The sequence below is a fragment of the Vicia villosa genome, unplaced genomic scaffold, assembly GCF_029867415.1.
Source record: "Vicia villosa cultivar HV-30 ecotype Madison, WI unplaced genomic scaffold, Vvil1.0 ctg.000605F_1_1, whole genome shotgun sequence".
Taxonomy (NCBI): Eukaryota; Viridiplantae; Streptophyta; class Magnoliopsida; order Fabales; family Fabaceae; genus Vicia; species Vicia villosa.
The window spans coordinates 175,677-242,520 of NW_026705277.1; the positions used below are offsets into that span (position 1 = coordinate 175,677).

At 34.9% G+C, this 66,844-nt stretch overlaps 4 protein-coding genes across 5 annotated transcripts; 2 read left to right on the forward strand and 2 right to left on the reverse strand.

Moving 5' to 3' along the window:
• Nucleotides 1–6,683: 6,683 nt before the first annotated feature.
• Nucleotides 6,684–32,567, reverse strand: LOC131629764 (DNA topoisomerase 3-alpha-like). The gene is made up of 24 exons (XM_058900544.1): nt 32,046–32,567; nt 31,778–31,956; nt 31,238–31,310; nt 30,948–31,070; nt 30,727–30,848; nt 30,575–30,647; nt 30,378–30,494; nt 29,896–29,979; nt 25,877–26,056; nt 25,650–25,778; nt 19,586–19,660; nt 17,500–17,589; nt 17,289–17,393; nt 15,784–15,818; nt 13,695–13,824; nt 13,180–13,232; nt 13,004–13,103; nt 12,379–12,417; nt 12,139–12,217; nt 10,131–10,202; nt 9,700–9,771; nt 8,383–8,547; nt 7,813–7,933; nt 6,684–7,530 (listed from the first exon to the last, which is right to left on the reverse strand). The coding sequence occupies exons 1-24, from the start codon at nt 32,337–32,339 to the stop codon at nt 7,290–7,292; spliced, it is 2,751 nt and encodes a 916-aa protein (XP_058756527.1). The 5' UTR covers nt 32,340–32,567; the 3' UTR covers nt 6,684–7,289.
• On the reverse strand, nt 21,820–25,618 carry LOC131629765 (uncharacterized). The gene has a single exon (XM_058900546.1). It carries the CDS (start codon nt 24,812–24,814, stop codon nt 22,097–22,099), a length of 2,718 nt encoding a protein of 905 aa, XP_058756529.1. The 5' UTR covers nt 24,815–25,618; the 3' UTR covers nt 21,820–22,096.
• Nucleotides 32,568–53,382: 20,815 nt separating the features above from the next.
• On the forward strand, nt 53,383–56,587 carry LOC131629766 (F-box protein At5g39450-like). Its single transcript, XM_058900547.1, has 3 exons — nt 53,383–53,733; nt 53,831–55,675; nt 56,155–56,587. The coding sequence occupies exons 2-3, from the start codon at nt 53,841–53,843 to the stop codon at nt 56,168–56,170; spliced, it is 1,851 nt and encodes a 616-aa protein (XP_058756530.1). The 5' UTR covers nt 53,383–53,733; nt 53,831–53,840; the 3' UTR covers nt 56,171–56,587.
• A 5,777-nt stretch (nt 56,588–62,364) lies between these two features.
• LOC131629767 (farnesylcysteine lyase-like) lies at nt 62,365–66,321 on the forward strand. 2 transcript variants are annotated; one of them, XM_058900549.1, is made up of 6 exons: nt 62,366–63,008; nt 63,126–63,299; nt 64,715–65,074; nt 65,212–65,387; nt 65,716–65,914; nt 66,022–66,321. In XM_058900549.1, the coding sequence occupies exons 1-6, from the start codon at nt 62,478–62,480 to the stop codon at nt 66,043–66,045; spliced, it is 1,464 nt and encodes a 487-aa protein (XP_058756532.1). In that variant the 5' UTR covers nt 62,366–62,477; the 3' UTR covers nt 66,046–66,321. The 2 variants fall into 2 exon arrangements, with proteins under 2 accessions (XP_058756531.1, XP_058756532.1); XM_058900548.1 differs by having other exon boundaries at nt 62,365–63,008; nt 65,716–66,321.
• Nucleotides 66,322–66,844: the final 523 nt, after the last annotated feature.

A 66,844-nucleotide genomic window follows, 5' to 3' on the forward strand; every position in this document is an offset into this window, starting at 1 on the left:
ACACCCGTACGACACGTGTCGGAAAAGTCAAACAAGTGTCGGAAAAGTCAGACAAGTGTCCCCAAAACAAATGATTTTTTTCTTTGCTTCGACACTCTTTTAATCAGTGTCCGACACTCGTATGACACTCATACCACATATTTCCGACAACTCAGACAAATATTTCAAACAAAAATTTGTTTTATTTCTTTGCTTCAACACACATTTATATATTTTTTGGACAAATCTCACACACATCTAAAAGAGTAAAACATGTATTGAAACAATGTTATCAATAAAAAATTTCAGACATTAATTTTGATCAATACATGGATAAATGAAACTCAAATATTAGCTTATATGTAGCGGTGTCGGTGTCCTATGTTTTCAACATTATCGGTGTCGGAGTGTCCGTGTCGTGTCGTGTCCCGGTGTCCGTGTCGGAGTCTGTGCTTCATAGCATGGTTCTGCAGATTTGGAAAATGGACTGTATTGTGAGTTTGTGACAGCCTATGTATCATGTTCTCATCAAATAAACGGAATCACTAGGTTTTGTGGATATGTATTTTAAAATCGACCAAAAATAACTAAACGACTTTGTTACCAAAATTTTGTAATGCTTATGCTCATGCCGACCTAAATAAACACATAGGGAACATGCTACATTGATTACCACGGAGTGACATAATATATATAACAATATTCTTTCTCCATTCTTATTTATAAGTAAAATTTGAACACAACAGTCAATTTTTTTTAGGGGTGTTAGGGTTTGAAATTCCCTTCCATGAATGGTGGTATTCTCCATCGGACAGAGTCGTGGGTAGATGCAAGGAGAAAGTACTTCAAGAATTGGGTACCTGATTGAGATATTTTTCCTTTCAGAAGGATTCAAGAGAAAGATAGATTCGAAAAGATTTCTTCGATATATTTTTCGGAATTTCCAAACAATCTTAAAGCAAAGGACTTCTATGATCTCTTCAGATGTGTCGGTAAGGTGGTGGAAGTGACCATTGCTCATAGAAGGAAGAAGATAGGAAAGAGATTCGGTTTCGCTAGATTTAAGGAGGGAGAAGACGCGAGATTGTTGGCGGTCAGTTTAGATAATGTGCAGATTGTTAGGAAGAAAATTCACGCGAATGTTCTAAGATTCGAGAGGAACAAACCACCTGTTGTGAATCGTATTCGGGGTTTTTCAAGACGTGGAGGATCATAGCATTTTGCAGGGCAGAGAGGGAAGTATGAAGCTTTTCATGGTAAGAAGGACAACAAAACTTTTGCGGAAGTAATAAACAACACCCAACTGAAGTGTACTCAAAGTGTGAAGGAAATTCTAAGTTACTCTTCGACGAAGGCAAACAGATCGATACTTCGAAGGGGGTTCGTTGATTGAGTTGTTTTTGTAGGTTCCACTTACAACTTACATACCAATTTGGAGATGGAGGGGTATTTTGCCATAAAGGTTACTCCTTTGGGCGGTTCATTATGTTTATTGGAAGAATCAGAGGAAGGAGTAATAGAAGATTTGGTTGGCGAGCGGGAGCCATGGTAGAATTAGTGGTTCGTGGAAGTGAAAAAATGGGATGAGAGCGTGACCGATGATGGGAGAATGGTATGGATCAGGGCGTACAGGGTTCCTGCTCAGGCTTGGCATGCATATTTTTTCGTGTAGGTGGCGAATTCGTTAGGCAGCTTCGTTTGTTTAGATGAGAATACGTCGACCGACTTAAATCTCGATATTGCAAGGTTTATGGTTAGGGTGCCTCTCATTTTAAGTTGGATGACTCTTCCAAGGTGGTGATCGACAAGAAGGATTTTAGCATTGTTCTTCAGGAGGAAACTATCGTGTATTGTCTCGTTCTAGGTATTCCAAAAACTCAAATTACTGGCTCTGCTTCTTCTGATTCAGAAGCAAATTGGACAGGTGAAAATCTGACTTAGAGGATGCCATAGAAGAATTCTTTGTTAGGGGTGATTTTGTTGGTTTAGTGGGTAGTGAAATAGCAGCGAAAATAAGTGTCAGTGGGGTTGGAACAATAATTCTCCCTGAAGGTTATAAAAGGAAGGACGAATGATTCTCCTATTCTGGTGACCCTTTTGATAAGGCGGTCGACAAAGCAAAAGGACGGAATTTGACATAATAGTGTAGGGAAGTTGCTGGTTTTCTGTCTATTGCATTGGAGAAGTTTGGTTATGTGGTTGAATGCTCTTTGTGTGATGTTATGAAGAGGCGGCGTAATAAGAAACTTAAGTTCAAAAATATGGTTGAGTTGAATGGTTTTATACCTAAAAAACCAATTTGGGCTGTCAAGAAAATCAAGAGGAAGGAAATGTCTAATGTTGGGCCGAGGTCAATGAGTAAAAAAGGTTTCAGTACGTTTAGTTTACCTCTACAGGGGACAAATAGTAGTAAAATTTAGTCTTTTTTATCTGTCCTGGCTAGAATTTTCAGCGACAGAGTGCCGGTTATCCATAGTGAACAACGAGAACATTTGGACATTGGAAGGAATAATTGTAGGCAATGGGAGTTTTTGAACAATAACGTAGGGGCCAAACTATGGTCTGCTATGGAAGCCTTAGGGGTGGTGGATCCGGGAAGAATGAATAGTATTATCGATAGGCTTGAGGACTTGGAGAAAGCTGCTATTTTTAGAAAAGAGGGTAGGAAGAAGTCTAAAAATGGGTTGTTATGATTATTGGCTTATTGAATATTAGAGGGGGTAGCAATGCCCTTAAAAGAAGAAGAATAAATTCTTTGATTTTGAAAGGCAAAGCGGAAGTGTTCATGATTCAAGAAACTAAATTATCTAATTTACAAGACTTTGTAGCTAAAAGCTTTTGGAGTAATTCCGGTATTGGTTATTCCTTTTCCATCTCTTCGGGCTTGTCGGGGGGTCTTTTATCTATATGGAAGGAGGAGGCGGCAGAGGTGATTAATAGTTTCAAAAGGGACAAATATTTAGGTAACAAAGCACAAAGGAAGAATGATTTGTTTTATTTTATGAACATTTATTCTTCTTGTGATTTGAATAAGAAAAGAATTTTATGAAGGAGATTGTTGGAGTAAAAGGAGGAGTACAATGATGGTGATTGGATTTTAGGCGGCGATTTTAATGCTATAAAGGAGCGTGGAGAGAGGAAGGGGCTGATGGAGGTGACGACTAATAATGAGATGAGATATTTTGCGGAATTCATAGAGGAGAGTAAGTTGGTGGATATTCCATGTAAAGGTAAAAAATTTACTTGGTATAGTGGCAATGGGAGGTCGATCAATAGGATCGATAGGTTTCTTTTATCGTATAATATGCTAAACAATTGGGGTGTTGTTGGTTAACTTGTTGGTAATAGAGATATCTCATACTATTTTCCTATATGGCTTGTGTTGGAGAACATCAATTGGGATCTAAAACCTTTTAAATTCAACAATGAGTGATTTTCTTTTAAATCATTTTCCCCTTTGTGGAAACGAAATGGAAAGGCTTTAAGGTGGAAGGCAGAGGGTACTACGTTTTGAAAGAGAAACTACGTCTTCTTAAAGAAAAACTCAAATGCTGGAATAAGTTTGTTTTTGGTAGGATTGACTTGGAGGTGGAGGCCGGAGTTAGGGGTATTAATCTTGGGGATGACATGTTTGTAACAGAAGTGGAAATTTTACATCCCGATATCGTTAACAATAGGAAGGAAGTAACTAGTCGGGTTTGGACGAACTTGAGAATTAAAGAGAACATGTTAGTCCAAAAATCGAGATTGAAATGGCTTAATGAAGGTGCCTCTAATAATGGACTTTTCCAGAAAGTGACAAAAGATAAAAGAAGACACAATTATGTAGTTCCTATTAATTCTCCGGGAAATACGTTGGAAACAGTTAAGGACATAGAGGAGGAAGTTTTAAGACATTTTTCAATCAAATTTGACGAAGCGAAAGTGGAGAGACATCTTTTGGATGGGACTAATTTTGCTAGTTTAAGAGAGGAAGATAGTTTGTGGCTTGAAAGGTCTTTTCAAGAGGAAGAAATAAAGGAGGTTGTTTGGAGGTGTGGTGGTTCTAATAGTCCGAGGTCGGATGATTTCTCCTTTCTCTTTATTAAAAAGTGTTGGTCTTTTCTTAAAGAAGATCTTGTGAGGTTCTTCGATAGTTTCTTTGTGGACGGTGAATTGTCTAAGGCAGTCACGTCTTCTTTCTTGGCTTTTTTTCCCAAAATCTTCCAATCCCATATGTTTGATTGATTATAGACCAATTTTTCTTGTGGGTTGTAAGTACAAAGTGCTTGCAAAACTTTCGGCGGGAAGGTTGAAACGGGTCTTGGATTCTATTATTTCCCCTTGTCAAAGTGCATTCGTTCCAAGAAGACAATTGCTTGATGGAGTTTTGGTGGCAAATGAAGTGTTCGATTATACAAGAAAGGAGGGTAGTTCTTGTATTCTTTTTAAAGTTGATTTTGAGAAAGCGTATGATAAAGTTTCTTAGGACTTTTCACGTTACTTGTTGGTGAGAATGGGTTTCGGAGAAAAATGGAGGAAGTGAATAGAGCTCTTGATTTTAAAAAGTAAGAAGTCGGTGTTGGTTAGATAGATCATATTTATAAAATTTAATATTAATTTATGGTATATTATTGTGTTATAATTGCATTCTTTATTTTTTCTAAGTCCCTTTTTTTTCAATTTTTTTTTATATATAATTGATTTTACTTGTTTGATTTCAATTGAATAAAATTGATTTTGACTTTATAATTAATTTTTATTAGTAGTTAAAATTTGTAGATTTATATTTTAAAATGTGATTTTTCAAGAAGGGCAAAGCCCAATTTACATAGTTCTATTTTTAGACATCCAGATTTTTTTATTATCTTTTCTATAAACTCTTTGCACCTCCCATGGACAAGTTTCAAAGAGTTCCATTCTTATTTCTTATAGCTAACTTAGTTAGTACATCCGCGTAACTGTTTGATTCTCTAGACACTTTAATGCATCTAAATTTTCTCAATTACTGTAGTTCCTTCTTTCTGTATAAGACAATGAGGCATTATTGTCCATTTTGCTTCCCTTATAAAATTTATTTAATTTACAGTTATAAAAAATTAAAAAAGTACACCTTCGAAAGCAGGAGTATTTTTGGAAGAGAAAAAGCGATATACACCGACAGTGTAAAATACTTTTACACTGTCAATCAATCACAAGCATGTATCTAATTAAAACACAATTTTAATTTTAAAAAACTAATATGACATGGTAATTGTAAGAATTTTGATTGATTATATGTATAAAGTTAATTTACACTGTGAGTACGCTACATTTAAACTCTTTTTGGAAACACATGGTGTGTGATAACCTCTAAGGAGTGGGATGAGAGATTTCCACATACATAATGCTTCAATTCTTGATCACCATTATAGACAAGAGTCAATTATTAGTAAATCATCTTATGCTGTAATTCCTAATATACTCTAATAGTTTGTTTTCCAACATTTTATTATATTTAATCAATGTTTTGTATAAAATCTAAAAAGTTAACTACATTTGATTGAATTTCTTAATAATTGTGAAAACTATTTTTTTCTTCTTCTTATAAATGTGACCAATTATGTGGCTAGTAGTTGGAACTTGGAAGTTAAAGTTACTTGAAATTTATTTTCATGAAAATGTTGATTTCCACCCATTAATCATCAAAATAAATATGTCAAAAATTATAAGTAGTTTTTAAAAATTTAAAATAAACGGGAAATTGTTGCATCTCTAATGTCACTTTATCAGGAATGTGATTCCATTCCTTAAAACAAACACTTTTAATTCATCAATTAATCATAATCCTAAGTAAATTTAGGAGTAGAAAAAAAATCCGACCTATCAGAAATGTTTGTTTTGTCCACATTTTTTTGTGGGGTACGGATCAAAGTTTTATGCTCACACCCTATGTTGACAAAACGTCAAAACGTTAAAAAAAACTTAACTGTGTTTAAGGAAAATGACTCTGAAGAATAAACTTGAAACAATTAGTAAAGATGAATGACCAAACCAAACTGATCGCTTTAAAAATTACAGGACCAATATAAACCCAACCTAAAGATACAAGACGAAAAATGATATTAAACTTAAAAACAATGATTAAAATATAATAAGACCTTAAACTTAAAAACAATGATTAAAATATAATAAGACCTTTTTTAATCTTATATTTTTCGTTAAAATTAATCTTATATAATTTTAAGATGAATTAACAAAATAGTTGCAACCAATATCTTGACCCATAAGCCTCTTCTTTAATTACAACCCTATCATGTTGTAGGCAAGTTCGCCATTAAAGAAATTTTTGTCAAACATTAATTCTCAGTATCACAAAGCAATTAATATCCAATGTCTAAAACTACTAGATGTTAGACAATAAAATTAGAGCAGAGTTGTAAGAGTAAGGGTTAATAATCATTCACAACTTGTGATTAATTAAAATGTTTATCAATATACGAAGGCTTCGAGAATAAACTAAATTCATTTCATAAAAAAAAAACTATATTGAATAATATTAATAAAAATTACATAAATTAGTAGAGAGCAAACTACATGGTTTGAGCAACTCAAAATATGATTTTAGTGGAAATAATGAATGATGATTTTAGCTCTCTTGAAATTTTAGCTCTCTTAAATCAAAATTGAATTATTTTAAAATAGTCTTCATACTTAAATACTTAAATGACCAACCTGTATATGCTAGATCAATTTATATTTTTTTATGGATATAAAACATCAATCAAAATTAAATGGCCAACCTGTATATGCTAGATCCATTTATATTTTTTGATGGATATAAAACATAAATCAATCAAGAATTCATCAAAGTCTAAGATACACAAATTTTTGTTTATTCAACCGGCCGGTCCGATCCAGTTTTTATTACCTTGCTAATAAAGTAAAACAAACAATTTTTATAAAAAAATAGTTTTGCAGACAAAAGGGACGTAATATTTTAAAGTTTACATATGACAACAGGAATCACTTGATATATCACTAACCCTATCAAATGGCTTCAGGGCATACATGTATCCCACAAGTGATGGGTACCCTAAAAATATCAAATTGAAAATGACTCTTTAATGCTTCATGGTTTTCAATAAGCAAATTCTATAAGTTCCTTTATGCCAAACGAACAATGATCGGATGAATAAAATTTAACATCTGCATATTAGAACCAATAGAGTATCGTAGTACGCGCTATATTCAACATAATTCCTGTATCCATGCTTCTTAAACGCATGTAAAATAAAGGTTCTGGATCTCCCACCAAAACTTCCTTCTGGTTAATGAGAATCAGTAAGGCATCAGTTTCCACGATTGGGGCAGACGTTAGCAAAGTGGGATGGATCACCACAGGTAAAGCACCTTCTGCCAGAAATAGGATCCCCAGTGGCTGTCACAAATGTCCCACCAGAAGAATTAGATCCACTCCGACCCCTACCACGAGGTCCACGGCCGCCATTTCGACCACGGGTGGATGTTGAAACATTATTTGAACGTGTAGAGCCTCTTCCTCCACTGCCATTGTTAATGCTATCCTCCCATCTGTAATATAGAGGTGATGAGATTTACATAAGCAAATAGCTATCTCAATAACAAGCAATATGTTTTGTTCCTCTAAGCTGCTTGAGAGATATTACTCAGCACATAAAGAAACAGTGTGTCTTCAAAAATAATATTGAAATTAAGGTCAGCTTGTGTTATTTACGGAAGAAAAGAAATCAAGGTTGGAAGATTATTTATTCTACTTTATATACTCTAGACATCGCCAAGTGTCAATGATTTGATAGTTAAAATAATTTTGGCATGAATTAGGAGTTCACGTACACAAAGAAGCTGCACTCCTGTGATTGACATGTGTAGAACTTCCTGCCCCTGTTATTTGCTGTATTTGCAGTTCGCAAAACACCTGGTGCTCCACATGAGCTGCATGAAACAGAAGATTCTCCTGCATTGTGTAATGGTTTATTAAAAGAGACAATCCCTTAAATTTCAGTATTGATATTGACAGCTGGTAAACAATGATGGAAAAATATATTGATAAGTGATTTGCAAGAAAATCTAAATTTCTTTCCTAATCTTGAGAATAATTCAATTCTTATTTTTAAGATCCTAGTAAAATTTATATGTATGAACACAAATCATAATCTCAACTAGCGTAGCAATGAGATATAGAAATTATATGGATAAGACCTTTTGCCACTAGGTGGGGTCAATTATATGGATATACAAAGCCATGAAGTTTTACACTGAACCATGTCTAGTAATAAACTCCCTAGTTGACTCTCACTACTTGCTTGTTTCCCAATGTCCACACTAAAATGTCTAAGAGATACATTTCTTCTTTCTCTAGGCTGTCTACACTGTTATGGCATTTTTAAATTCTAGAGACCTTACCACTTTGTTGGTCCATTCCAGGCTGTTGAGCATTCCTGGAGCGTCGAGTCTGTGAAGGACAATCATTAGAAGAGTGCCCTGTTTCTTGACAGTGCAAACAAGCTGATTGCCTTGGGTTGGTATGATGGTTGTTTCCGGTTGCTGGAGTAGGTCCTCGAGCTCTTGCTGGAAAAAATGACAATGTATAATTATTGGATTATAACACAAATCCATGAAAGCAATTAGAATGGCAGTAAACAGGTTTAAAATGCATTCTACTCTGTCACTGATTTGTAACTGCGAAATTCTATAAAAGCTCATTTTGTGCTGAATAGCCAAAAGTAAAATAAAAATTGCCAAGCATAAAAACTTGCTTGAAGTCTGTAACAATATCCATAAATAAATCATAATATATCCTAAAAAAAATTTAATGTCATGAGTTTTAAATGCTTACAAATATTGCTCAGCCTATCAATTATCAAAAGACAGAGAATCAGAGAAACTTAGAAAATAAGGAAAAACCTAAAGAAGGGTACTCTAAAGGGAGTTTGTTTATGCCTATAAAGTGAGCAAGTAGAGCTATAACATTGATTAAACATAAAGTCAATCGCAATTCCACTCCACAAAAACCTAAGGGTCTGGAACCCAACTATATTCTGTCACTATTTGATGTAAGTAGGGAATAGAATGCAGAGGTATATTATATATACTATATAACATCCCAGTTTTATTTTATTTTTACAAGCAACTATATTAACAGCCCAATTGAATCTTTTTGATACTGATATCGATAGGTGGGAAGTAACCTTATATTGCTGACAATTGTATGTCATGTGCAGTTGTTATCATCAGACTAAACTATTAACACAATTGTTAAGTATGCTTGGATCTCAAGGTAGCTCAAAGGATGAGGTTGCCCTCACATATTTATACATTCAACAGTCCGGAAACTTAAGCAATGTGTGACTTCATACAAACTCCAACAACACAAATACCAACTTCAACACCCACCCTCACGCCTAGCATGGGTCTGGGTCAAATGCCCACATTGCAGTCTTTAACCCGGCTCAGATACCATGTTAAGTATGCTTGGATCTCAACCCCAAAAGCTAGCTCAAAGGGTGAGGCTTCCCTCACATATTTATACATTCAACAGCCCAGGAACCTAAGCAATGTGTGATTTCAAACAAACTCTAACAACACAAAATACCAACTTCAACAACAACCAAATTCAATTTAAACATAGCTTACACTGAGCCAATATTTAATCGGAAACAATATGTACAATCCAAATATACTTTTGTAAATGTTTCTAACTATTTAACCATCTATACAAACCTGGCATGCGAGAGCCAGTGCCACATATTTCCGTCAACTGTGTAAGAATCTCATCACAGCCACCAATGCAACCTATTAACACATGTATTTACAAAACGTTAGTGCTTCAACTTAAAAGGGTTCGAGTAACTCTCATATCAATGCGAATGAATGTATATGTTGAAGAATCAATATTTTGAAGAATCATTTTTTCTTATTCTTTTCTTTCCAATTGCTCCTTGGCCAAATGATAAAAATAATAATAATAATAATAAATTATGGGAAAATTCACTTTTCAAAGCATACAGACTTGCAATGAATTTTGTCACCAGATTGGGATTTAAAAAAAATGTAAAGGTTTAAGCTCCACATATATTTTTAAAAAGTTGGGAATGTAAACTCACAAATTAAAAGTATCAAGAAAATTCATCCTAAAAAGGACATGCACCTACCCAAATGGTTGACATTGTAGCTCGGTGGTATTTCCAGCTGCCGAAACTTGAATTGAATTAAGAAAACAGGACCTGTAACATTTTCTATAATTAGAGATTAAAATAATATCTAACACAAGACAAAGAACAAATAAATAAATAAATATATATATATATATATATATATATATATATATATATATATATATATATATATATATATATATATATATCAATCAGTTGACCTATACTATTGAGAGAGATATGAGAAGTGTATACAGAAAACAATGTGTTTCAACTACACCATGAGCTAAATACTTATATGACGAATGTAATGAATAGAAATTACGATTTCCCTAGTTATTATATTTTCATAGTACGCTGAACTTGAACATTGACATTTGACATACTATACAAGCTGAGTCATAGGTCATATGTGCCAATCTTATCATAAATATAGCCTATGCAAGAAGCTCCAAAACATTTATAAAAGCATCCAACAATTGATCCTTTACATTACAAAACTACAGATGATGTGATAAGTATCCAGTTACATGGGAAACCCTCCCCTAAGAGCTAGTTATCAAGGAGGGAGAACCAAACCACTTAAATATTCCATTAAGTATCTCATACTACTAGATGTCGCACATATACACCCTATAATATTGAAGTCCCTATCATAGTACCGCTCCTGAGAGCTAACGTCCCAACAGCTGCACTCTACGACACTTCACTCAGCCTTTCCGAATAGCCCCTTCATATGTAGCCTTTTATGAGATACTAATAACCAGCTTTGGCACCAATCAATATGTATTCAAGCACTTGGGGAGCCCTCTTTTAAAACTTAGCTATCATGGGGAAGGACCAAGCCACGTAAATACATGTAGAAGATAAAGGAAAGTAAATCAGAGAAATATCTCAACAGCTTTAATTACAATTCTAAACTTCCAATTTGCTTTAATTTGGTTAATTCTTCGTAGGAATTTCCATTCTTTCCCCCCTTAATCTCGATGCTATTGCCTTCTCGAGTTATTTTTTCATGAGAGGATCCTCATTCTTCCTTGACAGATACTAGAAGTGACCCCTCCATACTTAATTTGGCAAACTTGATATTTTGAACTTCGAAGTGTCTCAACCCACTTAATATATCCATCAAGATCTTCTGCACCACCTTAAATTTGAAATCTAAACTACCAGTCTACCATGATATTCACTTAATTCATCTTGACCAGAATCTACTTTATTGTCAACCGAATCATTCCCCCCCTGTTGGAAATCTTATATTACTCATCAATGTAAGTCGTCATATGAATTTCTCCTCCAACAAACCCACTCTATCAAACACCCTAGCTGTAACGAATTATTTGCTTTGCTAGCCTAAATCTTCTTCTTTTGGATCATCCAGGTAGTATCCAAAAAATAGAGCACCAGAGATAAAATGAATTCCTAACACAAACAATAGACTTGCTATGCCATAGACAAAAGTCTCTTACAAACAGTATTCTCTATCCACAATGCAGAATAACAGTATCATATACATAATTACAAACTTTCTATCACATAGTCTCCTAATAAATAACTTCCAGTAGTTTTTTTTCTATTCAGAATAGTCATTAATCAATTCTTCTACGAATTATTTCCTGGTCATAAATACTATCAGAGCTACTTCTCATGCTGCTTAGTGTACACATCCCAAGTATGTGACTTGGCTGGTTTATAGACCAATGGTCCAGCCTTGTGGATCCCACTATCAACCCTAAAGATATAATGTAAGATATCAGAGCTAGTTTTTCTAATATTTCAGAATTAAAGAAAAGAAAAAATCAACAGTTCACATTAAGTATGTGTTGGGTGAGCATATTCTAGTTTTACAACATAAAATTTTGCCTCCTTGAGTGCTCAGAAGTTTTTTTAATTTAAAAAGGAGGTAAAGAGAGAGAACCAAAGCCATGCATTAGCATGCAAATCACTGATGTACTTTTTCAATAAGAAGCTAATCAAGTATCTTGCTATATATAAAGTCACAAACCAGGAGTGCAATTGTTGCAAGTATTGGTGGTCACGACCGCTTCTGATATTGATCCAGGGAGCCAGACAACACTTCTACACTGTTTATGAGAAAGGCAAATTTATTTTAGTAGCAGTAGGTTATAATCAAAAGAAGGGACCGTGAGGGACAACACTTCTATGATGTATTGGCAATTCCAAGTCTAAAGCTTTTTTATAATTAACAAAAGACTGAAATAAAGAAAGGTCAAAAAACAAAAACCTGAGGATAACCCAAGCATCCAACCATAAATTTGCCATCCTGGTAGATGATAATATAATATTAAATTTAAATAAGATAAAAGATTTAAAACTACAATACCAAGATTATAATTAAGTATGCCCTCTTGCACAATGTACATAATATATAAACACTACAAAACTCACTAGTAATTCCAGGATAAATTATTTCATACTTCAATCTTATATCAACTAGATATATCGTGCTCCACTTGATTAACTGCCACATGTTTCATGTTGCAAACCATAAAATCCAACTACCTAACTTCCACAACTACATCCCTTCTTGTTGACAGTCCACTTGATTAACTGCCACATTAAAAGAATCCACAAAAATGGCCTAACTTTTTTTTTTTGAAACAACCAATGCTAATATTGTTCATACTCCCTCCATCCCAAGTTATAAAAACCCTTGACACTTTATACGCTTATTAAAAAAAGTTGGTGATAATTATTGTGTATGATTACAAAATTAACAAGTACCAGACAAACCATAAAAACCCTCTTTAAAATATCACCCAGCCACCAAATAAACATTAGAACCCCCTCCTAGACCTCATGAATACCACTATTTCCACCTAGGAAACCACAACTACCTATAAACATACTCGATTTTTCTTTAGCGCCATATCTGATTCTTGGCAAAGTCCACACCGCCGAACAACTTCCACAGTTGTATTTTGATGCTCGCTGCCAACTCTATTTGATCTGCAAGAGCGGATGAAGATCCATTAACATTTTATATATAGAAGAATCCATGAGGCCGAAGGTGAAGGGATACTACCTTTCGAAAAATATTGCCATGGCTTCTAAAAGTTTCACTTTATTTAATCTTGCCTGCGTACATTTACAAGTGATCAATTATTGAAGTACATGTTGTCCATAATCAGGAAAAAAAATCATATTAGCCAGATGGCATGGAAAACCTACTTAAATTAATTTTGTATCAATACCTCCGAAAATAAGTTTTAGGAGTATTTGCCAGTTTATTTTGCTTAAAATCCCCTTGATCTAAATGCTAAGACTAGTGGAGAAAAGCCACGGGCACAAGGCAAATGAGCACACAACACATCCTTCCCCACCCAAAAAAAATTTAAGGGAGCTATAATAATTGAAAAGGGATCGGATGCATATAATTCATAAAGGTTTGGTACAATACTTATACTGTGAAGACATTCTTCATTGGTGACATATGGCAATTAGATTTATATTGTTTCGTGTAAAGAGGAATGAGATTTATATACCAAGTTTCAAGAAGAAACATAACATAAGAATAGAAAGAACGAAATAGTGGCATACATCTAAGAAACAATCTTTCATCTGCTGCAAGCTAGTATCCAGGACTTCACCTTTGCTTTTATTCCCTTCACTGACCAATTTCATGTCGCGTTCCATAACTGCTCTTAGATATGGTTTCCATAGTTTATACCTGAAACCTCACATATAGAATAATAAAAATGCACAACAAAATTTGTGTTAGGTTCACTCTTTTACTACAAATCGCATATCCTAATCAAGTGACTAGGTATATAGATAGGATACTCGTGTGGAAAAGTGAATACTTAGGTGTAGCCATAGAGGAAAGTAGAAAATGTGAAATCACCTATTTCTCATTTGAGTTTGTGAGAATTTTTCGTATTTTTCATATCTTCTCACCCTTTCCTACTTTTCTCATTTTACTCCAATCTCCTATTTCTCATCTCCAACAAAATCGAACCATTTTGGGTGAAACTCGAACTTTGTGTTGCAAACCTAGAATTTGGTTTTTCCAAACTTTGATTATTTAGTCTTTAGATTATGTGCATTTTTACATATTCACTTCACAAATTATTGATCTTGTGTTAATATTTGCATGGTTATAGCATATCAAAGATCATGCCAGGAAGAGTAGTAACCATAGACCAAGTCTATTATTGATATATTCTTTAATCTCATTAGATAATTCATAAGGGTTCTAGACAAGGTCAAAAAAATATTGCAGGATCAAATATTGTAGTTTAAGGTTGATGGATCAAGTATCCATTTGTGAAATGTGTCAAGTTTAGCCAATATTTCCTTTATAAATTTGAATATTTTTGTATCTTACAATATTTTACTTAATGTAACCGCCACTAAATAATAGTAGTGTATTTTATCTTTCCCAGTCTTGAATTTCTTAATCAAATCCAAATTGTTTTGATTCTCAAGTTAGAACAAAAAAGTGCTTTCTTTAAAAAGAGCATAATGAAAGGATTCTATCTTGTCCCACATTTTAAAATATAAAGAAAAAAAATTCTAAAATCCCCAGTAAATACCTTATTAATGGTCTAGTTCTAACTTAAAACTTTTCTTGACCCCCCTCTATATCTAGCTATTGCCCACCCTTCATTGGTCTTAGATTTTTGGATTGGGGTTAACTTATAATTACAAAATCGGTTGTAGGTGAGGAACGTTCTTTATAAACTCTTTTCACACCTAATCTCTTAATGTGGGACTTCAGTTTTCCAAATACACATTCTCTCTCTCCAGTAATATTGGTTTGGGTGCTTAGATAATTACAAAACCGACTTGTCCAGTGGAGGTCATTCTTCTTCATTAACTCGTTTCACACCTTATCTCCTCTTAATGTGGGACTACAGTTTTCCAAATACACTTCCTCGCTCCAGCAATATTGGGTGTGTAGATAATATAGTGAGTGTTTTGGTGGATAAACTCTAATACCATATTAGATTTTTGGATAGGATCTAATTCAGCCTTACAAAACCGACTTGTAAGGTGAGGGTATTCTTTTTTATCAAAAAAAAAAGATTATGGCCTTGTACCTTTTACACGAGGGGCTAGAGTTTTTCCAACCTTATCTCAAGAAATCCTTATAAGACTGGGGAAATCCTCACTCCTTGAGCTGACTTTTAGAAATGGGTTAGGTTTAAAAATTCTAAGATAGTATCAAAGTTCCCAATCTAAGATACTCTTGATTTTGCAATTCATGGATCCTTGTCTAAATATTTCTACCCCATCCTAGGTCATATCCAATATTCAAAACCATCACATTTTACATACATGATTGAAACAACATGAGTGAAGGAATTTCAAGAAATAATTGTTTTCATTTTAGATATAATAAACAACCCAAACGATTACTTGTTGGTGAACTATTTACCACTTTTTGAAACCATTAACCAATGCAATCATTATGAGGACGAGCGAAATCTTGAACATCTCTATAGTTGAATGGTTAACTGTTCATTTGTTCCTAGACTAGAAATACATCTACCAAGAACTCTTCGATCTGATAACTCCAAAATTCAGTTCCACCTAAATTACAGTTTTTATCGTGAAAAGTTTACAAAATCAAGGCATCCCCTTGAGTGAGACAAGCGAGATTTTAAAAATAAAGGGAATTACTTACCCCATGTCATCATATCCCATAACAAGTGCCTCGCCCTACAGTAATGTCAAATCCATGTCAGTAAAAAGAATACAAGTTATGAAAAATATTGTACTTCATTATTTATTGCAGCACAATTACATCTTTGAGAATAAAATACACTAAAGCTACACAATTTTGAAAAAAGATTCTTCCAGCATTAACATGAAGAAAAACTTTGCACGAGTAAAACTTATATAATTCATAACATATTTGCAATAAATAACCATGCTCATGCCATTCTATTTTGCATATCTTTAAATGACAAGGATTTATAACATACAAGATAACCAATGCTCGTGTACCATGTTTTAGGGGAAATATTTTTATGCAGATTTCTGGTCTGTGATTATCTAATGTAATTGTATATTAGATTTTGTCAAAGTTAAGGCAGATTGCATATCAATTCTTGTTTACAAATATCATAGTTATTTCTCCTATAGAAGTTACGGTCATTTCATGTTCAAAGAAGTGAAGTTGTCAACCTAAACTATATGGTTGACATCTTAATGTATGCATTCAGTTACTGTTGGAAATTCCGCCTTCATTACGATCCACCCCTAATCGCCTAATAGTGACATTTGGCTTGTCTTCATTGCATTGCAACTTCCAACACCTCCATTTGTGTTGGGTTTGAAGGGTGGATTTAGTCTCACATTGTTGAAAGATATGTCATGTGTGTTTATAAAGTTTGGGGGCAACTCTCACCTTACAAGTCAGTTTTGTAGAGTTAAGTTAGGCCTGATCCATAATTCTAAGATGGTATCTCACTGTCTTAGCCTATCCTAGATTTGTTCTTGGGCTTCCTACAACGTCCACATTTCGGGCTAGTTGAGGCTTGAGCGTGAGGGGGCGTGTTGAAAATTCCTCCTTCATTGTGACTCACCCCTAGTCGCTCAATTGTGACATTTGCCTTGCATTCATGGCAACCCCCAACACCTACATTGTATTGGGTTTAAAGAGGTGGATTTAGTCTCATATTGCTTAGAGATATGACATGTGTAGTGTTTATAAAGTTTGGGCAACCCTCACCATACAAGCCGGTTTTCTAGGGTGGAGTTAGGTCAAATCTATGTAGCACCGACACCTCTGTAAAAAGGTGTGTTTGTGTCTATGTAGGTGGCAGACACCTGCACCGACACTTGTTATTACATTTAATTTATTCATTTTTTCAAATTATTGTTGGTGTCGCAGTGTCAGTGTCGGGGCCGCGTTCGGGGTGTTTGTGCTTCATAGAACCCAATCCATAAATCTTAGAGTTACTATCACAAATTTGTACAATAATGCTCCAACAGAGAACATAATATCACTTTTATTAGAGCGAAATAATCACAATGGTTCATTAATTACTTTCTATATCCTCTACTAACCTTACACGGTAACTTCTCATAACAGCAATAAAACAAGTCAACAATCCATGAAAAACGGAAGATTAGAGATCACTGACAGAAAAAAAATTCCCCTCAAAATCAACAATATGAGCTTACCAAATTAGTTGGTGTGAAACGCATGTTAGCATCCTTAGTTGCATAAAATCGTTCAAGCAGCTTCTTGATGTGATCATGCATTGTAGCATCCGTACCAATGCCCTCCTATACAATTGTCAATATTTAATGAAACATATTTTGACTTACGGGCAGGAAACGATGATACTGCTAATTATATGATTAAGTCCGTAAGATTCAATATCATTCTTGCCTTGTCCATACAACTCAGCAAATCTGCTTCACTAAGAAGAGGAGGTGGTCTGGTTACTCCTGGATCAAGGGTCAATGTTGTTGGAATGAACTGTAATATCAACAGCTCTATCATTAATTCTTATTTTTTGGACTGAGATGCAATTTGCATACAGTGCATTCAAAACCCATGGATTATATAAAAAAAATATATAGAAAAAGGATCTAAAAAATTATATTGATAAATTGGACTTAGTGATGCATATTAGGGGTGTTCGTAGTTCAAGAACCGCACTGAACTGAACCAAATTAGTGGTTCAGTTCAGTTTTTAAAAATTGCTTTAATAAAAAACCAATTAACTGTTAAAGCAGTTTCAATTCAGTTTTAAATTAGTTTTGAACCAGATTATATCTATAAACTAATTTACAATCAATTTCTAGTTATAAACTGGTTTAAAACCAGTTTATATTTAAAAGTCAAATTTATTTTATAAATTGCTTTCAAAATTGATTTTTTAAATTTATCTGCCTACTATTATATATAGTTAAGAAACTTCTCTCTTTTTTTTTTTGGCAAGTGGTTCCATCCCCCTCCCGATCGCAGTTGCGGGGGATCGAACCGTGGTTCTCCCTACCAAGTCCAGCGCCAATCACCACTGGACCAACTAACGATTGGTAGTTAAGAAACTTCTCTCTGCTTTGCCAAAGTTTGTCTTAAAAATTCCTACCCATATATTATTTTATTTATTTTTGAAAAATAACTTCATTGAGAGAAAAAAAGTTGTCAACACAATTTTATTAAAAGTAAATAACGAAAATTTTCCTAGTTAATTTAAAGTAAGTAACCACAATTTAATTTAATTTTATATATAAAATGAAAATGAACTTAGTTAACAATGAATTTTAATGGAGCAGAAACCAAAATAAAAAAGGATGACAGATGGGTTTGGCGCATAAAATAATAGAAGTGAATAAGTTCTGGAAAAAATTATTTTTAGATTTTTTTAATTTTTAGGAAAATTTTTTTTTTTAGATTTTTTTAATTTTCCAAGAAAATGTTATATTTAGATTTTTTTAATTTTCAAGAAAATAAATGTTTTTTGAAGTTTTTTGTGCTAAATTATTAGTTTTAGTTTTTTGTGCTAAACAAATATTTTCGAACCAGTTTATAAAACGAAACTGGTTCTAAACCGGTTATAAACTGAATTTGAATTGTTTAAATTAAATGGTTCAGTTCATTAACCATTTAAGTGGTTCAGTTTTTTAATGGTGCAAAACAATTCAGTTCTAGTATACAATTCAGTTATCCATATTTTTGAACACCCCTAATGCATATGTTCCCAAATCCCAACCATATCCTAAATAACTCCATTTATGAGAATATGCAAGGAAAAAAGATAATTTGTCTGGATGGAATTCAATGTGAACAAATTTTGCATAATTAGAATGTCGTTATGCAAATTGATAATAGTCCTTTATATGGTAACCATCATTTAAATAAATAAGAAAATGTGGTTTGATTTTAAAAAACCAAAGAGATCCTTGAGTTAAATTGATGAGAAGAAGGTAAAAATATAAAGTAAAATATACATAAGCTTTCTTAAACTTAATTGGCACTTTAACATGGATACTTAGGCCAACTACTTGCAACATGTATGCATGGATCATTTTATCTTCATTTACACATGAAGATAAAATTTGTCAAAGATCTAAATCTTCAGCATCGAATAGCCACTAAATGCTACGGTGAAGCTCACATAAGATTATCAGTAAGTACGATAATTTTTGTAAACCAATGATGCTGGGATTTATTTGGTGAAGAATTCAATCAAGAATCTGACAGTAAGGATAGTGAACAGCTTGCAATGGATAGAGTTCATAACAGAATTACAATGGAAGCTTAGATAAACAATATCAAGCAGTTTGGAAACTTTTCATTTTCTGTTATAACAGAACTCTGTTTTGGAAAGTTACAAACAATATCAATTCTATGAACTCTATCACAATGGAATAACAATAACTAGATACCATATGAAAAAAATAATAATAATAATCAACAAAATTCAAGGGGTGTAGCATATAATATGATGTAGTAATCAAAGACAAACCTGTTGGTCAATAGTATATGTTGGAATCACTGATCCACCCCAAGATTCAAAGCGATAGACATCCAAGTAGTTTTTCTGTTCAAATTAAAACCAGCCAATACCAAATAATCAGAACATGTGTAGCTTTCCCACACATTTATTGGAATTTGGTTTAAAAAACAGCAAGAAAATGCATATACATTTATTCACACTTCTAGGCAAATTTTAGTTATTCCCAAAAGAAACTCAATGATAGTCATAATTATATAGTTTCAATGTTTGTAAAATGACAAAAGTGAAGGTTTGATAGTAGCTACAACAAAAAATTATGGGCTTCAATAGTACAGAACAATGGAGGCAGGCAGCAACAATAAGTGGTCCGTTTTAAAATAGAAAAAGAACTTTTTAATGATTGAAATAGTAGTGTGGCAGAAAATTAAGAGCCAAACCGAGTTTCAAAGAGATGAGCTGAAAAAATTAAAATCATAATGGTTAGTCCATTGTAGCTATAAGGAATAAGGAAATCTTATCAATTTTGCTTTGACAATCTGCACAAGGTCGTTGATTGGACTGCAATTCATTCTCTTACGTTTTTTAGGAGAAAAGATGTTTTTTTTATTATTAATTTGACATTTTGCATTTAGGCAACGAAAGTTTGACCCCAAAAAGAAAAGGGTGTGAAGATAGAGATAGTTTTTGATAGAGGGCAATGAAATTCAATCATAAGATAATCATATTTTATATTTACAAAACACAGCAATAGGTTCTTCTATAGAGAAAGATGAGAAACAGAAAGAAAAATAAAATAATGCTTTCAATTAGGGGGTGTGAAGATAGAGATAGTTTTTGATAGAGGGCAATGAAATTCAATCATAAGATAATCATATTTTATATTTACAAAACACAGCAATAGGTTCTTCTATAGAGAAAGATGAGAAACAGAAAGAAAAATAAAATAATGCTTTCAATTAGGGGTGTTCACAGTATAGTTCATTAAGAGAACCATACTGTACCAAACTAAACCATAATAACAGTTTGCAAGAACCGAACCAAACCGTTTAATTTTGTTTTAAAACCGAACCGAACCAAATAATTGGTTCGATATACCGGTTTTTAATTCTGAACCGTACCAAACTATAAGTAGTAATACTCTAAGAGAACATTATGGTTATGGTGAATAGAACCGTTATTATGGTTATGGTGATAGAACCGTTATATTTTTATGAAATTTTTAATAAAAATTATTTTAGATTTTTTAAAACCACTTTTATAAATATATTCTATCACTAATATATAATATATAGTATTTAAATTTAAATTAATTTAAATTAAAATCTCAAATTTATTAAAAAATTAAAAATTATTAAAAGTAATATTGTTCAGATTAATTTTTCAAAATCTTTCCATAAATATAAACTAAAAATAATGTTATGCTTGTGCTGATTGCCTAAAGAAAAACAATATATAAACTACCGGTATTGTTATAATCTTGAGAGATAATCTACCAGTATATAACAAAATCTATCAATAAGATAGAGATGTTAAATGCAATATAAGAAACAGTAATGTTCACATGAAAAAAAAAATTCTTTACTTAATTGAACCTTCAGGTTGTTTTTTACGACACTGATTACCTATATAAAAAATTTAATATTAAATATTATTATTAGAAAAATTTATTTAAAAAAAGTAACTTTTTCATAATTAAAATAAAATTTAATATTAAAAAATTAATTTGGAGAAAATATCACTTAACTAAAGTTCTAACATAATCAAGTAATACCATACCATACCATAAACATGGTTAATTAATAACGGTTCAGTTTGATTAGTTTTTGGTTCTGTTAACGGTTTAGTTCGGTTATCGAACTGTTTGATAAGCTATGGTTCGGTTCATAAACTAAAGATAACGGTTCAATTTTTTAACAACAGTTCGGTTCAGTTCTGTAGTTCAGTACACTTATATGGATTTTTTGAACAGCCCTACTTTCAATATTCACTGTATTATTATTAAAAAAATAACCTACAGAAAAATTTCTTCTTGAAGGGTTTTCCCTTGATCACAAATTTGAAATTTTCTGAATGCCCACTTTCAACAATTGCACTGTATCTTCTTAAAAAAACATTTTCCCTTTATCTAGTTAAGTTTCCTCAACTAACCAACTACACTAACTAATTTTGATTCCTCTTTTTTCTACCCTTTGATAGGATCAATTTAATATCTAAATAGGAAAAATAACAGAAACAGAATGATATAAGAAAATACTGACTTTTATTTGAAGTTCTCTAGAGTTCAAATGGGATCTAGGGTTACAAATAAAAGTAGAAAGCTGTAGAAAAAATGCAGAAAAGATAGAAACAGAATGGAGGCTCTTAGAGAGGCCTAGTCTCTCCCATGTGGTATATCCACTACTAATTTCTGCCTATCTAACAAACTAGCTGCTGCAATCATTTATTCAGAATCCTAGGACAATTCCCCCACTCACAGGCTGCCAGCTGTAAGCCAGCTGTGACAAGCCATGTGCAGCAAATCTACTCAATATTCTGTTCTCTCTCCTTCCCTTTTTGTCTTTTCCTAACATAGAATTTACCAAATCTACCAATTCCCTCCCCTTCAAAACTATCCTTGACCTCAAGGATAAAGTCTGGAAACTCTTCTTTTATCTTACTCACTAGTTCCCAAGAGTTTTCAAAATCTGGCAATGTTTTCCATTTGATCAACACCTCCAGTTCACCCTGCTTATTCCTCCTTTCTTCCATAACTTTCTCAGGCAAGGGCTCAAGCTGCCAGTCTTCATTCATGCAGGAGGGTAATGGTTGGGGCATAACAGAAGGAATTACAGCCTTCTTCAGCAATGATACATGGAAGACAGGATGTACCTTGGTGTCTTCAGGCAGTTTGAGCTTATAGGCTACAGCACCAATCCTCTTGATTATCTCATAAGGTCCATAATATCTTGGGCTCAACTTTTGGTTCAATCTCTGGGCCAATTTCTTCATTTTGTAAGGCTGGATTTTTAGAAAAACCATATCTCCAACTTCATATTCTACTTCCCTCCTATGTTTATTTGCCTGAGTTTTCATCACATCTTGAGCTTTGCACAATTGATCCTTCAGCTCCTTGATCATTATGTTTCTTTCAGCTGTGAGCTTATTCACCTCATCTACTACTGAAGGAGGAGTATCACCTCTGATTAACACAGGGGGGGGTCTACCATAAAGGGCTGCAAATGGTGTAGTTTTAAGTGAAGCATGATAGTTGGTGTTGTACCAATATTCTGCCCAGGCTAACCACTTGGGCCACTGCTTAGGCTTCAACCCTGTTACACATCTCAGGTAGGTCTCCAAACATCTGTTCACCACCTCTGTCTGGCCATCAGACTGAGGATGATATGCACTGCTGTATTTCAACTGAGTCCCAGCCTGCTTCATTTCACCCACAATCTTCTCTATCTCATTTTTTTGGTAGAAGGGATATCTATAGGGTCTCAGATTAGGAATAGTTGCTCCAGGCTTTAGGATGATAGCATGATCATGCTCCCTAATAGGTGGTAGCCCATTAGGTAGATGGAATACTTCTTCAAACCTGTCCAGTAATGTCTTCCATTCATCATCCTCTACTGCTGCATTTTCTCCTTCAGCTTGCACAGATTCTACCAGCATTCCTCTTCCTTCATCATTCAAGGCTTTCAACATTTCTTCCATAGAAGCTTGTTTGGTACTTAGTATAGGGTCACCAAAAATACAATATTCAATCTCCTCCTGCTTCCATTTCAGACATAACACACCAAAATTTGCTTCAATGCTGCCCAAACTGGCCAACCAATCCATCCCCAACACCAATTCAGCTCCACCTAACTCCATTAAGAAAAAATGTTGATTAAAGTCAACCCCTTGCACATTGAAACTCAGCCCTTCACAAACACCTTGATATTTAACCCTCTCTCCATTTCCCACCTCTATGACATAGGGAGGAGTCTCCATCAACTGTATGCCCATTCTCTCTACCAGCCTAGCATCAATGAAATTACTAGTTGCCCCTGAATCAATGAGGGTTATCAACTTCTGTCCTTGTACGGTAGCCCAAACCTTGAAGGATTTATTAGAAGTGAACCCTTGCTTGCTCTGCAGTGACAAATGTAAGGTTTTGAGTTCTGTCACTAATTCCTCCACTGCCTCAGTTTGAGTACTAACTCCCCAATTCCCCTCTTCTTCCTCACTACTAATCTCACACAGCTTGAAACTCATATGCTTAAATTTGCATATGTGCTCCCGATTCCATTTGTCACCACACTTAAAGCACAATCCCTTCTTGCTCCTCTCCTCTAACTCAGCAGGATTCAATCTCCTTCCTTTGTATCTCTCATTTGCTCCTCCACTGATGTTCTCACCATCCTTCTTAGAGCCACCTACTTCTATAGGATCTTTGATTTTCAGCAGTCCTCCTCTATCCTTCCACGAGCTCCCCTTCTTTTGGCAAACTTCATTTTTCTCTTCAATTAATAATGCTCTATCCATGAGGTCAGATAAACCTTGACTCTCATAGAGCTTTAGTTCAGCCTGAATCTCCTCCTTCAAACCATTCAAAAAAATGGAATCTAACATTATTCTTTCCTCTCTTCTTAAAGGAGCTACTAACCTCTCAAACTTCTCCATATACTCCACAACAGTCCCTTTTTGTTTCAAACTCAGCAGGGGGCCCATCGGGTTTTGCATCATACCCGGTTGAAATCTTCTCATCACCGCAATCTTAAATTCCTCCCAAGTCCTTAGTGGTGCTTGTTCTTCCCACCACTGATACCAATTCAAAGCTCTATCCTCCATAGCCAGTACCACTGCGTCTAGCTTGTCACATACTCGTATCCCATTCAAATGGAAGTATCTCTCTACGCGAACCAGCCAACCAAATGCGTCATCTCCCTTAAAGATTGGAATTTCCAATCTTCGTTTGTTTCCCAAAAACCTAGACCCATTTCCGCCACCGTGACGACGAGTTCTGGGTCGAGAATCTCGTGACACAGTGCTTCTCTCACTTCCTTCCTCATCGTCGTACTCGTGCTCGCTCCCATATCTATGTGTCCTTCGTGGTCGATCCTGAAGCAGTTGGCGTATCTGCTCCATCGTGACTTGGGGTTTCGCTTGTTGTTCTATAACCAGCAGTCTGATTTGATCTAAGGTTCCTTCAAAATTGTTCATTCTCTGCTCCATCGTGTCTACTCTATTTTCCATGATGCTCCTTGTATTGACCATTCACAAACTGATGAAACCAAGGCTCTAGATACCAAATTGATAGGATCAATTTAATATCTAAATAGGAAAAATAACAGAAACAGAATGATATAAGAAAATACTGACTTTTATTTGAAGTTCTCTAGAGTTCAAATGGGATCTAGGGTTACAAATAAAAGTAGAAAGCTGTAGAAAAAATGCAGAAAAGATAGAAACAGAATGGAGGCTCTTAGAGAGGCCTAGTCTCTCCCATGTGGTATATCCACTACTAATTTCTGCCTATCTAACAAACTAGCTGCTGCAATCATTTATTCAGAATCCTAGGACAATTCCCCCACTCACAGGCTGCCAGCTGTAAGCCAGCTGTGACAAGCCATGTGCAGCAAATCTACTCAATATTTTGTTCTCTCTCCTTCCCTTTTTGTCTTTTCCTAACATAGAATTTACCAAATCTACCACCCTTCTAATCTTATATAAATGCAACATATTTATTGGGACTTCATATATTTGAGGAAGAAAAAACATTTCATCTCATCAAGAAATCCACATAGGAGCAATTGAATGTTATCTATTCTCCAATAATGGCAGCAGGAAATTGGGGAACAATGCAAGTATTTGCTTTTTATAAGCACTAATAAATTATGGTTTATCTTAAGTCGTCCTAATCTCATATATAAGCTCCAAAATTTTAGTCTACAATAACTAAAAACTTGTTTGGTTTCGAAGTGCAAAAAAAAATTGCTACACCGCAAAAATTCTTGTCTAAAGCATGTTTATGAAATAAATAAATCAACCAAGTCAAATCACATAAATTCTTGAAGCGGAATATATACATAACATGACTGAGAAATCTCACCTCTAGAATTACCCTCCCACATGCAGAAAACAGTTCACCAGCAATATCAATTTCCACTGTGGTTTCAGCTCCTACGGCCGCCTTTGAGACACATGCCAGATAGTGGCGAACAACCAACTCATATATATTCTGTTGTCATTCGAGAAATAACATGAATATGATGAATGTCCAGTAAAATGAAGGATTTAAGAGTAAAAAAATGGTAAGCATAAGCAATTGTGTCTGACACGGTGGTTTTGGCTCCATCCTGATTCTCCAGCAGAAAATTTAGTCGGATGAATGGGGGGATGGGCCTTGTCGTCATGTCCACCACCTCTAGGGTTTCTCCAAAGTCCAGTCTCAGGGTCTAACAACCGTTGAGCATATGTTCCCCATTCAGGATGTCCTTGTTGTTCTTGAACAATTGCCTACAATTAAACGAGATAAAAATACAAAGAGGAATAAAGGTCAGACACTACAGAAAAAATAAATAGATTAATAAGTATTAAAATAGAATTCATCACTACTGGTTGTTATTTTAGATTACTTTCTAGAATATTTTGCCATGTGGAAGCTTGTGATAGGCGCTGTTACAACTGCTCAAGCAGTCAGTTACAGGGGTGTAGTTTAACCCCTTTGATTGGTGTAGAATAACAAAGGATATAAATGTCCTTGTAATCAGTTTTACATATAACAGATAATATAATTCTATTTTTCAGTGAGATGAAATCACATCTCATTTTGTTATGGCATTATAGAGCTTAGGTTCGATCATGGTGAGTTCATGGAGAATTCAGAGAAATTAGATGAAAAGAATTGTCTAGTGTGGCATCAACAATCTGAACCAGTTGTGAAAGCTCACAATCTTATGGTTTCTTGTATTTTGCTGAACTTTCAGATCAGTACATTATTAATAGGTTAAGAACTCCGTTGTGGAAAATCATTTGTATCTTACATGGCTTCAACAAGATCAGTGGTTGCTTTCGTAGCTTCGATCAACAATCAACAATGCAATTATGACTCGAATTCTTGGATACAGGCGTGCTTCACAACTTTGGGGGCATATCCATGATCAGTTTCAGAAACACACGAGTGTGCGTGTTCGTCAATATCAACCTAAGATGCGGGCAACGACGCTTGATGATCATATTGTTGAGGATTATCTTCTTCATATCAAACTTCTTGTGGATTTGCTTGCCTCCTCCTCAGCAACACATTGATGTCGTTCTTGAGGGCCTACCTTGTGATTATGGTCCCGTAATTGAGAGCAAGTTTGGAGATATCTAATTAGAAGAATTTGAGGCACTCCTTATTGCAAATGGGATGTGTGTGTCAAAGTACAACGAGCAAATTCAAGAATAACTCTGCTTCAATCAATCTCACGCAGGCCAAGAGCTCTTTTAATTCGTCCTCCTCGCCTCAAAATTCATCTTCTCAAGCTAACCGCATTGTTGATCATACCTCAGTTTAGAATGGATTTGGATCTTAGAATCCTAACTTTGGTGGTGGTTCACGAGGTTGTGGTGGTCGTGAATGTGGCAGGGGACGATTTGTCAATATCCAGTGTCAAGTTAGTTTTTGCTTTAGTCACATAGTTTCTATGTGTTATCATCGTTTCAATGATCAGTAACAGGCTCCAATTTCTTGACTTTTATGGATACTTCACAAGGTTTCTTAGATTTTCCTTCTCAAGGAGGAGCTCCACCTTATGGTTTTGTCATCCCTTGGGTTTGTCCTCCAATTCAACCTTATACCAGACCTAGTTCAATCCTTAACCTAATGCAATGTTAACCAATACTATTCCCACAACCCATGTTGCTTGGTTCCCAGATTCAGAGCCTCTTTTCAAGTCACCAACATCAACCAAAACATCCAACATTAGGTTCCTTTCGAAGGTCCGGGCCAAATCTTCATAGGAAATGGACAAGGGTTGAAAATTTTCATCTGGTCTTTCTCATTTTAAATCTCCTATTTAAAATAATTCCTCTCTTGTATTACAAAACCTTCGTCGTGTTCCTTCTACTATCAAAAACTTAATAAATGTTAGTAGGTTTGCAAAAGACATTAGTGTTTTTTGAGTCTCATCCTAATTATTGTGCTGTCAAATCTCAGGCCACCAATGAAGTTCTACTCCATGGCAGTGTGGGTCCTGATGGTATCTATGAGTTTCCTCACCTCAATTTCCAATCCAATGCACCATGTTTGGTTAGCAGTCCTACCCCTACGATAGGCACTAGTAATGAATCCCAAAATGTAACAAAATCTCCTTCTACTAGTGCTCACTGCTCAATACAATTGGCATCTAAGATTAGGGCATCTCAATCCCCGTACCTTGAAAAGTTGTTTTTGACCTATGTAATATGCCATTTCTTAATAAAAACTCTTCCATGTTTTGTTCGGCTTGTTGTATGGGTAAAGCTCACAATTACATTATTCTTGTTCACTCATACAATACATGACACCTTTAGAATTGATATATAGTGATTTATGGGGTCCTGCTCCTTCTGTTTATGGCTTTCCGCTAATCAACTCAAATATTATATAACATTCATTTATCCTTCACTAATTCACATGGATTTACCTTAATATAAGTTTGATTCTCTCCAAATGCTTATACAATTTAAAAGTATGGTTGAACTACAGTTTGGTTACAAAATCAAGTCAATTCAAATAGACTGTGAGGGAGGGGGAGAGTTCATACCCTTCCCCAAGTTCTTATCTGACCTAGGGATCATTCATAGACTCACTTGTCCTAACACTAATCACCAAAATGGCGTAGTTGAGCGCAAACACAGACACATTGTGGATTTGTGATTAACCTTATTGAATCACGCATCTCTTCCTATATGCCTTTCTTGCAATTATTTACCAAATAAATAGACTTCCCACAGTCTCTCTAAATATAGTTATTTCTTATGGCGTTTTGTTCAAACAAAATCCTTATTTTCAGTTCCTTAAGGTGTTTGGAGTGCTTGTCTCCCCTTGCACAGACCCTACAACACTTAAAAAATTGATTTTAGTCTCATGAGTGTTTGTTACTTGGTTACTCTATCTCTCATACAGGGTAAAAATGCCTATCTCCAATTGAAAGATTTTATATCTCAAGATGTGTAGCTTAATGAGTTCAGGTTCCTTTACAAAGATCTATTTGTTCATGTCTCTCCAACCTATATCTAATCCTGCTCATCACTCCCTTAGTCCTATTTCTCTTGTGCCCACTCCCACTCCATCTCCTTCATTCAATACTCATGTATCTCCCTCTATTAGGTCCAACAACAACTCCATCTCCTTCATTCAATACTCATGTATCTCCCTCTATTAGGCCCAACAACAGTCTCTTACTTGTATCTTCTACAGGCACTTTAAGCCAAGCACACTCTCCTCAATCAACTTACAATATTCCTACTTTATCCTCACCTCCACTTACTCAAATATCACACCCTTCTCTCAAACCACTCCATCTCAACCTTTGTTATTATCACCATGACTATCTCAATCCACTCCTATGGCCTCACCCTTCCCCCGCCTCATCTTCTATTATTTTTTTATTTTTTTATTTCCTCTCATATGGTATTCATCTCTTTCTTTTTCTTCTTTCTTTTAGGCATTTCTTTTTCCCTTATTTAAAATCATCCCAAATAAGGTATTCATCCCAAATAACCCAAGTGAAATGTCGTAATTTAGTATAGTGGCTTCAAAAGTCATATTATCCTAACTTATTTGAAATCAAACATTCTATGAGTGTATGTTACAAAGTATTAAAAAAATCATGACAAAGAAAACTCATGTGAAATATTTTCTAATGATATATTATTTAATTCAATCTTATCCAACCCACTCTTTATGTATCTACAAGTAGTCATATACTCATACAGTATTCTAATGAATTTCCAGCAACATGGAAAGTGATAAACACTACATATTTCATTGTTTCCACCTTAATACTGACATAGAGAACTCCTCTTCAAAGTCATTGTTAAAATTATTGTAAATAGGGTAATTGTCGTATTTAGGCATTTGTTTATTAATTAATCATACAAAATACTCTTCATGGTGTAATTGAGACATGCAGATTCACTCAAATTCCTTTTCAATTTCATTATTTCAACAACCATAATTTGTTTAACCCATTTTATTTTATTTGTAGTTTATAACACAGACAAACAGTTCCAAAACTTCATGTCACACAGCATGTTCTCCAAATCTATCGAGAATGGCGAACTAGTAACTGTAATAATTATTTGTGCTAGGATCAGAAGTTACCCACACGCAAATCAGTCCTTGAAGAAAAATTATCAGTTTCAGTACGAGGATAACTAATGAAACCACCTTGGTAAAGTTCTTCTGCCACCTATAAAGAATTTAAATAAGGAATAAGAGTAAGATGCATATAAAAACATGTTGAGTAGTTTAATGTGTTTGTTTGTCACTAATTGTAAGCATGTTATTGCATAGTTTATTGCGTTTATTCACCACATTGTGGCAAATAGAGAAAAAGGTAAACAGAAAACAATTGTCCAATGAATAAATACAATGGCATAGTTAGAGATTCATTAAGTCATAAGTTTTTTTGGAATTTTTCTTTGGCATCGTCTACAAATGCATTACTTAATTTTATATATTCAAAATTGTGAAGTTAGTCTACTTTGAACAGCATAAATCATCCAGAATGAGTTGTAGATTTAAATGCGCATTACTTATAACTACAACACGAACAATGAAATAAATGGACTCTCAACATTTACTAACCTTCATTGTATGCTCAGAGCTCATCCGAAAGTATCGTGAAGCCCGTTTCTCAAGCTCAATAGTACTCAGAGGATGGGGAGGATACTTAAGCTTCTCTTGTTGCCTAACGTTTGTCACCTAAATGGTAATAATATGTACCATTAGTAAAAAGGTTGAGTTCAGTATATGTCAAGCCACAAAATTTAGGGAAGAGGTACCGTTGCAGTTGGTTCCTCGACGCACATCTCATATATTATGACAGCACATGTATAATCAAACAAATGCCCACGTCTGCCAAGTGAATCCAGATTATAAGTAGTTAGTAAAACTCAACAAGAATTATGAACACACCAAAAGCTTTGCATACTACCCCCAACTGAAATTAGCAGTGCCTTCATCTGATCTATGAGAGCAATTAATTGACCAAAATTCTTCTGGTTCATGTGCTTGAATCTCCCAATATCTTTCCACAACAAATCCAAGCGTAGGAAACTGTAGTAAAAATGAAGGTAAAATGGAAACTCTAATCAGCCCATACCAATTTAAGCATAAAAACTACACAATGTTGCCATATTGTCAACATAAACCCACCTGGCAAGGGCCGTAACTTAAGACAGTATTTCTGCCATCTGTAACAGTATCTATGTTAAAAGCATCTTTCATTAACATGGTCTGAAATCTGGTGAATGAAGCGCCTATACGAAGATCAATTTCCTAAAACAACAACAAAATTAACCATCCTCACAAAGTGACAATATCAATTACCATATGTTGGTCACTAGTATAGAGAAAGTGATAGAAATAGAATAGAAGCCAATAATATCAGATTATTGTTTCAATTGGAAAAACAGAATCCAATAATCAGAAAAAATGCAACTCACCTGCCTAGCATCCACGGCATCAGCAAACCACTTATTTGGCTCGACAAGATTTTGCACGGACTGAAAGATTTCGCTGCATCAAAGCAGCAACAAGCAAACATTATGAAACATCAAAGATACCTGACACAAAACTGACGCATCGACATTGACCATTAGACATTGATAATAATTTAAGGGTGTGTTTGGACTGGCGGTGAACAGAATTGATTCAAGCAGAATTGAGTTTAGTAGAATTGATTTATGTTTGAATACATTTATGTAAAAGTGAGTTGAATAATAAATTACAGTGTAAAAATCATCCATAATCAATTCTGGAGGCAGAAGCTACAAATTCTAGCTTCAAGTAGAATCAATTCTGGAGACAAAATCAATTCTACTTTTGTCTTTCCAAAAGTCTTAAAATCATCGAGAATTGATTCTACACCTCTACCAAACATGCACTAAGAAACCAGAAGTTATTAAACTAATGTGTTACATTACACATGTGACAATAAAAATAAAAATAAAATCAACTAGAACCATCGTGATACGGCAACAAACCTGGGGATCAATGCCGAAAATCGAGCCCTCTTGATAGTGAGATGAGGATTTACCGCAGTACATACGTCTACAACTTCAAACGCAATATTCTCACCTTCCCTGTCGCAATCGAGCCACAAAACAAGCCACTGACACCGCCTAGCTTCTTCCTCTAGTGTCCTCTTAATATCCTTTTTGTCCTAGGGTTAACAACACAAAGCAAAATTGCACAGAGAATCAGCGATGTTGAATAGCGAGAAACATTTAAATAATGAAGAAATGAACTGACCTCGGGAACCGTTTTATGGACAGGAGCCTGGAAGAGATCGGCGGGATCGCAAGAGTGCCATTTGCGGTAACGCGTATCGAACTCTAGCTCCATGAGATGGCCAATGACGGAGGTGAAGAGCATTTTACAGGGTTGGTCGCGAATGGTGTAGTCGAACTCGAAGATCTTGTTGTAACGAGAACGACCGTCTCTCACTCGAAGGCCTCCTGGGTTCCTTGAAAGTATGGCGGCCACCGCTTTCGCTACCGACGGCTTCTCCGCCACGTTAAGGACGGTGACGCTGCGCCCAGCCATTGGTTACTGAAACCCGCCGCCGATTCTGTCGGGTATTGACTTTCCCGCCCAAATGTGTGAGTGTGTCTGTCAGTCTAGGCGTTCGGCAGAGGGAGTGGATACTCCAAAAAAAAATTTGAAAATTCAATCAACGGGAGTCTTCGATTATAATAAGTGGAGTAAGGTCAAATTGTTACATGCGGAATTAATGGTTATTCTCTCCATTTTTCTCTCTACCAATTTTATTTTTTTTTTAAGAATTTCCCACCGCATATATCTCTCACGTTAAATTTACTATTTCATATAGACATATACTCCCTCCATTCTCTTTTATAAAAAAAAAAAAAAAACATTTCACACATACCAATAAACCTAATTAAAAGTCAAATAATTGTGTAACTTCTAAAAAAATATTCCCTCTGGTCCTTAATATAAGAAGAAAAAACAAAAATCATCAATACCAACACACACAATAACTACTTTCATTTTTACACCTTTTTACCAAATATACCCTCATAGACTATCTTTTTATTTGTTCAATAATTTATTGAAAATTTACAAGAGTAATCATTAGCCACAAATACACATTACTTGTATGGATAGTGGATAGATTTTAGACACTTTTACACATTACCTCTATTCCAATCTCAGTGTCACAACTTTTTTTTCAAAAGAACAGTATAACATAGCATATCTTTTTTTTGCCTCTATAACTTCTTATTACAAGTTTTTTGTACTCTAACACATCAAAACTAAAACCAAATTTCCCACCAAAATTATTAGAAACTAGATTTCCCACCAAAAATAAATAAATTTGAAAACTTTACATTTACATATTTAAAAGACATAGAACAAACTCTCAATTAATTAAAATTGAAAAATGCCACTAAACATAAACTTGAATGTTCCTTTCACCAACTCAAGTGAAGAAGAAACAAATGAAATTCATTTTGATTTAAATAACCTGATAGATAATTGCTCAAGTAAAACTAGACCTAAGTTTCTAAGGAAGAATGAATAAAACAACTTCAGAATTTTCTTATCATTAATGGAGAAGAACCTTACAATATATAGTTAGGGTTTACTAACACCCTAATGGGCCATGGGCCAAACATAAGAAAAGTAAACATAAGTTCTTAAAATAATTACTAAAAAAACACCTCCTCTAACAATAATAATCTTTTAGTAAAACAGATTTCTTCTTCTCTCTAATGGGCCTTGCTGCCTTCTTAACAATACTCATTGGCCCAATAAGAACCTTGTCCTCAAGGTTCATAGGATTGGGCCGGGATTGATGCACTGTGGGTCGGGGCAGAATGTGGAAAAATTAGGGTTAAGTTGGGAAGAAATGGGACACGTGTTTGGTAGAGGGTTGGCCGCGGTAGGCAAAGGGTTAGGTGAGAGATTCGTGGGTTTAGTGGGTGGAAGAGATAAGGATGAAATCTGAGAGGAAGAAGTGGATTGGTTGGTATGAGATAAGGGGCACGTGGAAAGAGGGAAAGGATAGTGTGTGGTTTGAAATTTCTGTGGGTGAAAAACAGTTGTATCATCGAGTTCCAACGGTAGCCTTGGAACAAACAAAGGGGCATGTGTGACTTTTGGGGAAGGGGGCAAGTGGGGCCCATCCAGTTGTCCCTCACGTGAAGAAGTAAGTGGAACGTTACAAGAGCTAAAGTTATGTGCACTTAGGGATTCACTTGCATTTGTACTCTTCTCTCTACTTCCAAAATTTTTGTTTTCTCTCTGTCTTGTTCCCGTTTTCACTTCTGTACTCCTGTGCACTTCAATATCTTGACCGATAGCCTCACCCTTACCTTCCATATCTGAACCCATATTAATTCCTTCTTGCATGTATGGTGTCTCCTCATACAAGCGGTGTTGTATTTCTGGAGGAAAGAAACGAGAAACTTCGGAGGGAGGCAAGCTATGGTACGGTTTAAGCAGAGAAACATGGATGACGGGATGAACTCGTGATAACGAAGGAAGATCCAACATGTAGGCAACCTCACCAACCCGTTTGATGATTTTGAAGGGTCCAAAGTAACGTTTCGCGAGTTTCTGTGAAGTCCTTTTGTTCACTGTTTGCTGCCGGTAAGGATGCAACTTCAATAGAACTAGATCTCCTTGTTTGAATGAAAAATCCAAACGTTTTTTATTCGCTTGTTTTTCCATTTGTATGCAACTCTTCTTAAGATTTTCGGTTAACTGATTAAGAATTTGCTCACGTTGTTGCAGGGACACTGACAGAGGGTCGTCATGGAGGTCATCAGTCACATAGTGCAAGATGTTCGGTGGATCCCGACCGTAGAGGGCCTTGAAGGGCGTCATCTGAATCACCGTGTGAAATGAAGTGTTAAACCAATATTCGGCGAGATAAAGGAACTTGTACCACTGCTTAGGAAAATCACTCGTGAAGCAACGTAGGTATGTTTCAATAGATCTATTTACTACCTCTGCCTGTCCATCTGTTTCTGGATGGTAGGATGTATTGTATTTTAATGTAGTGCCTTGTTTTTTGAAAAAATCTTTCCAGAATGAGCTCAGAAATAACAGATCTCTGTCGGAGACAATGGACTTAGGGTTACCGTGCAAGCGATAAATCTCCACAGAAAAACGAGAAGCCAAATCTTTAGCAGTGAAGTTTGTTGGTAAGGCCAAAAAATGGACAAATTTAGTCAGGCGGTCGCATATAACCCAGATCACGGTGTGTCCGAAAGAGTTAGGGAGATGAGTAATGAAATCCACGGTGAGTTCATCCCAAGCTTTTGTTGGTATTGGAAGTGGTTGCAAAAGTCCTTTCTTCTTTTGAGTTACATATTTATTCTGCTGACACATTGTGCAATGTTTCACCATGTGTTTGACTGCGAGGTAAAGTCCTGGCCAAGAAAAAGAGGCCAAAACTCTAGCCAAGGTGGCCTTGACCCCCGAGTGCCCTGCTGTAGGTGTGGAATGGTATTCATCGAGGAGCTGCTTACGAAGATCTGCAATATCAGGTATGAAGATGCGCTCTCTGTGATATATTAATCCTTGTAATAATTTGAAATCTGGCTGTTTATTCTGTTCATCTATCATCTGTCTTACTAATGCTTGGCCTGCTGTGTCTGTTGCATAAAATGTACGGAGTGTCTTTAAGAGGTCTGGAATCGGGGAAGAGACGACCAACAGCAAGGAGGCTTTGGGAAATTTTCTGCTCAAAGCATCTGCAACAAGATTCGATTTCCCAGGTTTGTATAATATCTCGAAATTAAAACCTTGTAATTTAGCGGCCCATTTCTGTTGCACTGGTGTTTGAATTTTTTGAAGCAACAAGTTACGCAAACTCTTTTGATCTGTATGAATAAGAAATTGTTGACCCACAAGATACTGACGTCGTTTTTTAACTGCCTCTGTTACAGCATACATCTCTCGCACGTAAATATAAGAAGCTTGCAGCCTTGGACACATCTTCTTACTAAAGAAAGCGATGGGGTGACCGTCTTGTGATAAAACCGCACCGATGGCAACTCCGGAAGCATCAGTCTCTACAATAAATTTCTTTTTAAAATCTGGCAAGCCAAGAACCGGCATGTCGGTCATCTTGGTCTTCAACTTTGTAAAGGCTTCGGCCGCCTCTGTATTCCAAACAAATCTAGTGGAACGTAGTAAATCGATGAGAGGAGCGGCGAGTGTGGCGTAATTACGCATAAAGCGACGGTAAGAACCAGTGAGGCCTAAGAAACCACGGAGAGTCGTGTGTGAACGTGGTTCTGGCCAATCCAACATGGCTTGAACTTTCTCTGGATCTGGGGCAACCTTTCCAGCTGAGATAATATGACCCAAATATTGAACTTTATCAACTGCAAAAACACACTTTGACAGTTTTGCAACAAAAACATTTGATTTCAAAAGATTAAAAACGATTTGTAAGTGAGTCAAATGCTCATCAAAGGTAGGACTGTAAATGAGAATATCGTCAAAAAAACTAAAACAAACCGTCGTAGGTAGGGCCTCAAAAGGTCATTCATGGCTGATTGAAAAGTAGAGGGGGCATTAGTGAGCCCAAAGGGCATTACGAGAACTCATAATGTCCATCAAAAGTTTTGAAAGCTGTCTTATAAGTATCTTCCAAAGAAACTCTAATCTGATGATAACCTGAGCGCAAATCTATCTTAGTGAAAATAGTGGCATTTCCCAACTCATCTAAAAGCTCATCTATGGTAGGTATAAGAAAACGGTCCTAGACCGTTACTGCATTCAAAGCGCGATAGTCAACGCAGAACCTCCAACTTCCATCTTTTTTTTTAACAAGTAGGACGGGAGAGGAAAAAGGGTTGTTGCTGGGAATTATGATTCCGTCTCTTAGCATTTCTTTGATTAGTGCAGTCATGGCTTCTTTTTGATAGTGGGGGTAGCGGTAAGGTTTAACGTTGACTGGTTTTGTATTTGGGAGAAGGGGAATGTGGTGATCATGTGGTCTAGAGGGGGGAAGGCCTTGAGGAGTTTGGAATATTTCGAGGTGATTTTCAATGAGGGATTTGACTTCAAGGGGAAGGGATTTTGGAAGGTTGTCAAGGGTAGATTTGGAAGGTGTGGAAGAAGATTTTGGAATATCTTCAAAAGTCATTAAATGGAGGGAAGCAATGGAGTTGGTGTGGACAAGTTGGCAAAGTTGATTAAAGTTGGTTAGTGCTGGGTGGGTTTGAGGGTCACCTTTTAGAGTGATTTGGGTATTGTTGTGTGAAAAAGTGATGGACGGTATTGAAAAGTCAGCGTTGATTGGACCAAGTGTTCTCAACCAAGCCATACCCAAGACAACATCAGCTCCCTCAATTGGTAGCAAATAGAAAGGTAAGGAAAATTTTTGGTTTTGGAGTGTGAGAGGAACATCATGGCAAATTCCTTTGCATTTTAAATGAGAGCCATTACCCACCATCACCGAGAATTGTGGAATTTCAGAAGTTGGGAGATTAAGGTGTTGCGCTAGTCGAGGTTGTAGAATGTTGTGTGTGCTTCCTGTGTCAACCAGAACCATGACAGGTAGCCCATTTATAATTCCTTGGAATTTGAGTGTTTGGGGAGAAAACTGGCCTGATAAAGCTTGGGGTGATAGTTGAAAGTAAGTGTTGGCAGATTCTAATGTGGCAGACTCGTCCTCATTGAGGATTTCAATAACTTGGTCAGATTCTGTTATATCATCCTCAGCCAGCAGCAAAAAGAATTTTGTTGCACACTTGTGTCCCGGAATAAATTTGTCATCACAATTAAAACACAAGCCTTGGGTGCGACGTTCTTGAAGTTGGTTGTTTGAGAGTTTCCTAATAGGGAGGCGGGTAGGTTGTGGTGTGGTTGGAGGTTTCGTAGTTGGGCTTGGTTGTGGTGCGGTAAGTAAAGTGGAGGGTTTATTTGTTGCTGGATTGAAGGATGAGGGGCTTGGTGAAAAATTGGTTATAAGGTTTAGAATATTTGGGTTTGGTTTCTTTAATTTTGGATTCAATTAATTTGGCAAGACCAATAGATTGGGAGATAGATGTAGGTTTGTGAATTGCCAATTCATTCTGAATTTCGATGGTTAAGCCATAAATAAAACAGTTTAGGATGGCCTCTTGAGGTAGCCCAACAACTTGATTACCAAGTTTTTCAAACTTTGTTTGATATTCAGTAACAGACCCATCTTGTTTCAATTTAAATAATTCTGCCTGGTGGTTCTCAAAAGTAGAGGGACCAAAACGTAATTCTAAGGCTCTTACAAAAGAAAACCAATCTGTCAAGAAATGATTCAAATGCATCCACTTAAACCAAGATAAGGCATCTCCTTTCATATAAAAAGAGATTAATGATAACCTATTTTCAGGGGGTAAATTATAGAAACTAAAAAATTGGTCAGCTTGAAATAACCAATCCAAGGGATTAGACCCATCAAACATAGGTAATTCAAGTTTAGGAGAACGGGCAGTAGGTAAAGGGGGAATTTGGTGGTTAACATGAAATGGGATTTGAGGGGTAAAAGGGGTATTAAATTGGGGGTTTGGAATAAAGGTTTGAGGAGATGATAAATAATGGGGAAATAAAGGGGGCTGTTGGGTGGAGGTACGTGGCAGAATTGTAGTTGTGGGTTGGGGTAAGGTATTGGAAAAAGTAGCTGGATTTCTAAGAGGGGTAGTAACCATAGGAATGGAAAAAGGGATACTGGGTATACCTGGGATGAAGGAGGCAGAGTGAACAGTACCATCATGAACAGTACTACGATGAACAGTGACGTCGTGAACAGTACCTCCATGAGCTGCAGAGCGATGAACAGTGGCAGAATGAGCTGCTGTAGCGATTTGACTTTCTTTTTGCGCGAACAGCTTGTGAATGTTTGACATGAGTGATTCATGTCTAGAATCAACAAGTTGTTTTTCTTTGTCAAATCTTGTGTGAATCTCTCCAAGTTGGAGTGCTAAATCCGCAGCAGCAACATGAAATCGTTCATCTAATTGAATTTGTGTGTCTTGCATAGCATTATCTAGATGGAGTTGGGATATTTGGACATCTTCATCAATAATATCTTTAGAAGGAAGGTTGGGTGGTTTAGAAGGAGCCATGAGTAAAAGGAAAGAAAGCACCGATGATAGATAATTGCTCAAGTAAAACTAGACCTAAGTTTCTAAGGATGAATGAATAAAACAACTTCAGAATTTTCTTATCATTAATGGAGAAGAACCTTACAATATATAGTTAGGGTTTACTAACACCCTAATGGGCCATGGGCCAAACATAAGAAAAGTAAACATAAGTTCTTAAAATAATTACTAAAAAAACACCTCCTCTAACAATAATAATCTTTTAGTAAAACAGATTTCTTCTTCTCTCTAATGGGCCTTGCTGCCTTCTTAACATAACCCTCCATGTATTGATCCGTTTCAATTTGATTTAAATTATCCTCCTCCATGTCTTGAAGACCCTCATCAAAGCTTATCATGTTTTAATGAAGATGAAGTTAATAGTGAGACAAACCAAACACCAAACTTCTCTCTTAAAGATGATGCTAATGAAAATGATTCTTTCATGAATGAATATGAAGGTTAGTAGAAACTACTCATGTATACAAAGTGCTTAGACTAAAAGTCTCACTTAATTTAATATTTTCATTTCAGTTTTTTGGATTACTTTAAATTTGTTAGTTTTAGAGATTAGATTAGATAAGATTTTTTATTCATATTTATACTTCTATTTATTTTTGTATATTTGCATGTGTTTGGTTCTCTTATCATGTTATGAGTTTATTTTTCTTACCTTGTGAATAGAATGGTAACTTAACTTGTCGAGTGTAAGAGCCACAACATGAGATATTCATCATTTCTCTCCCTCCTAATTCATTAAGACCACAACTTATGTTCCAGCTTCTTATTGCCTTTATGTGCATAAGTTATCTTGTCATTTTATAGGTGAATGTAGCTTAGTAAAAAAGCGCAAGTTTTTAACAAATGAACAAAGGAGGGCTATATGTCATATTTTAGATGCGTCAAGTAATCAAGGTAAAATTTATCCGGGACTGATAAAGCGAGTTGCTTCACTATATAATGTACACACGAGTGTCATTTATCGTATTTGGAATAAAGCAAAGGAAATGGGTGATGCTTGTCACAAGAAAACAATTAATTATGGAAGGAAAAGAATTCAAATAGACCCTAAAAAATTACGCGAAGTTCCATTATCAAAGAAACAACACTTCGGTCTCTAGAGTGTGCTTTGGGTATTAGCAAAACATCATTGATAAGATTGCAAAAGGCCGGAGTTATACGTCGTCATTCAAATGCACTCAAGCCGTATTTAAAGGATGACAACATGATATCTCGTCTAAATTATTGTTTGTCAATGATCGACGATAGAAGCATACCACATGAACCAAAGTTTAAATCTATGCATAATATTATATTCATTGATGAAAAATGGTTTTATATGACGAAAAAATCCACCAATTATTACTTGCTTCTGGACGAGGATGAGCCACACAGAACATGCAAAAGCAAAAACTTTATAAGTAAGGTTATGTTCTTAGCTGCAGTGGCTAGACCTAGGTTTGATAGCGAAGGAAATGAGACATTCTTAGGAAAGATTGGAAACCAGCAAAAAGATCTAGTGCTAATAGGGTTGCAGGGACACTAGAAAAGAAACCCATAACATCTGTGACAAGAGAAGTGAATAAGATGTTCCTAATTAATCATGTTTTACCAGCCATCAAGAATGTATGGCCAAAGGAAGATGAAGGGAATATAATACTCATTCAACAAGATAATGCAAAGTCTCATGTTGATAAAGATGATGAAGATTTTTTTCGAGCAGCAAATGAAGGTGAGTTTCATATTCAGTTAACTTGTCAACCACCAAATTCTCCTGATTTAAATATTTTGGACTTAGGATTTTTCAATGCCATTCAGTCTTTACAACATAAGGAATCAACAAAAACAGTGGATGACTTATTAAGGCAGCGGAAAAATCATTTGATGAATTTTCTACAAAACAATCCGATAAAATTTTCACGACTCTTCAATCTTGTATGGTTGAAATAATGAAGGCCAAAGGATCAAACAAATACAAAATTCCTCACATGAAAAAAGATGCTATGTATAACCAAGGTAGATTACCAAGTCAATTGAGTTGTGATTTATCATTGATTCAAGAGGTTACTCAGTATCTAGAAAATGTAAATGCTTCTTAAGCATATGATAAAGTTTGGTTTTAAATATAAATATTTTGATATTGATCTATGTGGTTATGAAGAAAAATTTAGGTAAATTAATTAGATTCATTAGCTAGCCATGCATATGCTACTACTGGATAATTTATCTAACTAAAAAAAAGAATAGTCAATTTTATGCTATGCATTTTGTTTATATTTTTATGTGTTAATGATAAACACACATTCTTATTTATGTGTTTTATGAATTACTGGATGAACTTGTGTATGGTATAAAGTTAGTGTTAATGAAGATTCTTTGTAATGAAATGGTAAATTTTACTACTAGTATATCATTTTTATATATAGACACAGACCAACCAAAACTTTTTATCCATAGCATGTTGTTGTTTATCCATAGCCATATTTAAGTGGATAGAAAATCATAACATGCATGTTAACAAATGTATAACTTGCATCAATATATGATAGTGTTGCTTAAAAAGACACCAATTTATAATAGAAAATCATGGCAATACATTGTTGTTAAAACAACATCAGTTCAAAACAAAAAATCATGATAGTACATTGTTGCTCAATCCATTACATAAGGAAAAGAAATATTCAAATACTAACAAGTTACAAAATCTTCAAAAAACTAGCAACTCATATTAATGCCATGTTGATCTTTAAATACCTAGTAGAAATGGTCCAGATATATCTTTAGCATAGTAAAAACCTCATTGTTCAAAGCTTCACTTTCAAACCCAAAATCATAGCCTTTGTTTGGGTATTTGTTGACATCAAACTCCACCTTCATATCAGAAAAATTTGCTTCACTTTTGTCCATTGAATCCTCAACAATCTCTTCAGCTACTTCATTAAACTCCTCTGGTAACTTATTCAAATCAAAGAAGTTCTTCACCTGAGTTTTGCTTGCATGCTCTCTATTTTCTTTGAGAGTGTGAACATGAAAAGTTTCTTTCATGGAACTCATTTCACACTTAAATCTCAAAAGCTCTAAAATGGGTATTTATAGAACAACTTGGTTAAAAGTTCATGCACTAGCTTACAGCATCTATCCTATCTCTTTTTCATTTTCAAAAATGTTTGGTTAAAAAGTATTTAGCGTGTATATATGTAGCTTGTATTCAAAGGTTGTTGCATTGGAAACTTAATAGAGTAAAAACTATCATTAAGGGTAAAAATGACATTTAAAGAGAAAAGAGACATTAAAAGTTGTGCTTTTTCTTATAATTAGGACCAAAAAATCTTTCAAAAATCTTCTTATATTAAGGACCAGAGGGAGTAGTTAAGTATTTACACCCTTTAGTAATTTTTTTTTAAAAATATTTATAATGATGACCCACCCTTATAATAATTAGGGCATTAATTGGTGTTCTTTACACTGTTTCACATATCATTTTCTATTCACGTGGTCTGAAACTTTTCTTTTCCTTCTTCTTTCAAAAAAGTTTGCCAAATTTTCATTCAAAATTTTCATTTTGCCGCTTTCTTTGTTCTTTAAATTGAAAACTGAAATGAATTAATTATCATCTCCCTTGTTTGTTCATGACTATAGTATATTGTCCATTATAAACATGCCTCTAAACCTTGACTTAAACAAATCTCCTACATAATTTTTAGATGATGAAAGTAGTACAACTTCCATAAATCCTTCTTCAAGTTTGATTATGAGTAACAACTAAACAAATCAAAATTCTTTTGAAGATGAAAACAGAACAACCTCCATGAATCATTCTCCAAACTTGGTGATGGATTACAACACATCACCTTTGGAATTTTTTGATAATGAAAATATTACAACTTTCATGAATCCTTCTTCAAGCTCTAATTACAACCAGCCCTCTTTAGATTTTTTTGCAGATGAAAATTTAGCAGCTTCCATGAACAGTTCTTTAAACTTAGAGATGGATTACAATACGACAAATGGAGAATTGTTTGGTGATTATAACACTGACCCTTCAAATATGAAAGATTTATTTTTCGATGATGATGATAGCGAATAAGATGAAAAAAGCGCTCAAATAATATCTCAAGAAGGTACATCAATTTTTTAGATTTTTTACATTAATTTTTTTTGAAGATTATTGATTTGTTTTTTACATCAAGTTTATGGATTTTTTACAGCATAATTTCCTTATATAAAATTCATGTTTTTTGTTGCAATTCTAATTTTTGTTTCCTTATATAAAATCTTTTAATTAAGTTGATTATGTTTGCTTTTTTTTAATTAAATCTTTTAATAAAATCTTCAACATGTCATAAACCCCTTTTCCCAACTCTTCATTTTCTAAGTTAAAGACTAGCCCCTCATCTAGAAATTTATTCAGATCCATAACAGGTTTGTTAAGGTCAAAAAATGCTCTCTCATATGGTTGAAAAACTTCATTACACACACTTGAATTCTTTGCATCTTCAGAGCATACATTCACTGAGTACACAACTTCATTAGGGAGGTTGTTGAGGTTAAAATCTTTCATAGACTTGGCTATGTTTGTTGCACTTTTGTCCTTCAAGTCTTCATCAAAGCCTAGATCAAACGAGGGACCATTGAAGAACTCTTTTGAAGCATCCATTTTTTCATATCAAAGGAAATGAGACAGTATAAAATGACTAATAGAAGAAATAAAATGAAGTTATAGTTTCTTTAATAGATAATCTCATGACCTTTTATATATCTTGCATGTATCCAACCTAGGCCACTAAAGTAACTTTTCCACTAATTGTCATAGAAAGTTGTAGCAAATTAAAATATTATTGAAACAACAAATAGTAATTTAATGAAGGACAATATAGGTAAAGTAATAGTATATTGTAATAAATTTAGGAAATTTTGCTTATATTTAAGAACAGTAAAAGTTGCAATTTTTTTCTTATAAAAGAGAATGGAGGGAGTATCTATTTTGATTTTATTTTTGTACGAGGATTTGATATATGTAGTTGACTTTTTTTTATTAACAAGAGGGACTAAGCCCAAAAAGAGAAGAGAAAACTACAAATCTACCACTCTAGAGGTAGAGATACCAAGAGAATCTTGCTGAAGAAGATTCTTAAGAAAATCTAGGGCTTCCTCAAAGAATTTATGATCATTCCGCAATGATCGCCCCATCTTTGCTAGCGCATCTACAATACAGTTAGCTTCACGGAAAGAATGTTCAATCCTGACAACATCATGCTTGGCCATTAACGAACGAATTTGCCAAATTAAAGTCAAATTCGAGTCTCCATTATTCCTAACTTGCAAAATAGCATTAATAACGCGTTTGGAGTCGGTTTTAACAATAACTCTCCCAAAGCCTCTTGAAAGAGAGAGTTTAAGCCCTTCGAACACTCCCAAGCCTCAACCAAAAAAGCATTGCACAAACCAATGAACTTCGAGAAAACGCACATCCAGTTCCCTTTCTCATATCTAATGGCACCTCCACACCCCGATATATATTATCCATGTCGCAGGCACCATCCACATTCAACATAACAAAGGACAGGCCAGGAGGTATCCACCGAATTGTTTCGATAATTTTCTTCTTTCCCATGATGGCATGCTGCCATTTCATGGCAGAAGAATAAACCTGTATTCGACATTATTGGTTGACGGTTTATACTACGTTTATTTTTTGTGTACTATTTATTTATTGCCTTTAAATTGCATTACTTTGATTGATTGGAATTGGGTTTTCAATTGTTGTTATAAAATTTGAGTTTTAGAGTGAAATGTATGTGATTTTAAGAAATAGCAGACTGTTCCGTATGGGCATCTACAGAACACTCTATTTTAACACATTCCGTAGATGCACCTACGAAAAGAAACAAGTTTTTTTTTAAAAAAAAGTGCTTTCGGATGTGCATCTACGGTAGCAGGTGGCAAAATTGGAATTTCCCCATATGGGTAAGAGTTTCAAGGGATGGATTGAGAAATTCTCTTTTTTTTTTCATTATTATAATTTTGTGTATCAATAATAATTTTTTATTACACTTGATATTTATTTCATATTTATTTAACTTCATATACATAAAATTATAATAATACATTTCTTTTAAGAAATTGAGAGGATCCCTACTCTGATTATACAATGTCTTCCGATAACAATAATCACTTGATATATCATATCAGTAATTTATAAAGTACAGTGGTCTATGGTCTAGTGATGAAGGTTTTGATCTTAAAGTATTTCTCTAAAGATCTCAAGTTTGAATCATGATAATTGTAAATTACCTATAAAAAATTAAATTACAGTCTAATTTGCCAAAATTTATAATAGTAATTGATTGATAATATAAAATTAATTTATAATATCCATGTATATTCTATTTTCTTAGAGTATATATACTCACTAATTTAGTTCATTTTGTCCTGGTATCATGGTCTTAAAATTCAAGCAATAACACTCATATCTAACAACCTCTTAACTAACTCCTGGTTAGTAATACTATTTGCCAATTATATTCTAACACACCCCCTTAATCTGAAACAAGCAAAAGATACACTCATATAGATTGTAACATGATGCAAACATTAGATACATTCATATTGTCAAAAAGACTCAAATGACACAAGCTCCAATTCTTGTTCTGATATAGTTGAAAGTCTCGAGCTTCACTGGTTTAGTTATCACATCTGCAAGTTGCTATCTTGTGATGTAATGTTTTATCTCAATTGTACCATCTTTGGTCAAGTCCTTGAGATAATGAAACCTCACATCTATGTGCTTGGATCTTCCATGCATCACCGGGTTCTTAGAGAACTTGATTGTGGAACTGCTATCACGCATGATAATTGTACTTTGGCTCTGAGCCTGACCAAGCTTGTAAAGAATGCTTCAAAAACACATTTCTTGACAAGCACGGGAGGCTGCTGCAATAAACTCAGCTTAAGATTCTTTAAGTACCTTAAGTACATTAAGATTCTTTTCGCAGCTGCCGGGGAATTTCAGTTGGTCTTTTCATGTGTCTAGCTATAAAGCATACTGAATAGGCAATGCCAGACCAGGTAGCAAGAAAATACATCAAGCTTCCCACCATTTGCTTGTAGCTAGTGGCATTAACTAGCTTGCCATTTTCATCAGTAGTCAACATGCAACCTGACACAGTGGGCTTACAAACTCTATTGCATTTATCCATGCCAAATCACGTGAGTATTTCATTGGCATATTTATGTTCACATATGAAGATTCATGCACTTTCTTGCTTTACTTCCACCCTAAGAAAGTATCTCATCTTTCTCATATCTGTCATGGCAAACATCTTCCTCATTGATTCATTGAATCATTCAAACATTTGTTGATTATTGCATGTGTATATTAAATCATCTACATACAAGCTAACAATCAATATTTTGTCCCCACTGTGTTTCACAAACAATGTATGTTCATGAGGGCACTTTTCAAAATCTCTTGATTGAAATATGCTTCAATCTTACTATACCAGACCCTTGGAGCCTGCCTAAGTCCATAGAGTTCTTTTCTCAGCTTGTAGACATTGTCTCTTCCTCCTTTCTCACGGCCAAGTGGTTAATCCACATAGACATCTTCCATCAACTTACCATGTAATAATTCACTTTTGCCATCAAGCGGTTATACTTGCCACTTCTTGCATGCTGCAAGTGCTAAGATAGTCATGGCAGTATCCCATCTCGCCATAAGAGCAAAAAATTCATTTTGATTTATGTCATGTTGATACGAGTACCCTTTATCCACATGTCTTTCTTTGTCTTTCTCTACTTCCTCTTTTTCATTGCATTTTGTTTTGTATATCCATTTGACACCAACTTTCTTAGCTCCTTGTGGTAGATTGATTAGGCTCCAAGTATTATTTTTCTCAATGGTTTCAGTTTCCAAGTCCATAGCTTCCATCCACTTCTCATGTTTTACTACTTCATCATAGTTGAGATGATCATTGTTTCAGCAAAACACCGCTAAGTCGTGTAGTTGCTCTTCTTGCTCCTCTTCCGAGTTTGTAACATAGTCATTCAAGTACCCTATCTTTTTTTTTTGCCTCGATGCTGGTTATATATCATATTGCCTTTGAGCATTGATTTTTTCTTTAGATGCGTTATCCTCATTTACAATTTCTATATTGTTTCCCCCATGTTGAGATCCATCATTTTCAACATGCACTCCATCGTAAATCACTCAAACTTCATCACTCTCCCTTTCTACCTCCTGTTTATCAACATTTATAGTTGATGGTGTCTTATCTTTTTTTGTCATGCTTGATGCATTCCCAACATTTGTTATTCACATGACCATAGAGCTTCCAAGTCTTTGATTTTTCAATAACTCCCAGAAGGACACACTTTATACTACTGACATCTAGTTTTTTCTGTGCACATCATGAACATGTACATAAGTTATGCACCCAAACGCCTTGAAGTTATGCACTGAGGGATTTACACCAGTTCATGCATATTTTAGAATCACATTCTTCACATTTAATGTTGGACTTCTATTGACTACATATGTTTCCCATTTGGCTGCTTCAGGCCAAAAAAATTAGGAAAACTTCTACTTGTCATCATGTTTCTGATCACATTCATCAAAGTCATATTCTTTCTCTGCGATACTATTTTTTATATGGAGTATATGTAGTTGGCAATTGCCTCTTGATGCCATGAAGACTGCAGAAATCACAAAAATCATTTGATGTAAACTCTCATCCTATATTTGTCCTAAGACATTTGATGTAGAGGCTTGACTCTTTTACTACTGAGGCTTTGAATTAGTTGAAAACATCAAAAGCACCAGCTTTCCCCTGCAAAAAGTAAATCCACGTCTTTCTATTAAAGTCATTTGTGAATGTAATGAAAATTCCACTCCCACCATTTAATGCAAGCCTGGTGGGTCCACACACATCTGAGTGGATTAACTCAAGTTTTTCTTTGGCTGTCCATGTAGATTGCTTTGGTATGGCTTATGTATGTTGTTTTCCCATCAAGAAATTTGAACAAGTCTCCTCAACTTTCTTCAAACTAGGCATTCCCTTCGCCGTTTCCTTCTTGATGAGTGTGACAAGGCCTTTGAAGCACATATGGCCATATTTGCAATGCCACTGGTGTGTGACATTATTTGAAGAAATCTCCACGCACATAGGAAGAATAATAGGTGAAGACACAACAAATATTATGTTGAATGAGATCTTTATGCTCATGATTAATCCTCTATCGACATGGTGTACTTTGCAACCTTCATCTTTAAACATTATTGTGAGTTTCTTTTGTATTAGTTGACAAACACTTAGAAGATTATTCTTCAAGCCTGGCAAGTAATACACTTTAGAGATTACTTGAGTGATTCCATTCATGCGAAGCTTTAAATTTATCTTTCCCATCACTTGCATTTTAAAGTCATCCCCTAACTTGACAGATTCACAAAATCTTTAAGCAAAATTGAACAACCATTCTTTTGTTCCAACCGTATGATTAGTACATCCTAAGTCAAGAAACCACACTTAATTATTGGTTTTTGTGTCTTCCTTTTGAGCCATGAATAAAAGCTCGTCACTTTCATCGAATTCAGAAAATTTGACACTGTTATCTTGCCAATTTAGACATTTACTCCGATAGTGCTCTATCTTGTGGCACTTGTAATATTGAATCTGATCTTTGCTTGTTATTCCTCGTCCACAACCAGGAAAGCCACCATATCCTCTACTTAATTACTAATACCACCACAACCATAACTTGCAATCTTTAACTCATGTTCATCCTCCTTTTCTTGATTGATTTCCATCCTTTGCTCATGCACCAATAGACTACTTTGTAACTCATAAATGGACAAGGTTGTAACATCCTTTTATTCTTCTATAGAGCATTCCACATAATTGAATTTTGTAGTCAAAGGCCTCAACACCTTCTCAATAATGGTGGTTTGCTCAATCTTCTCACCTTGAGCAGTCATCTTGTTTGCAATTTCCAAAGTTCTTGCGAAATATTCATTATTTGTTTCGTTATCCATCATGCAAGGAACTTCAAACTCTCGACGCTAAGCCAACGATTGAGCTCTCTTCACTTTCATGGATCCTTGATATTTCTAGTGCATTGACTCCAATATATCTTTAGCTTTGTCGTGATTCATAATTGTTTCAAGATTTGTTCGATAAATTGCTTGAAAAAAATAGTTCTTGGCCTTGAGATCTTTGAGTTTGCTTTCTTCTGTGAGTTTTCTTTGTTCTGGTGTTGCATCTGGTGGTGCAATCGTAACACCATTCTCTACCAATTCCAAATACTCTTTGAACCTAAGAAGATTCTCCATAAGCATGGCCAAATGATCGTAGAATACATCGAATTTGGGAATTTTTGGTGTCAAGAATTTAGATGAATCAACCATGGAAATGATTCAGACGAGGGACTGGTACGAGAGGATGACGAAGATAACGAGAATAACGGCTTTCTCTCACCATGATATCTAATATGTGTTTCTTAAATGAAAGAGGCACACCTGGATCATCAACCGGTGTTATAGATACCACCTGTTAGAATGTGGGAGAAAGTTGTTATTGAATGATCGAAGCAGCTTAACAATATTTTATTACATGAATGATCAATCACTTATATATCAAGCAATCATACTTATATATAACAACCTCTTAACTAACTCCTAATTAGTTATCCTATTGGCTAATTATATTTTAATAGAAAAAAACAATGAATTCGAGTCATTGTAAATTAAAATTAGAAGAAAAAAAAAACAATTAATTTGAGTTTTTTAGGTTACAAGGATTAATATCTTTTTTTACTTACAAGTTGTAACGACGCAATTTTATAATTATTATTTTTAATAAAAAATTAAAATAGTAAATAGATAGATATTAGAAAGGAATATAAAATAGAAATTTCATCGGTCTAATATTTATCTATGTTTAAGAAAAAAAATATTAAAATAGAAACTTTAATAGATATGAAAATACAATTTAGCTTAGGATATTTTTTATATTTCTAGGCATCATGATTTTTAAATTTTTTTTTAAAATTCAATTCACATGGTTCAACTTGATTTAGTTTCTATACAATTTTGTTATTAAAAATGAGTTATGTGACCGAATTTTCCAATTTAATTTGAGACACTCTAGCAATTCAACTAATGACTTTCTAGTTCAGCCACATAACTTTTTACCGTGTGACCTTGATTTGATGTCCGAACTAGTTTTTAAAACATTTGTGACAACCTTTTTTATAAAAATGAATATTTTATATCGAGGGACCACCCTACACAACTTATAATATCTTCAACAATAGGGATGTCAATGGGGCGGGGACAGGGGATACATTCCCATCACAATCCCCGCTGTTGAATCTATTCCCCATCCCCGTTTCGGGGGGATTTTGTCCCCCATCCCCGTCACCGCGGAACACCGCGGGTCTCCACGGATCCCCACGATTCATGCGCTGATCTATAAACATGGTTTTCTATTTATTATTTTAAACTAAATTAATAGTAAAAGCTTAAAAAACTAACCAATAAATATATTGTTTTTACAATATTTAATCTATAATATCAAACCAAAATTTCAAACTAAAAAAAATGAAAAAATCATTTAGATCACTGTTTTACTAACAATACATATATATTTTAAATTTGTGTGTAAGATTAATTATATAAAATGTCAAATAAACTTACATAATAATTTAAAATTTATATATAAATTAAGGATATTATGCTATTTTATTCAGGGCGGGGACTCCACGGGGCGAGGGATATTTACGCCACCCTCGTCCCCGAAGTGCCTTCGGGGAGACTTTGATCCCCATCTCCATCCCCGCGGGGGGAAAATTCTCCATCTTTAGGGCCCCAAACGGGGAATCCCCACGAAGATCCCCGCTAACGGAGGAAAGTTGACATCCATATTCACCAACCTACAACGACAATCATACATTTCATTTTTAATGCCTATGTTGATGGACCACACAAGTAAAAATTCGAAGGAAATTTCTTATGCCACCCTATATAGGTGAAAAGAATCCTATGAAAAACCCCAAACTGCCTCTAAGTTACCAGAAGTCTATTTTCGGACACACTTTTCACATCACACAAGCGAGATCAAATGTGGTGCCACCCCATTTTAAAATTAAAAATCATACGGGAGATATAACTCTTGTTTTATACATATAGTTATCTCCGGTTAATTAGTGCGAGAAATTGAAAATTCGACCACCTTTGCATTTTAAATATTATCATAAGTGTATTTTTGGAAAAATCAAAAGTCAAATTACTTAAAACAGCTACTAGCATGAACCAACATGATCATCTTCATTTCTAAAAGTTCCTATAAACCCTCTAAAAAAACTTTCATTCTCGATTAAGTTTTTCACTCCAAATCTTCATTCTTGTGGTTCATCATATCAAAAGGAGCTCAGTGAAGTAAAATTTAAGGTAAAGTTCATTCCTTTTAACCCCCATTCATTCATTCTTGTGAAGATCAAGTACCGCTCGCCATCCACTGACAACGAAAGGAATTGTATAGAATTAAAAATTCTAATCGAACTGGATGCGACTATTTCGAGATCAGTCCATGATATTATCATGATGTTGCAACGTCCACCTGGATGGTGAAGTGCAATGTTTGATCTATGTTAAAATCTCTTATGTATTGCTTATTTTATGATATCAATGGTATTTTGATTTTGTGAAGTTGATGTATTTTAATTTTTTCCTGCATTCTTTAAAGTATTATTCCAAAAATCTATTGTCGGCTTGATATTTAAAATATAACTAAAAAAAGTTTGTGATTTATTATTTTTTAATATATCCCAAAAATATATCTTGGAATTTAGGAGCATTTAATTATTTTTCTGCGGTATGCTAAAAAAAATCATAAGGTGTATTAAAAAATTTCCTGATACAAATTGCTTTGAGTTCAATTACCTTGCCTTCTTAAAATCGCCTTCAATTTCTGGTTCTTTTGTGGTTTTCAGCAATGTTTTAAAAATCGGATCGGACCGGTCGGTCGAACCGGAAACCAGCCAGGTAATCAGTCTAGTTCAATTGTTGGATCGAATATGTCATTGAACCGGTGTGAACCGGTCAAAACCGATGTAAACCGGTGGTTTAATTGCATTTTAACAAAACAATTATTTAAAAAATTAAAACAACGACATTTTGATTATTTTAATAAAAAATAAAAAAAATAAAAGAAATAAAAATAAAAGAACTTAAATAAAAAATAAAAATAAAGATGTTGCGGACGATTGACTTTGTTGCATATGATTTTGATATTGAAGAAGGAGATCCCAACATTTAAACAATTTTCCTTCCGTTAAATTAAATTTAGTAGACAATGAAATTATTTGGTTATAAATTAAATTTGTTTGCAATTCTAATTTATATTTTTGTACTATTTTATTACGTGTGATATCTATGTATAAAATTTGAATTTAAATTATGAACTTATAAATTTATTTATGACATGATATTTTCAAAAAATTTAAGTGCTAGTTATATTTTATAGAGACTAAATCATCCGGTTTGACATATTTTATATCTATATAATTTTGTTATAATGACCAGTCTATTGAACCGAGTTATCCAGTTTAATCTGGTTTAGTCATGTGGTTCGACCAGTGACCCAATGGTTTGACCAATAAACCAGTGGCCCAATACCCTCACCGGTTTGATGTCCGATCCGTTTTTTAAAACACTGGTTTTCAGCCTGATTTTTATGATTATTGAGAAAGAATTTGAATTTTAAGGGTTTGAAATGTTGATTTAAGTTTCTTTTTTTCTTTTATAAAAAATTTGATGTTTTCTTGAAGTTTTAATAGATAATCAGGAAAACTTTTCTCTCTTCTCATTCTTCCATCGTAGGGGTGGTTTTTGGCCAATTTTGGCTAGAAATCACCCCTCAACACCGTTTTTTCCCTCTTTTTATTTAAATAAGTGGTTATCCATATAGATTTGTTTATTCTCTTGTGTGCTTTTAAGTTTTCATCGTCTTGTGCGGTGTTTGTTGGTTTTCTCGTCTTAGTACGGTGTTTGTTGGTTTTCCCGTCTTAGTACGGTATTTGTTGGTTCAGATTGACACATTTACTTTAAATCATTGCAGATCTGAGGAAGAATTGAGTGTCAATGTTGCAGATCCAGAAGTATGAATATTCTGGTGACTTTTATTTTGTCATATTTGTAGGCACTTTCATGTTGCCGTTGTATGCTATTAACCTAGGTGCTGCAAGATTGTTTGCAGATTCACCTTTTTTAATTTTTAGCGATCTTGAATTTATAATGATCGATGTATTTTTCAATTTGAATGAATGAATATCGTTCTATTAAAAAAAAGTTTCTTTTAAAATTGTTTTAAGTATTATTATTGTAACTAAGAAAAATAAATAAAATAAGAAAGTTTTTGAGGCAGTGAATAAATAGTAGCAATAAATTAATTTCCGTTTCAGCATTTACGAGGTTAACTTAACTCAACATTGGTTTGCGTTTGTGTCTTGCGAGTGGAACCAAGGTGAGAGAAACCGATAAAAAACAAGACAAACCAAACCATGTAACCCACTCACTCCTCTTCCTCGTTTACTGTTCTCACATTCATAGACACTCTTCGGAAAACACAAAACAGTTAACACCACTTTTCCCTTTTTCTCCTTTACTTTACTTTATCACTACTTCCCACACACCCCTTTTCAACCCCCATATTTTATTCCTCTCCACAATCCTCAACAATTCCCAATTCATTATTTGTCTTTCATGTTTCGTTAACCCAATAATTGAACCTTCAAAACCACTTTCACACACAGATTCACAATAATCCACTTTCAACAAGGTTTGTTTCTTGCTACTATTTTGAAACGTTCTGTGTTTATTTTGTTAATTCTATCATTATCAACATGTTTTGAAACGTTCTGTGTTTGTTTTTTTAGGTGGATCGTTATGTTGTGTGATTCAAACATGCTTCTATATTTACCTGATGATGTATTTGCTATAATTTCTCGATCCTTTTCACCTAGAGATATATGTAATCTGAGTTTATGCTGCAAGAGCTTGAATTCTCTTGTGGCTTCTGAGAAAATCTGGTTGACTCAATGTGAAGTTTTGGGGATAGTGTCTCATAAGGATCTTGTTGAGTGGAGAAAGGGTGTGTCTTGTTATAAGGCACTTTGTCGTTTTCTGTTGAAGGTTCAACCTTTGATTGGGATATGGGTTCATCAGAATCCGGAATTAGGGAACGTTGTGTATGTGATGCCTGGTTTTGTTTCTGTTGTTGGGTGTAGGGTAATTCCTCAAGAGCTTGGTCCGTTAGGTATGGAAGACGGTCCGATTTTATGGGCGTCGGTTTTTGAAGTTGTTGCTGATTTTGATGGTTTGGCTATGTTTTTCCTTCATGGGAGGGAAAAGGGTGTTGATTATGTTTATCCTGGTTCGGCTAAGTCGATTGATAAATTTTGTAATATATTGTTGCTTGAGGTTGAGCCGGAGAAATGTAAAAATGTTGGTTCTTTGTTGGAGAGTAAGAGTTTTGCGCATCAGTCGGGTTTGGAGTTGTCTAGGAAGATTGGTAGGTCGAATAGTGATATTGGTAGGTCACGAATTGCGAGTGAGGGAAATGTTAGTTTTAGCAAATTAGCTTTTTCTGATAGAAGAAAGTTGCTTGAGGTTACTACTAGTCAAGTTCGACAAAAGGTTACGGATACGGTGATAGGACCGTTGTTTCCTAGGTTGAGGGATGATGAGGAAAACTTTCAGAAAGATTTGGTGCTCTTGAGGGAAAGAACATTAGTCCTTAGACAAATGTACAGGCTTTGTTGTAGTGAGAATGAGATTGACTATACGGCAAATTCACAAGAGGTAGTTGGGGCAACGCAGTTAGACTTCGATGATAAACCTTCTAGGGCCGTGCCTGATTCTCTGTTTGAGGGGGATGGTGGCGAACAATGCGTCAAGAGAAAAGGAATTCGCGGATATTTCTGGAATAGTCTTAAACAGATTCTAGGAAGATCGAATTCAGTTAATGACAGTCATTCGGCTTCTAAGAAGCTTACTACTAGCGGTGAGATTAGGCATGCTAGACTTCAAGAGTTTCTTAGATCGAGTGACACGATAAAGCTTACCTTGAATGCCTCAAATATGAAACTATCCTCTTATAGAGCATGGCCGAATATGCACGACAGTAGGTATGCACTTTACAAATTACCTTTGCGAGTTCCCGGTGCTGACCAAGAGTATGCTGGATTATGGGGAGGTGCTTTTGGTTGGCCTCCAGGGAAGCCTTCCGAAGACAAGCCTGGAAAGGCTTTGTTTTTTCTTCTCCTCTCTTACGAGGAGTTTCAGGGTCAACAACTTCTCATTGCAACCAAAATATTGGAAGGCACTCACTATGTCTTGCATCCTAATGGTTCAGCGATGTTTATAGCCAATATCAACGAACCTTCCTCCGAACCTTTTCCTTGGAACACTGATGCAGATTCGTTGCCGGTGAATATCAAGCATGCTTTCACCGGGGAGGGTATTGCAAGTGGTTACGGGTTCAGATATCCTGGATCAAAGCCTGGCTCACTCTTTGTTTTTCATAATGGTATAATCGCATTCATTTGGAAGGAAACAAGGGCTGTTTTGACCTTGCAAAGACTTAACTTGCAAGATCTTTTGAAGAAGGGTGAAAGGATACCTTCTCTGCTTCCCATTGCCAATTTTTCATATTTGACAAAGTCCTACTCTAATGTGTTTGCCGGCATTCCCACCTCTTCCAATTCTTTGTCTTCACCAAGGTCAGCTTCTTTAACTTCAAACTTTCTCCTCAATCCTTGCACATGTTCATGACTTTATGGTTTGCTATAATCCTACAACTATTGCATATTTGATGTTAGTTTTCGTATTAAATTGTTTATTGATTGAAACTATTTGATTTTTTTATCTTACCTGGAGGATTAAGTAAATCACCGTCCTTTCCAGTTTCCCGTCTCTACTGAATGTTTGTAGAATAGCGAAAGCAGGATCTCAGGATCTGCAAGAAAAGTTTAATAATGTTTATGGTTAGCAAACATGGATCTGTTGATTACTGAAATTACTGGAGATGAAAAGTGTATTTGTTACAAGACTGTTTGGAATCATATTTGACTAAGGCCGTGTTTGGATAAACAACTTAAATGCTTATCATATAACAATATACTTCTTCTGTTGTTAACTACTGTGCATGATCTTCTGTTTCTTGAGAAAATCTAAGCCAGGGTTGCATGTTTCTTTACAGGAAAGGACGGCGCTAGTATATTAGTGCACTCAGGACACGATGGTTTTTTGTCTGCTGCTCATGTTTACAATGATAAGGTGCAAGATTGTCATTGATGGTGTTGCTTTACTTCCGGCTCTCCAGGAAAACACTTCCTAGTTGTTGCTTATTGAAACCAAAGATAGAGGATACATCCCTCTATGTCAAGTAATGTATTATGAAGTTAATTTGGTGATGAAATTGTCTTATCATAGTCTTTGTTGTAGTATATATGGGAGAAAGTATATAATAAAGTTGTTGTCTACATTATGTATAAGTTGGCATGAATGTTGCCATTGTGTGCCAGACAAGTTACATTACATTTCCTTAAAGTAACAGCTCCTGCATGGTTGCACATTCTGTCCCAAAAAAGTAATTAAAATCATCCATATATGATATGATAACTAAATTTGAATTTTTTGTTGTTGATAAATTGATTATTAGTATGCTATGTTAGTAGTTGGAGTTTGAATCTTAAACCTCATTTTCAAAGTCCTGCAGATGTCATCGTTCAACTACTTTACTTCAGTTTAAGTCATGCATATCCCCACCTCCACCAACTTTGGGTTGATTATCTTTGTACTCGCATTATTCTTTGGGTTTCTATGCATTGTCAGCAAGCACAAACCAACATAGTCTAACGATTGTCATTGAGACCTGGTCATCGCAAAAGAGATGATTATTGGAAATTATCTTCTTACATGTTTGAATGATCATGATGATTGAGATGGAAACATAGACACCCTTGGCATATAAATGATATTCCAAATATTTTTTTAGCGCACTATAGATGAGCGCACAACATATTACTTGAGCTCTAAAGGTCCCTATGCATTAACACTTAATGAGTGTGAATTTCGAAAATATCTTGATAACTTCTTCCCCTTTGACAAATATCAAAGAGAGAAAGAGAAAAAGCACAAATGTTAAATCCATGATAACTTAAAAGTCAACATTAGAAATGTCAACAAAACATACACCACAAAAAACTGCATATGATACCAACTACCGCAGACAACACAATTTTAGAGAAACAATCAATATAAATATTGCATAAGAAAATCATAGAGATACCACAAAATACATGACGAAACTTGTCACAAATTACATAACCAAAAGTCAATGTCAACATCACAAAATATCAGTAGTAAATCTAAAATGACAATAATTATCCAAGATGAAAATGTCATGATATGTAAAGCATGAAAAAAAATAAAAAAAAATCAAGGTAAATCGGCTGCAAGATCAGTAAAAGAAGCATCAGATGTATCATCAGGAGCATTGGTTGTAGGCTCTGGAGCAACAATTGAAGGATCAATAGCAAAAAAAAAAAAAACAGAACTACGAAGAATGTCAACACCACCTTTCACAATTTCAACTTTAGCCACGAATCAAGCTTCACTTGCTTTGATCTCGACTTTGATTTCTTCCTTCATTTTCACCTGGCCCTCTTCAGCTTCCTTGGCTACAACTTGAATGCACCTCATTATTCGGTCTTCTCAAACCTAATCATTTGTCATGATTTTCCTAAACAACTCATCAAAATAAGCTCTAGCATTTGTAGACAATACATTAACATCAGATGAACCACCCTAATCAGTAAAACTTTTCTCTAACTCCACAATCTGTTCATCATAAACTTTCTTGCCTAATTTCTCTAAACAGTAATAGACACCATCCTTATCACGATAATATCTCATCATAGAAACTCTAGATTCCTCCAGAATCTTTGGATTTACAATAGGTCTTCTTCCTTATATACATGCCATTTTGCTCCAGAATCAACTAAATAAAAGATGTGAAAAAAAAACAAAGACCTATTTGGATTCTCTTTAATGAAGCATCATTTTAATGATGAATTTTATCCAATTAAATCCTTTACCGGAGAGAAGTGCATACATTAAGTAAAGGTAAAAATCATCAGTCCTAGCCCAATTCTTTGGTTTCTTGTAAAAAATTTAACAATAATCCAGTGCAGTATCCTCATATCTAACCTAATGGGCTAATATGGAAATTTTCCATGCCAAGTTGATAAAAAATAAACTTGGATATGGATTGTACAAATGAAATCCTATCATAATCAAGTGATCTCACAGCATTGACACTCGACCTCCCAGTCTTCAAACCAAAATATGTAGTAAAATCAAGATACCTAAACTTAACGACACGATCTTTAAACTTACTTTCAAGTTTTGCAGTAGTCTGTTCAAGGTTGCAGTAGAAAGCCTTAACATGGTGAGGGTTAAACTTTTTGTTCAAGCCAATAAATTTTAGTAAATTATGGTTGGCAAAAGGCTTTAGGAAATTCTTCCTTAAATCAATTTCAGTAGATTTTTTAACATAATTTTCTAGTTCAATGTTTGTTACAAAAATTCTCATAGCACAACTTCAAATCTCCCTCAAGCAACAAATGCTTTACTTGTGGAAAATAGCAGAAATGGCTTCGTTTTAAGTAAATTGCTTACTTGCCTTTTATGACATTCTTGCGTCAAACAAGTCTTTGCTTGCTTGCATCTTGCTTCTAGCTTTCTTCGAAATCGGAGGAATTTTGATTGATGAAGACATATCCCTTTTGCCTTTTTGCTTATCAGAAATACTCTTTTGTGGAATGTGAGAAAACATGATGATGAAGGTTTAAATAGGTTTTAATGATGATGATGATGAGATGATGATTTCACATGTTTCAAATAGATAACACATCTAGGCACTCAAATGATTACCACCATATATATAAAAATAAAAAATAAAGGAGAGTTCGACCGACCATACCAATTTAGACGATCTAGGTTTAATTTGTTGCAAACGAAAAAATGATTAGTAATCAACAACAAGAATATCATAAGCAAAAATACGATCAATCATACACTAATTGAATACAAATCCTATTGCACGTTTGAAGAATACTATCACGCTCTCCTTCATAAGGCTTGTGATGAACTTGTACAGCGAATATTCCAATTATCATTGATTGACATATCTTTTAAACTCGAATAGCTGATTCAACTCCTGACGATTGGTAGCACTTTAGAGAACATTGCTAAATGTCACAAACTACTTTCATCTTTTTTTTTATTATATAAAAATAAACAATAACCATGAAAGAATATGTCACTAGAATATGCTTTTTATTTCTATCTTTTATCTCTCAATAACTTCGAGAACTTTTTCACATGAATGCATGTCCATCTTTGAGTAGGACCAATCGAGAACAAACTTTAAGACATAGTGTCATGTTTTTCGTTTACATTACACATATATCAAAATATTGTCAGTTCAATCCTGGATGAATCAAAACTTAGAGAATACCTTAAATACAAATAATTTTTTTAAGAACATAATAGTAAGTTTTTACTTTGATTTAGTCTATGTAATGAATGCTATGATTGGTCGAACATTAAAAAATCAATGTAATATTGTTGGATTTTAATGGCTTCCAAGCGGATAGAAAACTCGCTTAGGATCGAAAAAAACATATCCTTAACATTTGGAGTCACGAGACTTTGATCAAAAGCCACGCTCTGATTTTAATTGTTGGATAAGAATATGGACACAAAGAGGTCTAGAAGGGGGTTCAATAGACCTATACTCAAAAAGAAAATTACAAAAACATTTTAGGTCTCGTAAACAAAATCAGAGATTTTAAGATGCACGAAAGCAAATCACAACACTAAGAAAGCTTTGAAGCATCTCAATGAATCAAACCAACTGAATTGTTACAATATATCACTAAGGATTTGATTAATTCTAATGCAAGTCAAATACAACATAACCAAAGCAGTTTTAAACAGAAAAAATTAAAAACACTTTACATAGATGTTCATTCAAGACATAATTGAACTTATGATGATCCAATAAGATTGGTGTATCACAGACCTAAGCTTACACATTAGATCTTTATAAGCACAGTCTAACCAGAATGACATGCAAAAGATGCAATAATGCACTAACACAATTTAAATATTGGTGAATGCTAGAAAATTAAAGTAGGTAAGGGAAGAGAGAAAAAAATACATATAGATATATAATAGTTCAGTGTTTGTTACCACTTTTCCTTTTCCACTCTTCAACGTTGTTAAAGAACCATCGATAAATAATCACGATCTTCCACTATTTTTTGATAAATTTGACACAAGCATTTTGATTACAACTAAATATCATATAATAATTCCCTTTGTTGATGCAGACACTCATTTTGCTAAAAAAAAAAAAAGATCCCCAAAGAACTTCTTGATCCAATAATTTGCTCAAAGTATTTGTGTGTGTCAATCCACCTGATCCCACCAATTTCTTGTCAGAGTGATTGTCATTAACTAAGTGTTGATTGAACAACTCACAACTTTGTCTGATAACTGGCTTTCCACAATCTAATCAAAGTTGGACAACTTCCAACTTCGTCTTACGAACAAATTGTACTTGACTTCGCCAAAGTCTTCCATGAAGTATAGTGAAATTCTCTTCTTGATAGATACCAATAAGAACTAAATTGTATTCAAGGAATGGTACATGCACATGTTACGAACAATAAACTTCACACAAAATGTTAGATACTTTAATGTACCACTAGTCTCTCTCAAACACTCAATCTTTAGATATGAAGGTCCACAACTATAGAAAATGACTAAGAATGAAGATGATGAACAATGTCAAGGAATCACACACACACACACACACCCACACACACACACACTAATTCACAAGGAGTTAATCAAGGAATTAGATGTTGATGAAAGAAGAACACACACAAAGGTTCACTCTAATTTCTGAATAAATGGGTCCTGGTTCTTGATTGATATCATGAGCTTAATCAATTATCAATTACTACAAGATTGATCAACTCACTCTCTCTAATTTCCTCAAAACAACAACAAATCACACAAGAACAATGTGTAACAAAAAGAAGTGAATCTAACATGGATTAACACTCAAGAAGTTTTTCTAGAAAATAAGACAAATATTCAAATGTGCTAGTAATAGACACACTAGAGAAGAGAGGAAAATTTAGTCGACATTTTGTCTCTATGGATTTCATCCATGATGTTTCACTCACACTTGCTTTTAGATCAAAGAAACAACTATTTAAATCTAAGGTGTAAAATTGGATTTGTGATTCTATGATTCGAGTCAAGAAGAAATCATGATTCGAGTCAAATTAGGCAGAGTCTAATCCTATCTTCACAGAGAGTTATGATTCGAGTCAAGATTGCAACATGGTTCGTGTCACAATCTTTGACTCAAGTTAATTTTATGATTCAAGTCGAATCCTCCAGATACAAATTCCAATTTTCATTATGCCCATTATCCGAGTCATACATAACACTCGATTCAACTCAAATGACTTTATACCTTAATCTAAATGTTCTAACTTATGAAACGGTAAAAAGACAATTTGCTAGGCTAAAAAAGAAACACTATCATGGATCAATACTCTAACTTTATTGAATAACGAAGGGTCTTACAATGCTAAATAGTCTAAGCAAACACAATATAACTCAAATTGCGAATGGAATACAAACACACGAATATTTGAAAAACAAGCAAATTACAAATAAGCGAATAAACAATATCATATACACTCAAATTGACAAAAACATCAAAATAAAAACGATTTCATACGATAACGTGAATGCACTTTCATCACTAACAATGCCACTGTTCTGAGGTGGAACAAGAAATATGTGTAATGAAGGAACAAAGTCTTTCAAGTTGGAGGCAAGAGCTTCCAGTATGACATAGTGGGAGGACCTTCCAGTATCACCAACGCTAGAGAAGTGAAGTTTCAAATATGTAGTTTGTGAGATAGAATGAGATAATGCATGTACTCAACGCGTGCGGTGATGTTTATATACGTCATGTTGTTGAAACCATCCCGCCTAATCTGACACGTGATGCAAGGAGTCGTCCGATCATATCCAATGACATAAGATATTTAGGTATTAGGATCCAATATCCCGCGTTTCGAAGAAGCTTCATCTCCATGTGTCTGTGATGAAATTCTAGTTTACATCTGCATAAGTCGGTCGTTCTAGACTTTTGTCTAACTCAAAATAATAATAAAAATATCATTAAAAATAGACATGTTATTTATTCGGTTGAAAAAAACGATATAGACTAAAATAGGTTGAATACGACAAATAATCAAATTTTGTAGTAGGATAAAAAAAAAAATCCTCCTAGGAATTAAACTTAGAACTCTTCGTCCAAAAGGAGATGCCAACATTTATGTAATAGACGCAATATGCTTGTGCACCCCGGAGTCGTTGGCCTTAAAATAAATGCCAACATGTGACAGTTGAATAGAAGCAACAATGAACCCGTTACTACTCCCTCTGTTGTTGACCTTTCTTATTTTCTCCCCATCTCACCAACACTCCGATGCAGCACCACCTTCATCCACCGTCTGCATCATCGGAGCCGGAATCGGCGGTTCCTCCGTCGCCCATTTCATCCGCCAATACTCACCGGAGCTCACACCCAACACCAAAATCCGCGTCTTCGAGCGCAATAGCATAGTCGGTGGTCGCACAGCCACCGTCACCATAGCCGGAGAAACATTCGAAGCTGGAGCTTCCATTCTTCATCCGAAGAATCTCCACGCAGTCAATTACACAAAGCTTCTCAACCTTAAGGCTAAGGAACCAAGTTCGGGATCATTCTCTCTCGGAATTTGGGATGGCGATAAATTCGTTTTCAAAACAGTTGAAATCAGTAGCAATCTTCCCCTCATCGAGAAGCTTCTCAAACTCCCTTTTGTTGAGAATCTTGTTTCGCTCGTCAATTCGGGACTCATGTTCGTTCGCTATGGTTTCTCGCTCTTTAAGATGCAGAACTTTGTTCAGGTAATTATTTCTGTTAGATTTAAATTTAATCGCTTTTTTGTTTAAGTTGATTATTTATTTGTGTATATAAAAGCAATTGCGTGCTATTGTTGTTTTTCTAATGAAGTTGTAGTTTAGATTGCTGTGGATAGGTTCTCGAAATACTATGAGGAAACTGATTCAAGACCTGTTTTTGAGACTGTGGATGAGATGTTGAAATGGGCTGGTTTGTTTAATCTTACTACCAGAAGTTTGCAAGATGAATTGGTTGATGTTGGCTTGTCTCCCTTGTTGATCAATGAACTTGTCACGGTGAGAATTCTTATTACTCTTTACAAATATAGAATATAGATAGATCACAAGTTCAGAATTTATGTGTGTTACCTTGTTTTTTATTGAGTGAATCAGCATTTTATTCATTGAGATTGTAAGAGTTTATTAGAACAACAACCAACCAGTATGGATGATTAAACAGATACAGAAGTAAAAGACAATGAATACAATCTGTCTTTGTTAACGCAGTTCGGCCAATGGTGCCTACCTCCGCGACTATAGAGCAACTATAGTTCCCTTGATTTCTTTGTAATAATTAGGATTACAGTGTTACAAACATTAGTGTTACAAACATTAGTTTACAGTAATACCCTTGAACTGTACCGTGGGGCTACTTCCCCCGCAACCCTTTGTCACCTACCCACAACAAACAGTTGAGCCTTAGACCCGTTTGGGATTTTCACATGTTGTGTTCCTCTTTGTCTTAATATGAATCATATTCAACAAATTCCATAATTTAGACTTGTTAAGAAATGTGATTGGGCTTAACTCATCCCTACAAAACCGGCTTGTAGGGTGAGGATTGCCCCCACTTATAAGAACATGTTCAGGCCATATATTGTCCGATGTGAGACTCTTAACACACCCCCTCACGCCCAGGACTAGACAACTGGAGCGTGGAAATAAATGGTGGGTGGCTCGATAGCGGAAACCATAGAAGGTGACCTACAAAACTGGCTTGTAAGGTGAGGATTGCCCCCACTTATACGGACATGCTCGTACCATATATTGTCCGATGTGGGACTCTTAACAAGACTTTCAAATTTGCAACAGAAAAAAAAAAAGCAACACAACAATTTTGTCAATTAAATTGAACTATGATAGTCAAGTAGTTCTTTCTCCAAATTTAGCACAACAATTTTAAAGATCCTATGCTTGTTTTGATGTAGTAAGAGACTATTCAAGTTAATTTTAGGGCTCTCTTTGGTGTTGATGGATGTTTACAAAATTAATATTTTGATGGAGAGACTAAATTGCTCCATACTTACAATTTGGAGTGCCGAAATGCTGATTTACTCTAGTTTATTTCCACTGAGAGTTTGTTTGGATAAACTTCTTTCTTGACAACGGCTCATGCAAAAAGAAATTTAGAAAGAATCTTGCAGTAACAGTGTATCCTGAAAGTTGAAATTAGCTTATGCATCTTAATTTTTAGAAGCTCTCTCATTTAGTTTCTCTATAACCATCTACAAATTTGTAAGGATTTTTTCTTCAATTAAGAACCATACACTTATTTTGATTGAGATACTCTGATCATAGAAGCTAATCCAAATTGGGCATGTGAAAGTATTGTGTTACTTCAAAATAAAATATCCCACACCTGTAGAAAAAGAAGCATCTTAGATTTAAAAAGCTTACTATAATATGGGATTTTGGTCTGTTTATTTATGCAGGTCATCACACGTATCAACTATGGCCAAAGTGTCTACATGAGTGGGTTGGGAGGTGCAGTTTCGCTGGCAGGATCGGGTGGTGGATTATGGGCCATTGAGGGGGGCAACTGGCAAATGGCTGCTGGACTGATTAATCGGTCGGATGTTGCATTACATTTGAATGAAGAAATAAAATCTGTTGCTGATCTTGGAGATTATTATGAACTCAACTCAACAAAAGGAAACAGTTACATCTGTGAAGTTGCTGTGGTTGCCACACCATTGGATGAGATAAATATTCAATTTATTCCCCCAATTTCAATTCCCGAGAGGAAACTACAGCATACACATGCAACTTTTGTCAGGGGCCTTCTAAACCCTGTGAGTAATTAACACCTGATAGTCATAACCTACTATGATGTAGTTCAGATTCTGTTCATGTCAGTCTGATGTACATTCTTCTTTCATTTTATTTGTTGCTGCTACTGCTAATGGATATCCTTTGTTTTGGGCTGTAGATATATTTCGGTCTCAAGGCTGCGGCAAAAATTCCAGATCTTGTGGCTACATTAGAGGACCCTAAACTTCCATTTACAAGCATTTCAGTTCTCAAGAAGCACAATGAAGAAGAATCAACTTATAAAATATTCTCTCGTCAACCAATGACAGACACATTACTTGATAGCATTTTCAGGTAATAGTATCAGTGGTTAATCAACAAATTTTTCATGTGCCTTGAAACTTAAAATTATACTGCTGATTTGTGTAATAAAATCTATAGCACAAACCTGGCCACTTCTAGTTAGAAAAAGAGGACTGGTCTATAACTTGGGATAACCATGGACTCACGTCAAACCTACCTAATAAATACAATATGCACTCTGGTTAATCATTTAGCCCTGATGGCAGTATTAATTACTTTAGCTCTGTATTTTAAGCTGTCTCTTGTTCTCACAAAAATGAGTAAAAGAAAACTTTCACCAATTTCTAATTGTAACTTTTGTCGATTGCTCCTCTGACAGTTTGAGGAAGGAGACAATTCGAATAAACTGGGCTGCCTATCCTCAGTATCATGCGCCAGAAATATTTGCACCATTTATATTGGATGGGCGACATCTGTACTATGTTAATGCATTCGAAAATGCGGCTAGCACCATGGAGACAAGTGCTGTGGCAGCTGAGAATATTGCCCGACTCATACTCTCGAGATATTTTGGCAAAGTAAGTGTGCGTTCATATAATTTGAAGGCTAGTTCTCAAGCAGAAGATGTTCATTTAGACTTGTGATATGTTCAAAGATTTTGTTTAATTTGCATCTGGAAATACAGGAAAGTAAATCAAGCAATTATTAGCAACAGGAGGTTAATCCCTAGCAAACCGGGAGAGATACAACAATGTGTGAAATACGGAAAATACATAATGACTCTTCCCAGCCCCTTTGTATTTTATTTATAATGTTATTATGTTATTAATGGATAGTGGATAGCGCATGTGATTGTTGAGATTCAAACTTTTAGTGTTTGCATTTTCTGATGATAATTTCTTTGTACTTGTGGAGTTTCATAGTTAACTGCAATAAACCTCTAATATTGATCTAATGGTGAGCAGTTTGAATTGTATGCATAAAATCCTAGATTTAAACCTCATTGTCTCTATTGTAGGAGTATTGTATAGTTCACTGCGATTAACAAGGCAGAGGTTACTATTTACAGTGTATAGACATATGTAATATTTGACTGGAGCATAAATTTACTGATTATATTAAAGTTATCAGTGTACAGTTTATCTTTCTATTGCTTGAACTTTATAGAAAAACTGAAAAATCATCTTACCACTAGACATGACAATAAAACCCAGACCCACGGGTACCCACCCGAACCCGCCCCGAAGTTGACGGGGAAAACCCGCTTTGACTGGGTTTGGGTTCGGGTTTTCCCCGATTAGAAAACATGGGGATGGGTCGGGTAATGGGGACACTAGTACCCACTCCGAACCCGTCCCCGAACCCGCCCCGTTTATTTATTTCAATACGTACATTATTATTTATATTTCATAATTTATATTATTAAATATGTGGCTAATGTTTTAATAATTTGATTTGTATTTATTATTTTAAATATTTGAAATATATATATGAAATTTTTTTAGATT

Excerpts from the sequence above, each read along its gene's own strand:
- LOC131629764 (XM_058900544.1), bottom strand. The coding sequence starts at position 32,339 with ATGGCTGGGCGCAGCGTCACCGTCCTTAACGTGGCGGAGAAGCCGTCG. Across the intron at positions 19,661-25,649 it reads GTGGGAGGGTAATTCTAGAG|AAAAACTACTTGGATGTCTA; the intron begins GTGAGATTTCTC and ends TAATTTGAACAG. Across the intron at positions 7,531-7,812 it reads CAGGAGTGCAGCTTCTTTGT|ATGGGAGGATAGCATTAACA; the intron begins GTACGTGAACTC and ends TCTATATTACAG.
- LOC131629766 (XM_058900547.1), top strand. The coding sequence starts at position 53,841 with ATGTTGTGTGATTCAAACATGCTTCTATATTTACCTGATGATGTATTT.
- LOC131629767 (XM_058900548.1), top strand. The coding sequence starts at position 62,478 with ATGAACCCGTTACTACTCCCTCTGTTGTTGACCTTTCTTATTTTCTCC. Across the intron at positions 63,009-63,125 it reads AGATGCAGAACTTTGTTCAG|ATTGCTGTGGATAGGTTCTC; the intron begins GTAATTATTTCT and ends GTTGTAGTTTAG. Across the intron at positions 65,388-65,715 it reads TTACTTGATAGCATTTTCAG|TTTGAGGAAGGAGACAATTC; the intron begins GTAATAGTATCA and ends CTCCTCTGACAG.
- LOC131629765 (XM_058900546.1), bottom strand. The coding sequence starts at position 24,814 with ATGGTCAATACAAGGAGCATCATGGAAAATAGAGTAGACACGATGGAG.